The sequence below is a fragment of the Hevea brasiliensis genome, chromosome 5 (assembly GCF_030052815.1).
Source record: "Hevea brasiliensis isolate MT/VB/25A 57/8 chromosome 5, ASM3005281v1, whole genome shotgun sequence".
In the NCBI taxonomy this organism is placed as follows: Eukaryota; Viridiplantae; Streptophyta; class Magnoliopsida; order Malpighiales; family Euphorbiaceae; genus Hevea; species Hevea brasiliensis.
Genome location: NC_079497.1, coordinates 81,614,537 through 81,686,625, shown reverse-complemented (window position 1 = coordinate 81,686,625; position 72,089 = coordinate 81,614,537).

Below are 72,089 nucleotides of genomic sequence, written 5' to 3'. Positions count from 1 at the left end.
AAGAAAAGAAATTGTTTAGTGCACTAACCTTTTTGAGCTTCACTTAACCTTGATTAAACCTCCCTAATCTCTTCTTCTTTGGCTGCCAATAGCTTTTTCTAGGTGAAAGATCAAATTTTTGTGAAGGGACTTGGCAATTTTGGTGAACAAATGGAGAGGAAATTCAAGCTTTTAAGCTTGAAAATGGTGGAATCTCTTCTCTCTCTCTCTCTCTCAACGTTTTTGGCTGCCCAAAGGTTGAAGATGCAGATTGGTTTTTCAATTTGTTGGTCTCTTTTATCTCTTTTAATGAGTTTAATAAATTGTGAATGGTGGAGGAAATTTAAATGACATCATATGATGTCATAATTAGCATTTTCTTTCATTTTCTTTTCTTCTCTTCTCTACTCATTTCCAATTTAATTTTTAGTAATATTTATTCATATTTTAGATCATAATAATTATTTTCTTAACTGGACAAGTCGGCCAAAAATCATCTCTGAAGACGAAATGACCAAAATACCCTATGTTTGGCTTAACGGGCTAAAATTGTCTGTACCGATTGAAAAATTTTTCTAAGCATTTCATTGGCATTCTAATGCCATGAGAACCTCAATGACTCTTCCCTAGAGTCCCAAAAATTATTTTATAATTTTTCCCCCGGGTTTAGGGCTCCTAGTTGCGAGAACCGCAACTTCTCACTAGGTTACCCATCGTTAGGGCACCGGCTCATTTAACTTGGTTGTATTTTATTTCTAAAATTTTTCCTAAATTTTTTTTATTAATATTTGAGTTATTTATGACTCCTCACTCTAGTCTAATTATTTTTCCAGATATTCTAGCTGTTCGGACTGACACCGGTCATCGGAACAATATAATGTACGGAATTGCTACAATGAGGGTGCTACAATATACCCAACAAAATCCCAAAGCGAAGTCACAAGCAGCCTACTCTGCTGCTTTATCTGTCTGTCTATCTGCGATAGCAATGAAAAAGCTATCGCTGAGTAAAATTTACTCAGTGGTGTACAATAACAATTTAAAATGCGGTATATAAAACTTTTATTGACAATTTATAATTCAAATAATTCACAATTTCATGTCACAATTTTTAAAGCTCATATAACACAAATTTGATCAAAAATTGAATAACATAGTGTTGCCAATCAATAACACAACTTAGGTCATGACATAAATTTTTCCGAACATGCCGTGTTGTACACCACGACAAGACATACTCACCCCACTAATCGAAATCAATGAGGAAGGTGGCTAGCTAGATAATGAGTACTCATCCAAACTCACGTCAGACTGGCAAGCCAGAGAGAGAAGAAAGTGATCAAATATCAAACTCAACCCCACAAGTGGAGGAGGAGCATAATAAGGGACTGCCATGCCAAGTGTGAATCAAAAACAATTTCAAAATCATATTATTCAACATTTCATGCAAAACATTAGTTAATTTTCATTTCAAATTTTCATTTACAAAGTAGGCAACATAATAATTTTCATGTAACACCCCTATGTTTGGTAGTGCGTTCTACTGTTCTGGTGACCAGTGTTGTCCGGACAGCTAGAATGCCTAAAACTACACTTAAATATTAGTGAGGAGACATAAAATAATGAAATACAAGAAAATAAAATACAAAAAAAATAAAGGAAAAATAATAGCAATAAAATGTAACTAAGTTAAACGAGCTGAGAACCCTAGTGATGGGTGACCACACCGGGAAGTTGCGGCGTGAACCGTTGACTAGCCATAGACCGCGGGGAACCTTGAAAAATATTTTTAAGACATAATTAAAGACTTATTGAAGTATAAATATAATTAGAAATATCAAAGAAAAATTAATTAATTAGTACAAAGAAAAACGAGAAATCGAGAAAATGACAAAACTCGGTGTCACCGAAAAATTGGGAATGCAATCCGAACAAGGGCATTGTGGTCATTTGACACCCTGAGTTGTCTTTTGACCTAAATATCCATTAAAAATAAATGATATTACACTTGAAAAATATCATGAAAAATTAAATTGTGACACATTATAAGAATAGTGAAAGAAATGGGGGATAAAAACTAAATTATGAAAGTTTAACATTAAAAATTATTTTTAATCCTATTAGAGCTCCACTAACACCACTAAAGTGGACCATTAAACATAATATGGACAGCAGATAACTTCATCTTCCTCAATTTGCAAAACCAGCCGAAAAGCTTGGGACAATTCTCCCATGGCCGCCCACCTTTGAAACATTAAAACTCCATGATCAAGCCACCATTTCCCCAATTTGTCTTCATTAAAGTTAGTCCTCACCTTGCAAGGAAGAAATTGGTAGTAATTTCAAGAAGTTTTGTTGAAGTTTGGTCAAGCTTCAAAAGTAGTAAGTGAGTGTTTTCAATTCTTGTTTCACTAAAAGTGTAACCAAGGTTATGGGTAGTTGGTTTATGGAATAATTTTTGAAGTTTGATGTTTTAATGGAGATGTACATCTTGGCAGCCATGGAACTTCAATATGAACAGCTTATTCTTGCACGTAAATAGTGGTTGGAATGATGATTTAAATGTTTGATTTTATTGTAGTTGAATTCCATGTGTAAGGCTTGATTTGGAAGCTTGGGTATGTATAAACTTATGGCAGCCTCATGAAGAAAATTGAAGTGTTTGAGTTTATGAAATATTGTTGAATTATATTGTCATTGATGGCAGCATGTGTATATGAATAATTATTTGAATTTGGATATGTGTATAGTGGTTTGAATTTGGACATGTAAATGAGGTATGTCTTGTCGTTAATTGTTGTAATTGGACTTGGAAAATTTTGTATTATAGTGTGCATGTTGAGAGTGGTTACAAGCTGCCAAAATGACCAAAAATTTGTTGCTAAATATGTTAATGTTATGGTACAAACCAGAATTGGCATGGAAGAGTGAACTTGGTAAGCATAGGATGTGTAATTGGTAAAGGATGAACAAATTGTAATAGGGCAGTGTATGTTTTGGCTTAGAACCTTAAGTGTGTGGCTCCAACTGGTATGAGACCAATTGGAGATGAAACTAGGCACAAAATGTGCCAACTTTCATGGAGGAAGCTTACAAAAATTCTGCTTAGAAGGTGACTTCAAAAATGACCAAATCCGGATTAGTGCTTTGAAAACCTGAAAATTGACCATTTGGGCAGCAGTTAGTGTTTTGGCCATAACTCACTCAAAACAGGTCCAAATGACCTGAAATTTTTACAATAAATAGTTGAGACATATATCTACAATTGCTATGAAGACACCGAATTCCAGAAATGGCCAGAACCAAGCCAAATAGCTTGCACAAGTTCAGGTCCAAAAACTGGCCGAACCAAAAGTGACCTAAAAATGACCTAAAGTTACCATTTTAGTATATTCTATCCAGTATTAGTAAATTGACCATCACTTGGTCTACACAACTCAGAACGACCTGAAATTTTACCCCACGTGCAATAAGACATAGACCTACAAGTTTGTAGCTTGGACCGAAACCCGAAAACCGAGGGAACTAGGTCATCCGGCTAGGTCAAATTAGTATACCGTAATTCGGCAAATTGCAATAAAATGCAATATACATGAAAATGAATTTGGTAACATGTACGAACAATAAAAGGCTACAAATGTGACATATTTGTAACATTAAAACCTAATTCACCTATAGTGCATCGAGGGTCAACATCTTAGGTTGACTAAGGAAATAATAGAATTCAATAAGTTAATTATTAAGCTTTATTTTTATAGACAGTTTAAATGAGTATTGAAACACTTCAAATTGTGTGTTTTAGTTAGCAAAGACTTAGGGAAGGGGAAGGAAACACTGAGTCAGGGCCAAGAGACATTTATCAGAGATTTGTGCACAACAGTTATTTCTTTTAACTTTTCAATTGAAATAAATTATGAGAATTTTGTATGTTATTGTTTTGAATTGTGAAAAATTATTTGAATGGAAATTTGATGGATACTTATTGTTTGAAAATTTTGCAAATGGTTTGAAACCACAGCTATCATGTATATTAATTAAATTCCTCGCTAGCTTGTCTAGTGGGATGAATTGACTTTGAATTCCCTCTCTAGCTGATGTGTTGAGGTGTGTGCCTGTTGAGGACGAATAGAATGAGTACTCATATTATTGCTAGCTAGCTATGTTATTCCTCATTAGCCATCGACTTTTGGGATGAATTGGACTTTGTAACATGATTAATCTGTGTGTGTGATTTATTGATATTTATTGTGATATTGTGAAATAGAGTTTAAATTCTTTATGACATTCACTGTCTTTGAATTTAACTATGGTTTTAAGTATCCATTATTTATACGACTTATGATTTATGATTTAAAGTTGCATTTTGTTAATGTTGTGCACCACTGAGACATTGGCTCAGCGATAGCTTTCATTCTTTATCGCGGTAGACAGATCGTAGCAGTAGACTAGGCTGCTAGTGCTTCATTGACAGTTCATCGGGCATATTGAGTATACCATACTTTGCATTTTTTATTGTAATGTATATTCACTATATGTATATATTGTTCTTAGTTTTGAGCAATTGTAAATTAAAATTGTACATTAAAATTGTACTTTAAAGTTGTAAACTAAATTTGTAAATTATCTTGGCTTGTAAATATTGTGATATATTTCTTGTATCTCAGCTTTTGAAAACACTGGAAAATTATTATGGATTTGAGTTGACAAATGTTGAGAAACTTATTGTGTTGATTGGATATTGGAGTTTGGGGATTGAACAAAATAATTGAAGTGCTTTTTTACAGGTTTTTGAAGAACTGCTTTATTCAAAATACAGATGGCACTCTGCCAAAATTTTTGCAGAAATTGTTAATTCTTTAAATGTGTTATCTGTTTCACTTCAGTTCAAAAAAATTTTTTAACACTTGTTAATAGTGCTCACCACTCTAAAAAGAAGTAAGAAAAGGTTTAAAATCCCTTGTAGCGTATTTAATGGGTTATCAGTAGGCGAAGTTTGGTAATTCATTAGGTATACTATGGGATCATGTTATGCCTTACAGAGGGGTAGGGTGTGACATGTTTTAGTGGTATCAGAGCTAGTTTTTAAATTCTATTTTCACCTGTAATTTGAATATTCTTTCTTCATAGTACAACTGCTCAATTTCATTATTTGATACATACAGTACATTACATTATAAATATGCACTAACGGGAGAAAATCTCCTTGTGTTATTTGTTCAGGAGGCCTAAGATCCTCAAATTGACTATGGAAGAGGGTGATCATTTAGTCGATCAATCTATAGAGGTTGAGGTGCAAAGGGATGTCCCAGCCCTACACAATGTCAGTGGATCAACCGCACCAGCCCCTTCAGTACCGTAGTTTCTTGCTCAGTTCGCTCAGCAGATGGCTGCAATGTTCCAACAAATGGCTGGTAATGTGCCTACTCAAGTCCCACTACAGACACCAGTGGTACAACCATAGTCTTCTGCTAGGAAGTATGACAAATTAATGAAATATGGGGCTACTGAGTTCAAGGAGACAGTAGATCCTCTAGAGGCAGAATAGTGGTTAGAAAGAATAGATAGGGTGTTCAAGAAGCTACATTGTACAGAGGAGCTCAGATTTGAATATTCAGTCTCTCTGCTACAGGGGGATGCATATGACTGGTGGAAAACCATTCGCTATAGTTTGGTAGAACCTTCAGTGCTAACATGGAATGATTTTCTATGGGAATTCAGACAAAAATATGTCCCTGATGCTTATGTGGACCAAAAGCTATAAGAGTTTCTAAGTCTGAAATAGGGGAGTAGATCTGTCACACCCTACCCCTCAGTAAGGCATAACATGATCCCGTAGTATACCTAATGAATTACCAACTCCGTCTACTGATAATCCATTAAATACACTACAAGGGATTTTAAAAACTTTTCTTACTTCTTTTACAATGGTGAGCACATTTACAGGTGTTAAAAACTTTTGTGAACTGAAGTGAAACAGCTAACTCATTTGGATTATTTGGAATTTTTGTAAAAAATTTGGCAGAGTGCCATCTGTATTTTGGATAAAACAGTTCTTCAGAAAACCTGTAAAAAGCACTTCAATATATTTCCAAATCTCAACTCCAACATTTTCTCAACTCAAATCCATAGTAATTTTTCAAAGACTGAGATAAAAGAAATATAATACAATTTTTACAAGCCAAAATAACTCATAATTATTTTACAACTTCAATGTACAATTTTTATTTACAACTGCTCAAAACCAACAACAATATGTACATACAGTGAACATACATTACATTACAAAATACAAAATATTGGTATACTCATTATACCCGGTATTCTCTCGTTGGAGGTACTAGCAGCCTAGTCTGCTGCACTGTCTGTCTGTCTACCTGCGACAGCAATAAAAAGCTATCGCTGAGATAATGTCTCAGTGGAGTACAACATTAACCAAATACAATTTAAATCACAATTCATAAATCATATAAATAGTGGATACTTAAAACCATAGTTAAATTCAAGACAATAATGTCATAAGGAATTTAACACAATATTACAATAAATCTCAGAAATCAAAACATAGCTAAATTTAAAAGACAGTGAATGTCAATAAGAATTTAAACTCCATTTCACAAATTATCAAAACTCATAATAACACAATTTAGTCAAATAATTTATGAACACAGTGTTGCCAATTCATACACAACTTAAGTCATGACACAAAATTTCTGATCAATGCCCCGTTGTACACCACGACAAAGCAATAACAACCCCACTAATTGAAATCAATGAGGAAGGGAGCTAGCTATATAATGAGTACTCATCCGATCACCTCAACTTGTAAACCAGAGAGGGAGAAAAATAAACGATCACGACTCCATAAATGGAGAAGGAAAATAAACGATCACGACCCCATAAATGGAGAAGGAATGATATGATACTGTAATGCTAAGTGTGAACAAAAAATCAATTCCAAACATTTTATTCAAATGATTCGTGAGAATCCAATAAATTTCTAAAGTCATAAATTCATTCACAAAATGGCAACACAATTCATAATTAACTTCAAATTTTCACAAATCACACTAAATCAATTTTTCCACAGTTTCAAACTATTTACAATGCTTTTTAAGCAATAATTATTCATTCAAACACATTTCCATAATTGAAAACAATAATATACAAATAGTCATAATTTATTTCAATTGAAAAATTCAAAAGAAATAACTGTTGTACACAAACCTCTGATAACTGTCTCCTGGCCTTGACTCAGTGTTTCCTTCCCTTTCCTGAGTCTTTGGTAACTGAGAAACACAATTTGAAGTGTTTCAGTACTAAATTAAATTGTCTCTAACGATAATGTTCGATAAGTAATTCACTGAAGGCTATTATTTGCTTAATCACCTAATATACCGACCTTCGATGCGTTTTAGGTAAATTAGGTTTTTGTGTCATTAATATGTCACATTCGATAGGGTTTTAGGGTTGGTACGTTTTACCAAACTCATTTCCTTATTTAGTGCATTTTAATGCAACTTGCTGGATTTCGGGATACTAGTTTGACCTAGCCGGACGACCTAGTTCCCTCGGTTTTTGGGTTTTGGTCAAAACTACAAACTTGTAGATCTATGTCTTATTACACGCGGGGCAAAATTTCAGGTCAATCTGACTTATGTAGACCAAGTTATGGTCATTTTACTATTTCTGGTCAAATGGCATCAAATTAGGTCATTTTAGGTCAAATTTGGTCAACTTTGGTTCGGCCAGTTTTTGGACCCGAACTTGTGCAAGCTTTCTGACTTGCTTATGGTCATTTCTGGGTTTTGGTGTCTTCATAAGACTTGTAGGTATGGGTCTTAACTATTCATGGTTAAAATTTCAGGTCAATTGGACCTGTTTTGAGTGAGTTATGGCCTAAACACTAACTGCTGCCCAATTGGTCAGTTTTCAGGTTTCAATTGCACTTAATCCGAATTGGTCATTTTTCATGTCACCTTGCAAGTAGAATTTTGGTATGCTTTCTCAATGAAAGTTGGCACATTTTGTGCCTAGTTTCACCTCCAATTGGTCTCATACCAATTGAGATTACACATTTAAAGTTATAGGCTAAAATGTATACTGCCCTTAATTACCTTACTTATACATGTATCCATTACACATTTAATTGCTATATGTCCACTTCCCTTACTAATTCTGTTTTGGTACATTACCAAAACCACATACCTCTTCACTTTAAAGTCACTTTGGGCAGATTACACACATCCTCAATACACCAAATAAACTCAAATTTACAAAGTCTAAGTACAATCACATATACACATAAACATTACTCATTCTTACATACACTTTACACAACCAATCTATATACATATCCATCAATCCTCAATGTCAATATTCTGCCAATACCTTCATGAACTCATACATTTATCAAAGTGTCCCAAGGCTGCCGAAAATCTTTACCATGCCAAAGTGTCCTACAATTCATCAATTTCCATTCCAAGTGCACAATCACCATATACATGTGGAATAATTTACTAGGATATTAAATCACCCTAATCAACATCATTTCTCATCAAATATATGTATAAATATTTCCTTAAATACATAACTCCATGGCTGTCCAAAATGAACATATCAATAACTCCTCAAACTTGAAAATTTTCTTCACAAATCCAACACCCATAACATGTACACAAAGTTTAACAAAACAATATTCAAAAAATGTAAACTTACCTATGGTTGGAACTTGCTAAACCTTAATTAAACTTCTTGATTTTAGTATCAAGCTCTTCCTTATGATGTGTAGACAAATTTTTATGAAGCTATCTAAGTGATTGGAGTTGAAATGGAGGAGTGGATCAAGCTCATGCAAAAACGGCAATGGAGGACTTTCTCTTCTTCAATTCGGCAAAGTTGAGAGGGTTTGAGGAAGATGAAGTTTCAGCTTGTATAATGGAATTCCATCTGCCCCATTATGTTTTTATTTTATTCCTTGAATGGCCCACTCACTCAATTAATCATATAATATGTTAAATTCTCACTTATTCCACATTAAACCCTTAATTCTTGTTATTTACTTTAGGTACCACCTAATTAATTTTTCATTTTATTTTCTAAGTGTAATATTATTTATTTTTAATGGACATTTAGGTCAAAAGACAATTCGGGATGTCAAATGACCATAATGCCCCTGTTCGGGTTGCATTCCTGATTTTTCGGTAACATCGAGTTTTGTCTGTTTTTCGATTTCTCACTTTTCTTTGTACTAATTATTTAATTTTTCTTTGATATTTCTAATGAGATTTATTCTTAAATAAGGGTCTATTTAAGTCCTAAAAATGTTTTCCAGGATTCCCCGCGGTCCAGGGCTAGTCAACGGTCCACGCCGTGACTTCCCGGTGCGGTCACCCATCGCTAGGGTTCTCGGCTCGCTTAACTTGGTTACATTTCTTTGCTATTATTTTTCCTTTGTTTTTCTTGTATTTTCTTTTCTTGTATTTCATTATTTTATTGCTTCTCATTCATATCGAAGTGTAGTTCTAGGCATCCTAGCTGTCCGGACAACACTGGTCACCGGAACAGTAGAACGCACTACCGAACTTAGGGGTGTTACAAGATCGGTGGCTGAATATGAAAGGGAATTTTCCTGCCTGAGCCATTATATAGTAAGTCTACTTTCTACCAGTAGGGAGAGATGTAAAAGGTTTGAAACCGGCTTGAAGCCCAGTATCAGATTACAAGTGGTCAGATTCAAACATAACAACTTCTCTGAACTTATTTCTCAAGCACTAGAATTAGAGAGAATTGAGTTAGAAGCGGCCCCAGAGAAAAAGAAATCAGAGAAGACAAAAAAAGAGGGAAAGTCAGTAGAACAGAGTTCTAGTGGTCCTACTGGAAAGAGGAAAAACTTTGGGGACACATCAGAGGTGCTAAGAAGTCCGATAGGGGAAGATATTCGGGACAGAAACCTCCTCCATCGGGTTAGCAGAGTACCAGAAGTTCCTACCCTCCCCGCCAATGTGAAACTTGTGGAAGAAATGTGCTACAAGGCCATAAGAGCCTGTTATAATTGTGGAGGCACAGGGCACTTTGCCAAAGACTACACCAGTACTCGCAGAGTTGGACCACCTCCTACTACTGCTGAAGGGTCAGTCTAGAATCCTACCACCTGAGGTTCACAACCACCTAGCAGAGGTAGAGGCAGGGGTAGAGGTAGTCCATCAGGCAGCCAAGGCACAGTGAATCAATCAGAGCAAGGAAGTGCATCAGTCAGAGTCTATGCAATGAGACAGAGAGAAGAGGCCGAGACATCTGATGTTGTGGCTGGTATCTTTTCAACTTTTAATTAAGATGTATTTGTGTTATTTGATTCGGGTTCTACCGATTCTTATGTGAGTGCTAGCATCATTGATTGCATTGCTGTTCTATGTACAAAAATGGACGTTGAGGTGCTAGTAACAAGTTCGCTAGGACAAGAGGTCAGGGTTAATGGAATTTATAGGGATTGTCCTTTGGTGATCCAAGGATATAATTTTCTATCTGATTTCATTGAAATGCCCTTCAGAGATTATGATATCATCTTGGGCATGGATTGGTTAGCCAGGCATCATGCCATGATTGACTGTAGACTGAAGATAGTCACTTTTGGTCTCCCTCAGTACAGTGATGTGGTAATACATGGGGAGAGGCAACTATTGCCATCAAACATCATTTCGGCTGCACTAGCCAGAAAAATGATCAGAAAGGGGTGTGAAGCATACTTGGCACACATGGTAGACACCCAAGTGGGGAGTCCAGCATTGAGGGACATTCCTACAGTATATGACTTTCCTGATGTGTTTCCTGATGAATTACCAGGATTACCTCCAGAAAGAGAAGTGCAGTTTGAATTAATGTTATGCCTGGTGTGGATCCAATCTCCATAACACCATACAGAATGACACCAGCAGAGTTAAAGGAGTTGAAGGTATAGTTGCAAGAACTACTTGAAAAGGGCTTCATCCGCCCTAGTGTTTCACCTTGGGGAGCGCCAGTATTATTTGTTAAGAAGAAAGATGGCACTTTTCGCTTATGTATTGACTACCGGCAATTGAATAAGGTGACAATAAAGAACAAATATCCATTGCCTCGCATTGATGATCTGTTTGATCAATTGAAGGGTGTAGCTGTATTCTCCAAAATTGATTTGCGATCTGGTTATTATCAGTTGAAAGTGCAAGAGCAGAGTATTCCAAAAACTGATTTCAGAACTTGATATAGCCACTATGAGTTTCTAGTAATGCCATTCGGGTTAACTAATGCTCCAACTACTTTTTATGGATCTGATGAACACTATCTTCAAACCATATCTTGACTGGTTTGTGGTGGTGTTTATTGATGATATTTTGATATATTCGAGGAATGCAGAGGAGCATGACAGATATCTGCGGATTGTGCTGCAGACCTTAAGGGAGAAATAGTTATATGCCAAATTGTCGAAATGTGAAGTTTGGTTGAAAGAAATCTCCTTCTTAGGACATGTTGTGTCAGCTGAAGGGATCAAGGTAGATTCCAGCAAGGTAGAAGCTATCCTTAATTGGAAGCCGCATAGGAATATCACATAAATTCGCAGTTTTCTGGGTTTAGTTGGATATTACCGCCGGTTTGTGAAAGGGTTTTCTATGTTAGCTTCTCCACTGACCAAGCTGCTTCGGAAAGATGTAAAATTTCAGTGGACAGATAAATGCTAGCAGAGTTTTGATGAGTTGAAGGGGTGTTTGACTGAAGCTCCAGTCCTTACTTTACCTACATCGGGTAAAGAATACATAGTTTATAGTGATGCTTCTCACAATGGGTTAGGCTGTGTACTGATGCAAGATCGAAATGTCATTGCTTATGCATCACGCCAGCTGAAACCGCATGAGAGGAACTACCCAACACATGATTTGGAGCTTGCATCTATTGTTTTTGCCCTGAAGATATGGAGACACTATTTGTATGGGGAGAAATGCTGCATTTACACAGATCACAAGAGCTTGAAGTACTTGGGCACCCAGAAGGAATTGAATTTGAGGCAGAGGAGATGGTTAGAACTGATTAAAGACTATGATTGCTTAATAGACTATCAGCCAGGGAAAGCAAATGTGGTGGCTGACGCCTTAAGTCGCAAGACTATGGCAAGTCTCAGAGTTTCTCCCTTGTCCATGGTACATGAGTCAAAAGCACAGCGTGCCAGTTTAGAGATTGATGATGAGGGACAGACAATAGTTGCATGGCATGTACAACCAGTGTTGATTGATCAGATCAAAATGGCTGCACAGAGTGATTATAAATATCAGAAGCTACTAAAAGAAGTCCAGCAGGGCAAGAAACCTGAATTTTCTGCGAGAGATGATGGTTTATTACTACATCAGGGCAGAATGTGCATTCCTAATGATGTGGAATTGAGATGGATCATTATAAAGGAAGCATATGAGTTTCCTTTTGCTATGCACCCTGGTGGAACTAAAATGTACAGAGAGCTGAAAGAGCATTACTGGTGGATGGGTATGAAGAGGGATATAGCTGAATTTGTTTCCAAATGCCTAACTTGTCAGCAAGTAAAGACAGAACATCAAGTTCCAACTGGTTTGTTACATCCATTGCCTGTAACAGAGTGGAAGTGGGAACGGATAACTATGGATTTTGTTATGGGACTTCCGAGGACACAGAATAGTCATGATGCAGTATGGGTTATAGTTGATAGACTTACCAAGTCTGCTCACTTTTTGCCAATCCGGATGGACTATAGTTTGGAGAGATTGGCCAGATTGTACATAAATGAGATTGTCAGATTGCATGGAGTGCCAGTGTCAATTGTATCTGACAGAGATCCTAGGTTCACTTCTAGATTCTGGGGTAGTCTTCAGAGAGCCCTAGGAACTAGATTGAACTTCAAAGACAAGATTTCACCCTGCAGACGGATGGCCACCCGAGAGGGTAATTCAGATATTGGAGGATATGCTACGGGCTTGTGTGATTGAGTTTGAAGGTAGTTGGGATATACACTTGTCTTTGATTGAGTTTGCTTATAACAACAACTACCAATCAAGCATTGGGATGCCTCCATATGAAGCTTTGTATGGTAAGAAGTGCAGAACTCCCCTATGTTGGGATGAAGTAGGTGAAAGAAAGATGATTAGGCTAGAAATTGTTCAGCAAACAAAGGAAAATATCAGATTGATCAGAGATCGACTCAAGGCTGCATCAGACCTTCAGAAGTCCTATGTTGATTTGAAGAGAAGAGATATTAAATATGCAGTGGGTGAAAACGTATTCCTCAAAGTTTCTCCTTGGAAGAGGATTATGAGATTTGGCAGAAAGGGAAAATTGAGTCCTCGCTTTATCAGACCATATGAGATTCTAGAGAGAGTGGGTCCTTTGGCATATCGATTGGCATTACATCTACAGCTAGAAAGGATACACAATGTCTTCGATGTGTCCATGTTAAGGAGGTACAAATCTAACCCTTCTCATGTATTATCAGTTAAAGAGATTGAGGTAAATCCAGACCTCTCATATGAGGAAGAACCCATAGAAATTCTGGCATATGAGGTAAAGCAGCTGAGAAATAAACAGATACACCTGGTTAAAGTGCTGTGGAACCATCATTCAGGCCAGGAAGCTACTTGAGAACGTAAAGAGGATATGAGGAGACAGCACCCACAGCTGTTCAAAAACTGATGCCATGTAAAATTTCAAGACGAAATTTATTTTAAGGGGGGGAGAATTGTAACACCCCTATGTTTGGTAGTGCGTTCTACTGTTCTGGTGACCAGTATTGTCCGGACAGCTAGAATGCCTAGAACTACACTTAAATATTGGTGAGGAGACATAAAATAATGAAATACAAGAAAAGAAAATACAAGAAAAACAATGGAAAAATAATAGCAATAAAATGTAACCAAGTTAAACGAGCCGAGAACCCTAACGATGGGTGACTGCACCGGGATGTTATAGCGTGGACCGTTGACTAGCCCTGGACCACAAGGAATCTTGAAAAATATTTTTAAGACATAATTGAAGACTTATTGAAGTATAAATATCATTAGAAATATCAAAGAAAAATTAATTAATTAGTACAAAGAAAAACGAGAAATCGAAAAAACGACAAAACTCGGTGTTACCGAAAAATCGAGAATGTAACCCGAACAAGGGCATTGTGGTCATTTGACACCCCGATTTGTCTTTTGACCTAAATATCCATTAAAAATAAATGATATTATACTTGAAAAATGTCATGAAAAATTAAATTGTGACACATTAGAAGAATAGTGAAAGAAATGGGGGATAAAAACTAAATTATGAAAGTTTAACATTAAAAATTATTTTTAATCCTATTAGTGCTCCACTAACACCACTAAAGTGGACCATTAAAATAATATGGGCAGCAGATAACTTCATTTTCCTCACTTTGCAAAACCAGCAGAAAAGCTTGGGACAATTCTCCCATGGCCGCCCACCTTTGAAACATTAAAACTCCATGATCAAGCCACCATTTCCCCAATTTGTCTTCATTAAAGTTAGTCCTCACCTTGCAAGGAAGAAATTGGTAGTAATTTCAAGAAGTTTTGTTGAAGTTTGGTCAAGCTTCAAAAGTGGTAAGTGAGTGTTTTCAATTCTTGTTTCATTAAAAGTGTAACCAAGGTTATGGGTAATTGGTTTATGGAAGAATTTTTGAAGTTTGATGTTTTAATGGAGATGTACATCTTGGCAGCCATAGAACATCAATATGAATAGCTTATTCTTTCATGTAAATAGTGGTTGGAATGATGATTTAAATGTTTGATTTTATTGTAGTTGAATTCCATGTGTAAGGTTTGATTTGGAAGCATGAAAAGTGAAAATGGAAATTGATGGGTATGTGTAAACTTGTGACAGCCTCATGAAGAAAATTGAAGTGTTTAAGTTCATGAAATATCGTTAAATTATGTTTTCATTGATGGCAGCATGTATATATAAATAATTTTTTGAATTTGGATATGTGTATAGTGTTTGAATTTGGACATGTAAATGAGGTATGTCTTATGGTTAATTATAATAATTGGACTTGGAAAATTCTATATTATAGTGTGTATGTTGAGAGTGGTTACAAGCTGCCAAAATGACCAAAAATGTGTTGCTAAATATGTTAATGTTATGGTACAAACCAGAATTGGCATGGAAGAGTGAACTTGGTAAGCATAGGATGTGTAATTGGTAAAGGATGGACAAATTGTAATAGGGCAGTGTATGTTTTGGATTAGAACCTTAAGTCTGTGGCTCCAATTGGTATGAGACCAATTGGAGGTGAAACTAGGCATAAAATGTGCCAACTTTCATGAAGGAAGCTTACCAAAATTCTACTTAGAAGCTGACTTGAAAAATAACCAAATTCGGATTAGTGCTTTGAAAACCTGAAAATTGACCATTTGGGCAGCAGTTAGTGTTTTGGCCATAACTTACTCAAAACAGGTCAAAATGTCCCGAAATTTTTACCATGAATAGTTGAGACATATATCTACAATTCTTATGAGGACATCAAAGCCCAGAAATGGCCAGAATCAAGCCAAATAGCTTGCACAAGTTTAGGCCCAAAAACTGGCCAAACTAAAAGTGACCTAAAAATGACCTAAAGTTACCATTTTGGTACATTCTATCCAGCATTAGTAAATTGACCATAACTTGGTCTACACAACTTAGAATGACCTGAAATTTTGCCCTGCATGCAATAAGATATAGACCTACAAGTTTGTAGTTTGGACCGAAACCTGAAAACTGAGAGAACTAGGTCATCCGGCTAGGTCAAATTAGTATACCGAAATTCGGCAAATTGCAATAAAATGCAATATACATGAAAATGAATTATGTAATATGTACCAACACTAAAAGGCTACAAATGTTACATATTGGTAGCGTTAAAACCTAATTTACCTAGAGTGCATCGAGGGTCAACATCTTAGGTTGACTAAGGAAATAATAGAATTCAATAAGTTAATTATTAAGCTTTATTTTTAGAGACAGTTTAAATAAGTACTGAAACACTTCAAATTATGTGTTTTAATTAGCAAAGACTCAGGGAAGGAGAAGGAAATACTGAGTCAGGGCCAAGAGACATTTATCAGAGGTTTGTGCACAACAGTTATTTCTTTTGACTTTTCAATTGAAATAAATTATGAGAATTTTGTATGTTATTGTTTTGAATTGTGAAAAATTATTTGAATGGAAATTTGATGGATACTTATTGTTTGAAAATATTGCAAATGGTTTGAAACCACAACTATTATGTATATTAATTGAATTCCTCACTAGCTTGTTTAGTGGGATGAATTGACTTTGAATTCCCTATCTGGCTAAAGTGTTGAGGTGTGTGCCTATTCGGGTTGCATTTCGGATTTTTTGGTAACACCGAGTTTTGTAGTTTTCTCGATTTCTCGTTTTTCTTTGTACTAATTAATTAATTTTTCTTTCATATTTCTAATGAAATTTATACTTTAATAAGTCTTTAATTATGTCTCGAAACTAAATTTCGAGGGTTCCCTGCAGTCCTGGGGTTAGCTATTGCCTGCGCCGTAACTTTCCCATGCGGTCACCCATCGCTGCGGTGCTGGCTCGTTTAACTTAGTTTCATTCCATTGCCATTATTTTTCCTTCGTTTTTCTTGTATTTTCTTTTCTTGTATTTTCTTTTCTTGTATTTCATTATTTTATGTCTCCTCGCTAACATTTAAATGTAGTTCTAGGCATCCTAGCTGTCCAGACAGACACTGGTCACCGGAACAGTAGAACGCACTACCGAACATAAGGGTGCTACAATTCTCCCCCCCTTAAAATAAATTTCATCCGCGAAATTTTACCTAATAGCTATCTTACAATATTCACACGTTTATTTTCTCTTTTCTATGTGATCGTACAATCTTCTTTCCTTCGAATTTGTATAAGACTTTTAACAATCCAATATAATATTTACTTTGTTTATATAGCACTAATCTTTTCTTACTATCGTTCCATCTAATATTTTGATTCATGTTTCCTTTTTGAAAGATCATTAAGGTCATGTTAAAATTATTTATCTAATCATTGGTCCTTTAACCATTCTAGTCAACAATCTTACTCACATTCGTAACATTTCTTTGTTATATCTGAACCAACTGTTCAAATATTTACTTTCACAACTCTTTTTATCTATTAATATTCTATAACTTACTTCCTTTTGTACTAAACTATAACCTTTTGATATTCTAACTTTTGAGTTTTAAATCCCTAAGTAGGATTTCTAAACTCATTTCCAATAATAAAATTCTATCCTGGCATAACTATACCAATACAGATGCCATTGAGAATTATTCTCATCTTGGTGTACTATCGAGTAGTACGTAGCTCCACACAATAATCTCAAGTCAGTACAATAATCTGTAGCTTACAATATAAACATTAAGAACATTGCATAGTTACTACGATACATCCCAATAGATCAAATTTTCCTATATTTTATCCTTTTCGAATTTACTGATATTCGAATCTTATTTTGTTTACAATATCCATTAACAATTACTAACAGTAACATCTTTGCTCTCATCTGGAGCAATTCTATTACTGCAATTACTTTTACGTCCTCTTGCCTTACATTAAGTAGGGTTGCCGTTTAGCTTTATAATTTATGGTGTGTTAGAAAATACCTTTTACCGATAAACTCTTCCAAAACTAATTTCACCTATTATCACAATCCTTATCTTAAAGGACTAATCACTAATGCATCAAAATTTACTCCCCTGTAAAGGAATAACAACAGAACATATAGTTTTAATACTAACATACAAATAAGTAGTACTGGGATCAAATGATAACTCATTATTTCTTTCAAAAATTAAGAACTTACCAGCAGCTACATTCAAAGTTTCTGTTCTTTCCCCTTGGCGCATAGTGGACGCTCTAATTGATGCGCTACTATGTTCGGGTTAATTCACTATGTTATGGTTGTGAGGAGTGCCAACTCTATTTCTATCTCAACCTCTACTGATTGTCTTTGAACTTTTGAGAGCAGATCGAGGTACTCTAGTACAATTTCTAGCAAAGTGTCCAAGCTTTCCACAATTGTAGCAGGCTCTAGAGGCCTTACGATAAATACCTCCATGTAGCTTACCACAAACATGGCAGAAACGGGCAGCATAGGAACTTCTGGTTGTTCGACGACTAGATCTTGGTAGTCTTTGCCTTAATGATCCACCTCTTTCATATTCCTAAGCTTGGAGCTCCTCAAATTCTTTTCTCTTCCCCAAATTACTATTCGAGCTCTGACCCATAGGTTTCTCCCTCTTCTTTATTTCAAACTGCCTTTGTGGGGGTTGGGTTTGTGCTTGAGCTTAAGCTGACAGAGTATCAGCCATTTGTTAAAAGAAAGTAGCCATTTGCTGGGCCATTTGTGCAGTAATTCGTACCTGTAAAACTGGTACAGTCGGGCCTTTGACACTTTATGGAGCTGGGGCCTCAACTTGTACTTCTATCATCACAGATTATTCTATTGTCTCATTTTTCTCTTCCATATCTTTTCACAGGATTTTTTATTTCCTATACAACCAACACAAGGAGATTTCTCTCAATTAGTTCATATTTATGATGTAAATGTACTATATGTATCAAATATTTGAGCAGTTGTAGTTACCGACAAAAAGATTTCAAATTCACAGTACAAAATTTACTTTAAAACCATTGCTTTGATACCACAAAACATGTCACACCCTACTCCCCCGTAAGATGTAACATCATCCCGTAGTACAACTAATGAATTACCATACTTCGCCTACCGATAACACATTAGAAATACTACAAGGGATTTTAAAATAATTTTCGTGAAATTTAAATCATCGCTTAAAATCTGGTGTTATAAAAATTTTTCAAAATTTTGGCAAAGTGCCGGCTGTATTTTGGGAAAATAGTTCTTCAAACCTGAACAGGAAAACACTCCTAATATGTTTTTTCAAATACAACTCCAATAACTTCATTTCAACTCACAATTCAAATCTCAATAATCAAATCAATTTATTTTTAAACCAATCTTATCATAAGGAACATTTCATTGACTACAAGACTCAACATTTATATCACAATAATTTACATTCAATTACATACCAAAATATTTTACAAGAGTTTTTATACAATTGCTGAAATAATTTACATATACATTATTACATACATAGATCAAAACCTGTGTACATGTGTATACCTGGAGCTGATTTGAATGTCTTTTCAAAGAAGCTTACTCAATTGCTCTATGCTCTTTTCACCTGCGACAGCATACAAAGCTATCGCTGAGTGGTGAACTTAGTGGTGTACAACTATAATTTAAAATATAGTACAATATAGCTTAACAAAAATTACAACAAATAATTTGGAAATCTGGATACTCATCAAATTCCAAAACTCAAAATATTCATTGCCAATAATATAAATCATTTGTATAAAATGACTTTGATCTCGAAATTCAATTTATCAAATCATAACTAACCATTTAAGGTAACTCCAACAATTTATTGGAAATAAAGATTAATTCCAACAAAATCAATTATACATAAATCATAATTGAAATCACAATTCTTTACTATTTAAAAACCATTCTTTATCTGGAAAACCATTCTTTATCTCAAAAGCCATTCTTTATCTCAAAAGCCATTCTTTATCTCAAAAACCATTCTTTATCTCACTAACTATGCAAGACTAATCCGAAAGGGCCATCTTCGGGGTGATTTTAACTCCCTATGGTTGGGGAGGTCAAATCGGATTCTAACTCCCTGTGGTCGGGGAGGTCGAATCATCGTGCACAGTACACATCACAATAATGAATCTTCCGAAAGGGCCATAACATAAAACTTAGATCTAACCTCTAATAAGAGGAGAATCTAAGCCTGTGCACGTACCATGGTAATCAAAATACAACTAACTCCATTGTCTTCTCAACAAATGAGATAGACAGGTAATAACCTAGTCAAGCATCTATAGTGAGATAGAAAACAATATCATAATCCTTTTAGTAAGCATAAATCACAATACAATTTGATTCAAAGTAAATTCCAATATCCAATAATTTTTATGCTCATCACAATTTAAATCATAAATTTGCATTTTTCCATGCAAATTGACCATCACAATTCAAAATATGTTCTATCACAATTTTTCAAAACATAATTTATTCAATCCACAACAATGCTTAATACTTGTGGAAATACCATTTAACAAAGCTAAATTCATACATACTATAACAATTTCAATAATCATTGAATTAAATCCAATGCTTGTTAAACATAATACATAAGAAAAATATGTCATTTAATCATATGAAATATTCAGAACAAAATCAGTTAAAAATTAGTTGTGCACAAACCTGATTCGAGTCGCTCCTAGGCCTTGACTCAATGTTCTTTATGCTTCTCAATATCCTTATCAACTGAAACACACAATTTAAAGTGTTTCAGTACTCAATGAATTTATTTCCAACCATAAAATCCAATATCCAAATTTTCGTGGTACTATTCCCTTCAATTCATTTCATTAGTCAACTTATAATGTTGACCCTTGATGCACTCTAAGTGATTCAATTCCAATGTTACAAATACATCACATTTTAGAGCCCTTTAGTGTTGGTATATGTTACCAAATTCATTTTCAAGTGTATTGCATTTTATTGCAATTTACCAGATTTCGGTATACTATTTTGACCTAGCAGGATGACCTAGTTTCCTCGGTTTTCGGGTCTCGGTCCAAACTACAAACTTGTAGATCTATGTCTTATTACACGCGGGGCAAAATTTCAGGTCATTCTGTATTGTGTAGACCAAGATATGGTCAATTTACCAATGCTGGACAGAATGTACTAAAATGGTAGGCTTAGATCATTTTTAGGTCACTTTTAGTTCGGCCAGTTTTGGTACCTAAACTTATGCAAGCTATGTGGCTTGGTTCTGGCCATTTCTGGGCTTTGTGTCTTCATAAAAACTGTAGATATATGTCTAAACTATTCATGGTAAAAATTTTAGGTCATTTGGACCTGTTTTTAGTAAGTTATGGTCAAAACACTAACTGTTGCCCAAATGGTCAATTTTCAGGCTTTCAAGTCACTAATCCGGATTTGATCATTTTTTAAGTCACCTTCTAGGCAGAATTTAGGTAAGCTTCCTTCATGAAAGTTGGCACATTTTGTGCCTAGTTTCACCTCCAATTGGTCTCATACCAATTGGAGTCACACACTTAAGGTTCTCAGCTAAAATATACACTGCCCTGTTACACATTGTTCATCATTTACCAATTACACATTCTATACTTACCAAGTTTACCTTTCATGCCAATTCTAATTTGGTAGCATACTATTAGCATACATTACAACACATTTTGGTCATTTTGGGCAGCTTGTAACCATTCTCAATATATACATTATAACTCATAATTTTCAATGTAACACCCCTATGTTCGGTAGTGCGTAATACTGTTCCGGTGACCAGTGTTGTCTGGACAGCTAGGATGCCTAGAACTACACTTCGATATGAGTGAGGAGACATAAAATAATGAAATACAAGAAAAGAAAATACAAGAAAAATAAAGGAAAAATAATAGTAAAGAAATGCAACTAAGTTAAGCGAGCCGAGAACCCTAGCGATGGGTGACCGCACCGGGAAGTCACGGCGTGGATCGTTGACTAGCCTTGCACTGCGGGGAATCCTGAAAAATATTTTTAGGACTTAAATAGACCCCTATTGAAGTATAAATATCATTAGAAATATTAAATAAAAATTAAATAATTAGTACAAAGAAAGGTGGGAAATCGAAAAATGGACAAAACCCGGTGTTACCGAAAAATCGGGAATGCAACCCGAACAGGGGCATTGTGGTCATTTGACACCCCGAGTTGTCTTTTGACCTAAATGTCCATTAAAAATAAATAATATTACACTTGGAAAATATAATGAAAAAATTATTTTAGTGGTACCTAACGTAAATAACAAAAATGGAGTGTAAATGGAGTAATTATCACTTAAAACTTATTAAATGATTATCCTAGCATGAGTGGAGCACTATGGGAATTAAAAATTCACTAAGTGGGCAGATTACTCCACTAATGTCTTCTTCTTCCTCTCAAATCCTCACTTTGCCGAATTGAATTTTCTCTCCATTGTCCACCATGGCCACACCTTGCATGCAAGCTCCACTCCTAATGATCAAGCCACAATTTCTCCAATTGTTCCTCATTAAACTTGTTCTACACATCATGGGCAGCATGTAGGAAGCAAGAAAAAGAAGTTTTGGTGAAGATTTAAGAAGTCTCATCCATAGGTAAGTTTGAGTTTTTGAATATTGCTTTGTTAAAGTTTGTAAGCATGTTATGGGTGTTTGAATTATGAAGAAATTTTTGAGGTTTGATGTTGAATGGGAATGTGTAATTTTGGCAGCCATGGAAATACCTTGAAGGCAGGTTATTTGTGCTTGTAAATGGTGAATTAAATGATTGATTAAATGTATATTGTGTAGGAAATTGTTTAGGTGATGTATACTTAATATATGTAAATGTAAAATGAAATTTAAAGCTTGGAAAGTAATGGAATGTAAGTGTACCATTGTGGCAGTTTGCTAACCCTTGAAGAATGCTGGAATTCATGCTTGGTTTATGGAATAATGATATTAAAATGTGTTGGTTGTTATGGCAGTTTGAATGTATGTATAGTGGTGTGAAGGTTGGACATGTGAATGAGCTTGGTTACGGAGTTAAATTGTTGTAAATTTAGTTAGGCAAATTCTGCACTTGTTGGTGCACATTGAATGTAATTGTAAGCTGCCAAAATGACCTATAATGTGTTGTGAATTATGTTTAGGTCATGGTACAACCAGAATTAGTTTGAATGTTAAGTTTGGTGAGTGTTAAAAGTGATGTTTGATATGTATGCAAGAATTGCAATAAGGAAGTTTGTGTTTTAGGCCTATAACTTTAAGTGTGTGGCTCCAATTGGTATGAGACCAATTGGAGGTGAAACTAGGCACAAAATGTGCCAGCTTTCATGAAGGAAGCTTGCCAAAATTCTGCTTGCAAGGTAGCTTGAAAAATGACCAAATCCGGATTAAGTGCAAATGAGGCCTGAAAATTGACCATTTGGACAGCAGTTAGTTTTTAGGCCATAACTCACTCAAAACAGGTCCAATTGATCTGAAATTTTAACCATGAATAGTTAAGACCCATATCTACAAGTCTTATGAAGACACCAAAGCCCAGAAATGACCATAAGTAAGTCAAACAGCTTGCACAAGTTCGGGTCCAAAAACTGGCCGAACCTAAAATGACCTAAAGTTACCTAAAGTGACCAATTTTGGTGCAATTTGACCAGCAATAGTAAAATGACCATAACTTGGTCTACATAACTCAGAATGACCTGAAATTTTGCCCCGCATGCAATAAGACATAGATCTACAAGTTTGTAGTTTTGACCGAAACCCGAAAACCAAGGGAACTAGGCCGTCCGGCTAGGTCAAACTAGTATCCCGGAATCCAGCAAATCGCAAGAAAATACTGTATACACGGAAATGAATTTGGTAACATGTACCAACCCTAAAAGACTATCGAATGTGACATATTAATGACATTAAAACCTAAATTACCTAGAATGTACCAAGGGTCGACATAGTAGGTTGACTAAGCGAATAAATGAATTCAGTGAATTAATTATCAAGCATTATCGTTAGAGACAGTTTAAATGAGTACTGAAACACTTCAAATTGTCTTTCTCAATTAGCAAAGACTCAGGGAGGGGAAGGAAACACTGAGTCAGAGCTAAGAGACAGTTATTAGAGGTTTGTGCATAATAAGTATTTCTTCTGAATTTTTCAATTGAAATAAATTATGATTATTTCTATGTTATTATTTTAAATTGTGTCCGTGCACAATACTTTTATATTCACTGCTTTTACTAGCAAATTTATATAGAGAAATGAGTTATGAATAAGTTTTGATTGCTTTGGTTTTGGGAATATTATTTGGAACTTATTGTATTGCCAACTTTGCAAATGGAAATTTTGAGATAAAATGTGATTTATGGTTTGTATGAAATATTGTGATTTGAAATTGTTTTGATTCACATTTGGCATGACACTGTTGATATATTCCTCCCTCTTTGACTTATCAGTCTGGGGTGAGTGTGATTATGTTCCTCCCTCTTTGACTTGCCAGTCTGAGGTGAGTGTGGATGAGTACTCATTATTCAGCTAGCTTCCTCCCTCATTGATTTCGATTATTGGGGTGAGTGTGTCTTGTCGTGGTGTACAACACGGCATGTGTGGAAAAAATTGTGTCATGGCCTAAATTACGTTATCGATTGGCAACATTGTATTATTCAGTTATTTGATAGAATTGTGTTATTGATTTGCAAAACGGTATTATTCAATTACTTGATCAAATTTGTGTTAGGTGAATTTTGTAAATTGTGAAATGGAATTGTGAATCATTTGATTTGTGAACTGTCAATAAAAGATTTATATATCGCATTTCAAATTGTTATTGTGCACCATTGAGTAAATTTTACTCAGCGATAGCTTTTCATTGCTGTCGCAGGTAGACAGACTGACAGGGCAGCAGACTAGGCTGCTAGTACATTCAGCGAGAAATCATCGGGTATATTGAGTATACCATATTCTGCATTTTATATTGTAATGTATGTTCACTGTATATATATAGTGTTCTTGGTTTTGAGCAGTTGTAAATTAAAATTGTAAATTAAAGTTGTAAAATAAATTATGAGTTATTTGGACTTATAAAAATTGTATTATATTTCTTGTATCTCAGTCTTTGAAAAATTATTGTGGATTTGTGTTGAATTATGCTAAAGTTTGAGATTGAGAAAAATATTGAAGTGCTTTTTACAGGTTTTTGAAGAACTGTTTTATCCAAATTACGAAGGGCACTCTGCCAAAATTTTTTTTACAGAAATTACTAATAGTCTAAATGTGTTAGTTAATTCACCTCAGTTCAAAAAGGTTTTTAACACCTGTAAATAGTGCTCACCACCGTAAAAGTAGTAAGAAATGTTTTTGAAAATCCCTTGTAGTGTATTTAATGGGTTATCAGTAGGCGAAGTTGGTAATTCATTAGGTATACTACGGGATCATGTTATGCCTTACAGAGGGGTAGGGTGTGACATGTTTTTGGTATAGTTATGCCATTACATAATTTAATTGTTAGAAATAAGTTTGAAAATCCTACTTAGGGATCTAAAACTCAAAGGTTAGAATATCGAAAGGTTATAGTTCAGTACAAAAGAAAGTAAGTTATAGAATATTGACAGATAAAAAGAGTTATGGAAGTAAAAATTTGAACAATTGGTTTAAATATAACAAAGAAATGTTACGAATGTGAGGAAGACTATGGACTAGAATGGTCAGAGGACCAATGACTAGATAAATGATTCTAACATGACCTCAAAGGTCATTCAAGAAGGAACATGAATCGAAATATTAAACAGGACAATAGTAAGAGAAGATTGGTGATATACAAACAAATTAAACGTTGTATTAGATTGTTAAAAGTCTTATACAAATTTGAGAAAAAGAAGATTATACAATTGTATAAAAAGGAAAAAATTAAACGTATGACTATTGTAAGATGACTATTGGGTAAAATTTCGTGGACGAAATTTATTTTAAGGGGGGGAGAATTGTAACACCCATATGTTCGGTAGTGCGTACTACTGTTCCGGTGACCAATGTTGTCCGGACAGCTAGGATGCCTAGAACTACACTTCGATATAAGTGAGGAGACATAAAATAATGAAATACAAGAAAAGAAAATACAAGAAAAATAAAGGAAAAATAATAGTAAAGAAATGCAACTAAGTTAAGCGAGCCGAGAACCCTAGCAATGGGTGACCGCACCGGGAAGTCACGGCGTGGACCGTTGACTAGCCCTGGACTGCGGGGAATCCTAGAAAATATTTTTAGGACTTAAATAGACCCCTATTGAAGTATAAATATCATTAGAAATATTAAATAAAAATTAAATAATTAGTACAAAGAAAAGTGGAAAATCGAAAAATGGACAAAACCCGGTGTTATCGAAAAATCAGGAATGCAACCCGAACAGGGGCATTGCGGTCATTTGACACCCCGAGTTGTCTTTTGACCTAAATGTCCATTAAAAATAAAAAATATTACACTTGGAAAATATAATGAAAAAATTATTTTAGTGGTACCTAACGTAAATAACAAAAATGGAGTGTAAATGGAGTAATTATCACTTAAAACTTATTAAATGATTATCCTAGCATGAGTGGAGCACTATGGGAATTAAAAATTCACTAAGTGGGCAGATTACTCCACTAATTTCTTCTTCTTCCTCTCAAATCCTCACTTTGCCGAATTGAATTTTCTCTCCATTGTCCACCATGGCCACACCTTGCATGCAAGCTCCACTCCTAATGATCAAGCCACAATTTCTCCAATTGTTCCTCATTAAACTTGTTCTACACATCATGGGCAGCATGTAGGAAGCAAGAAAAAGAAGTTTTGGTGAAGATTTAAGAAGTCTCATCCATAGGTAAGTTTGAGTTTTTGATTATTGCTTTGTTAAAGTTTGTAAGCATGTTATGGGTGTTTGAATTATGAAGAAATTTTTGAGGTTTGATGTTGAATGGGAATGTGTAATTTTGGCAGCCATGGAAATACCTTGAAGGCAAGTTATTTGTGCTTGTAAATGGTGAATTAAATGATTGATTAAATGTATATTGTGTACGAAATTGTTTAGGTGATGTATACTTAGTATATGTAAATGTAAAATGAAATTTAAAGCTTGGAAAGTAATGGAATGTAAGTGTACCATTGTGGCAATTTGCTAACCCTTGAAGAATGCTGGAATTCATGCTTGGTTTATGGAATAATGATATTAAAATGTGTTGGTTGTTATGGTAGTTTGAATGTATGTATAGTGGTGTGAAGGTTGGACATGTGAATGAGCTTGGTTATGGAGTTAAATTGTTGTAAATTTAGTTAGGCAAATTCTGCACTTGTTGGTGCACATTGAATGTAATTGTAAGCTGCCAAAATGACCTATAATGTGTTGTGAATTATGTTTAGGTCATGGTACAACCAGAATTAGTTTGAATGTTAAGTTTGGTGAGTGTTAAAAGTTATGTTTGATATGTATGCAAGAATTGCAATAAGGCAGTTTGTATTTTAGGCCTATAACTTTAAGTGTGCAACTCCAATTGGTATGAGACCAATTGGAGGTGAAACTAGGCACAAAATGTGCCAACTTTCATGAAGGAAGCTTGCCAAAATTCTTCTTGCAAGGTAGCTTGAAAAATGACCAAATCCGGATTAAGTGCAAATGAGGCCTGAAAATTGACCATTTGGGCAGCAGTTAGTTTTTAGGCCATAACTCACTCAAAACAGGTCCAATTGACCTGAAATTTTAACCATGAATAGTTAAGACCCATATCTACAAGTATTAAGAAGACACCAAAGCCCAGAAATGACCATAAGTAAGTCAAACAGCTTGCACAAGTTTGGGTCCAAAAACTGGCCGAATCTAAAATGACCTAAAGTGACCTAAAGTGACCAATTTTGGTGCAATTAGCCCAGCAATAGTAAAATGACCATAACTTGGTCTACATAACTCAGAATGATCTGAAATTTTGCTCCGCGTGCAATAAGACATAGATCTACAAATTTGTAGTTTTGACCGAAACCCGAAAACCAAGGGAACTAGGTCGTCCGGCTAGGTCAAACTAGTATCCCGGAATCCAGCAAATCATAAGAAAATGCAGTATACACGGAAATGAATTTAGTAACATGTACCAACACTAAAAGAATATCAAATGTGACATATTAATGACATTAAAACCTAAATTACCTAGAATGTACCAAGGGTCGACATAGTAGATTGACTAAGCGAATAAATGAATTCAGTGAATTAATTATCAAGCATTATCGTTAGAGACAGTTAAAATGAGTACTGAAACACTTCAAATTGTGTTTCTCAGTTAGCAAAGACTCAGGGAGGGGAAGGAAACACTGAGTCAGAGCCAAGAGACAGTTATTAGAGGTTTGTGCATAATAAGTATTTCTTCTGAATTTTTCAATTGAAATAAATTATGATTATTTCTATGTTATTATTTTAAATTGTGTCCGTGCACAATACTTTTATATTCACTGCTTTTACTAGCAAATTTATGTAGGGAAATGAGTTATGAATAAGTGTTGATTGCTTTGGTTTTGGGAATATTATTTGGAACTTATTGTATTGCCAACTTTGCAAATAGAAATTTTGAAATAAAATGTGATTTATGGTTTGTATGAAATATTGTGATTTGAAATTGTTTTGATTCACATTTGGCATGACACTGTTGATATATTCCTCCCTCTTTGACTTATCAGTCTGGGGTGAGTGTCATTATGTTCCTCCCTCTTTGACTTTCCAGTCTAAGGTGAGTGTGGATGAGTACTCATTATTCAGCTAGCTTCCTCCCTCATTGATTTCGATTATTGGGGTGAGTGTGTCTTGTCGTGGTGTACAACACGGCATGTGTGGAAAAAATTGTGTCATGGCCTAAATTATGTTATCGATTAGCAACATTGTATTATTCAGTTATTTGATCGAATTGTGTTATTGATTTGCAAAACGGTATATTTCAATTATTTGATCAAATTTGTGTTAGGTGAATTTTGTAAATTGTGAAATGGAATTGTGAATCATTTGATTTGTGAACTGTCAATAAAAGATTTATATATCGCATTTCAAATTGTTATTGTACACCACTGAGTAAATTTTACTCAGCGATAGCTTTTCATTGCTGTAGCAGGTAGACAAACTGACAAGGCAGCAGACTAGGCTGCTAGTACATTCAGCGAGAAATCATCGGGTATATTGAGTATACCATATTCTGCATTTTATATTGTAATGTATGTTCACTGTATGTATATAGTGTTCTTGGTTTTGAGCAGTTGTAAATTAAAATTGTAAATTAAAGTTGTAAAATAAATTATGAGTTATTTGGACTTGTAAAAATTGTATTATATTTCTTGTATCTCAGTCTTTGAAAAATTATTGTGGATTTGTGTTGAATTATGCTAGAGTTTGAGATTGAGAAAAATATTGAAGTGCTTTTTACAGGTTTTTAAAGAACTGTTTTATCCAAATTACGAAGGGCACTCTGCCAAAATTTTTTTTACAGAAATTACTAATAGTCTAAATGTGTTGGTTAATTCACCTCAGTTCAAAAAGGTTTTTAACACCTGTAAATAGTGCTCACCACTGTAAAAGAAGTAAGAAAAGTTTTTGAAAATCCCTTGTAGTGTATTTAATGGGTTATCAGTAGGCGAAGTTGGTAATTCATTAGGTATACTACGGGATCATGTTATGCCTTACAAAGGGGTAGGGTGTGACATTCAAAGTCCAATTACAACGATTTAACCACATGAACATACCTCATTTACATGTCTAAATCCAAACAATTATACACATACACATGCTGCCACCATAAGCACCATAATTCAACAAACCATTCCATGAAACTATCCATTTCTAACCACACTTTAAAGTTGCTGAATTACCCTATTGAACACATCTCCTTCAAATTGTTTTCAAGCTTCCAAAACTAATTGCACCATTACTCATACACTTAGTATACATTGTCTAAATCATTCCTATACACATAAACACTTACATCAACATCTTAAACAACCATTTACAAGTGAAAGCAAGCTAAATATACTGAATTCCCATGGCTGCCGAAATGGTGTATCACCATTAAATCATTAAACTTCAAAACTTCTTCCACAAAACAACTCACCACAACATCCACTCAAAGTTTAATGAAACAAGAATTGAAAATACACACTTAACACTTTTAAAGCTTGACCAAAACTTCACTAAACTTCTTAAAATTGCTATCTAACTCTTCCTTGTGATGTGGGGAGCAAAGTTAGTGAAGCAAGCTTTGGGTTTTAAGTTGAAAATGGTGGAGTTTAGGGAGGTTGCATGAAATGGCCATGGATGGAGAGCTTGAGAGAACCATTCGGCTATGTTGAAGATGAAGGTTGAAGATGATGGTTAGTGTTGCCCTCCATGTCCACTAACATTTAAATAATCCACTTAGTGCTCCACTTACCTTAATTAACATTTAAATAACCCTAAGTTTCCTAATTTGCAATTAACACCCAAATTTCTCACTATTTACATTATGTGTCAAGTTTCTCATTTTCATGGCATTTTTAAAATTTAATACCACTTATTTTTCATGGAAATTTAGGTCAAAAGGCAACTTGGGGTGTCAATTAACAACAATGCCCCTATTTGGGTTGCATTCCCGATTTTTTGGTAACACCGAGTTTTATCATTTTCTCGATTTCTCGTTTTTCTTTGTACTAATTAATTAATTTTTCTTTGATATTTCTAATGAAATTTATACTTTAATAAGTCTTTAATTATGTCTCAAAACTAAATTCTGAGGGTTTCCTACAGTCCTGGGGTTAGCTATTGCCTGCACCGTAACTTTCCCGTGCGGTCACCCATAGCTGCAATGCTGGCTCATTTAATTTAGTTTCATTTCATTGCTATTATTTTTCCTTCGTTTTTCTTGTATTTTCTTTTCTTGTATTTCATTATTTTATGTCTCTTCACTAACATTTAAATGTAGTTCTAGGCATCCTAGCTATCCGAACAGATACTGGTCATCAGAATAGTAGAACGCACTACCGAACATAGGGGTGCTACAATTCTCCCCCCCTTAAAATAAATTTCGTCCGCGAAATTTTACCCAAAAGCCATCTTACAATATTCACACGTTTATTTTCTCCTTTCTATGTGATCGTATAATCTTCTTTCCTTCGAATTTGTATAAGACTTTTAACAATCTAATATAATATTTACTTTGTTTATATAGCACTAATCTTTTCTTACTATCGTTCCATCTAATATTTTGATTTATGTTCCCTTTTCGAAAGACCATTGAGGTCATGTTAAAATTATTTATCTAATCATTGGTCCTTTGACCATTATAGTCAACAATCTTACTCACATTCGTAACATTTCTTTGTTATATCTGAACCAACTATTCAAATATTTACTTTCACAACTCTTTTTACCTATTAATATTCTATAACTTACTTCCTTTTGTACTAAACTATAACCTTTCGATATTCTAACTTTTGAGTTTTAAATCCCTAAGTAGGATTTCTAAACTCATTTCCAATAATAAAATTCTGTCCTGGCATAACTATACCAATACATATGCCATTGACAACTATTATGTGACACCCCTTACCCGACTACAGTGTAGCCGAGCAAGTTATGCCACTCAGTGTGCCGGAGCACTCTATTTTATCTTAATTCATTTTTATCGTAGTTTTGAATATAACTTGTGAAATATAATTCATTTATTGAAATTGTAATTTATTTGAGGTTCCAAAAATTTTAAAGAAAATCCGGCGGAGTACCGGCTAAAAATGGAGAAAACAGTTCTTCGGAACCTGTGAAAAACACTTCTAATAATCATATTCATCTATTCATAAACTCCAATATCAAAAGCTCAATATTTTTCAACCATTCGTTTCTCAATCATTCATCACATTTGATAGTCATGTAACAGTCACAGATCAATATTCACTTTTCCATTTACAAACACAATTTTGCATTATTTACATGAAAATCAAAATACATTACATAAGTTTCATTTACACAAAGGAAAATAAAAATCAATTACAAAATAACAAAATGAAGCCTAGTGTCCTACCAATGCACTGTAGACGGTGAGGTGACACGGACACTATGCAGAACTGTGAATTACCGAATCTGTGGTCTACTGGGCCCTCTGTCCAAATCTTCAGTACCTACACGTTGCAAAAGCGACGCGCTAAGCATAAAGCTTAGTGGTGCCAATAATACAAGAAAATATAATATGCAAATAAAAATAATAATTTCCTTGCTATTGTGTTCATAAGAAATGAGTAATTACTAACTTATTGTTTAGTCGAGGGCTAATCATGTTTTATGATATTAACTTCTTCAGGCATTTCGTTAATTATTTTATTTTATTTTTTTTTTCATGATCTTGAGCTTCCTTGTATTTTTGTAATCATTCCTGATACTCAATTTTCGTATATTCTTTAATAATCAGTTCACAGTTATACTTTTCCATTCATTTGGTTGCCCAAGTAACCTATACTGGATGACTGGACTGGATAACGGGTCGTTGGCACTAGACACCGCGGTGCCTCGGGCCGTCATACCATGGGACGCAGAACGTCAACCATGTATGCAGTCAGTATGGCTAAAAATCCATGATATCACATAATCGGGCATAAAAGCCATGAATACGGGCATAAAAGCCATGAATACGGGCATAAAGCCATGAACACAGGCATAAAGCCTTTCGCAGTACTGCTAAAACAATACCCTATTGGCATGCCAAACTATCCAAACCAATCACATTAGGCCTACTAGGGCATTTTGCATTTTTAAGTTTCACATTTTTGAATTTCAAGTTTTGGTGTCACTATTCACTTCATTAGTCAAACAAAAAGTTGACTTTTCCATAGAAAGTAGGTACATTGGCTTTGGCACTTCAAACATACCACATTTTTCATTTAAAACTTGTTGGAAGTGATCACCATTACCATTTCTAGGCTTAAACCAAGGGAAACAAAATTTTCAGTTTTTGAAGCTTAACTTTACTATTCCATTAAGTACTGTCACAGTGGGAATTTGAGGAAATGGTAAACATGAAAGTTGTTCCTTATTTTGTCTAGTTGAATTTCCTTTTTTGAATCACTCCATTTGGAGTTTTTTAGCTCAAGTTATGGCCAAAATAAGTTTACTGTTCACGTGTACTGTTCATGCTGCAATTTTTGGTTTTGGCAGATTTTGGTCCAACTTTGGTCAGTAGTTTGATCAAGTTAAGTTCATAATTTGGTCTAACTTTCTTCATATGAAATGTTCTACCATGCCTTAGGTTTCCAACAGTTCAAGAATCGCCTAAATCCGAGTTTTCTAGAGAGAGTTATAGTCCTCCAAACAGTACTGCTCAAATGAAAATCTGCAGAGTTGCAGGTTTGATAACTCAACTTTGCCCAATAATTTGAATGCGTTAATGGCATAATTTGGGGTGATGTTCTTCATGAAAGTTGTTTGTCTATATCCTATCTTGTTGCTGTAAACATTTCAGGTCAATTGACCATATCTACAGTGAGTTATGGCCAAATGAACGATTCGTTCATTTGGTCATTTCGCAGTCTTTGGGTGGTATCCGGAATGGGGCCAACTTTTGGTCCTCTTGCTTTGGTCTTTTGGGCATGGTTTCTTCAGAAAAAATGTGCCATTACAAGCCTAATTTCATGTCCAATTGGCCAAACACCAATTGGACCAACACAGCCCAAGATATGGCAGTCCAAGTGGACTGAAATTTGATCACCTCACTTGCACTCATGGGGCAGCCTGCCCATTCCACTTTGCCATGCAATAATTCACTCCTAATTATCGTCAACTTAGCTCAAATGGTAACTAATTGACTATTAGAATGTTCTTTAACAATTTCATAAGCAAAGTCAAATTTTCACTCCTAAACCCTAGCTCAAAGTCATGGTTTTCACAATTTCTTTAGTTAACTCTTTCATTCTTGTATATATATATGTATACACTTTAAACATAATCTCCAATTCACTCTAAGTCCATTAATACAATCAAACTCATTCCTTCCTAGGCATGCCTAAAATTCATAGGGTCCATATACATAGATTCCATTCATTTAATTCACAAAACCTTACTCACTTTAAGTCTTTAACATGAATTAAAAGAGATTTAAGTGTAAATAGGCACTAACCTTGAATAGGGCAGAATTTCAAACTACCCAAACTCCTTCTTTCTTCTTCTTTTGGCTGCCTAGAGGTTACTCAAGTTGCTAGGTTAATTTTTTGTGAAGCTAGGTTATGATTTTGTTGGGTAGAAATGGGTGAATCAAGCTTTGAAAAGCTTGAATATACTTAGCTATGGAAGAAGAGGTTCACGTCCAAATGAAGAAGAAGAACCAGAAAATTTGTCTCTTCATTTGTCATTTTTCTCTTTTTAATTTGGCTTGTTGGGTTGTGATTGGTGGAAGCCTTCCAAATGACATCATGTGATGTCATATTTAGGTTTTTCTTTCATTTTCTTTTCTTCTTTTCTCTACTCATTTTCACTTTAATTTTTAGTAATATTTATTCATATTTTATGTCATATTAATTATTTACTTAACTGGACAAGTCGGCCAAAAATCGCCTCTGAAGGCGAAATGACCAAAATGCCCTCCGTTTGGCTTAACGGGTCAAAATTGGTTGTACCGATTGAAAAAGTTTTCTAAATATTTTCTTGGCATTCTAATACCATGGGAACCTCAATAACCCTTCTCTGGAGTCCCAAAAATTATTTTATAATTTTTCCCCCGGGTCTAGGGCTCCTCGTTGCGAGAACCGCAACTTCCTCCTCGAGTTACCCTCGCTAGGGCACCGGCTCATTTAACTTGGTTGTATTTTATTTCTAAAAATTTTTACTAAATTTTTCTTGTAATATTTTGAGTTAATATGATTCCTGACTTTAGTTTAAATATTTTTCCGGATGTTCTAGCCCGACCGACACCTGGCCACCGAATAAAGAGAATGTACGGAGTGCTACTGGGAGGGTGTTACAACTCTTCACCTCTAATTTAAATTTCGTCCTCGAAATTTACCTGACTTAAGTAATCGGGGAGTTGCTACCTCCCTGTTTCTTCACTTCCTTGTATCGCCTCATCGATTATGCAGGTTTGGCTCTTCGAGCTTCCATAGCATATACTTGTGGTGCCACCATGACTTGAGCTTTTCAACCGTCTCGAAACAATCTTCTGTGAAATGTCAGCCATTTCTGCTCTACCTGATCTTTTACCCCTTTGAACTATAGGGGAAGATCTATCAACTTGTACCGGAGCTATTGAACCACTCCTCTGAGGGCAATCTCTTATGAAATGATCCGTAGCCCCACACTTGAAACATTCTCCAGTTAACAGTCGACACTCCCCTCTGTGTCTTCTACCACAATGCATACATTCAGGCACTGGGGTTGATCCCCTTGTTATTGTGCCCGGGGAACTAACTATAGATATTCCAATCTGGCCTCTGTGGCCCTGTGTCTGATCTTGTGAACTAGAACCCTTAAACTTCTTACTATCAGTTGGTATACTTGACTGTCCTGGTCCAAATTCCCTCTTACGCTGCCTATCTTTCCTATTTTGTTCATTTATTCTCACTTTCTCCACTTTTAATGCAGCTTCCACTAATTTGGTGAAGTCTGTGATCCCCAAGGCAATGATCATGATCTTTATATTATCATTTAATCCCTCTTCAAATCTCTTACACCTTTCAGCTTTATTAGGGACTATCTCCCTTCCATAGCGGCTCAATCTTATGAATTCCTTCTCATACTCGGCCACTGACAATTGTCTCTGCCTCAGGTTAATAAACTCTCTTCTTCTCTCTTCTAGGTATACAGTACCCACATATTTCTTCTTAAATTCGGAGAGAAAGAAGTCCCATGTCATAACTTCTGGCTGCACCTCACTGGATACCGTGTCCCACCACTCATAGGCATCATCTTGCAACAGAGATATGGCAGCCTCTAAATTTTGCTCTGGGGTGCAGTGGAGTTGTTTTAGAACTCTGCCTGTTCTGTTCAACCAATTCTCGACTGCAACAGAATCATCTTCTCTCTTACCATAGAAGTCCACTGCTCCAAACTTCCTCAGTTTTTCCAGGTGTGATTTCTGCTGTGGAGCTGGTGTTGGTGGTGGTGGTGGTGCTGGCATTACCCCTGCCATTTGTCTGAAGAAATCGGCCATTTGCTGAAACATGGCCTGTGGAGGCTGAGCAGGCTCTGCTTGAGCTGGTGGAGTAGCTTCTCCCCTAGCCCCGGGCCTCACCAAGGTGGAGCATGACTCTCCACTTCCTCCTTGACTGCTCTCTGTGATGAAGGGTCCATATCCTATTCAAAATAAGAAAGACAAACAGATCTGCATTAGTGTCACCTCGACTCTTACAAATGCAATGCATAGTATGGACTCAATCTAGGCCCAGAAACGCCTAAACCGTGCTCTGATACCACTAAATGTGACACCCCTTACCCAACTACAGTGTAGCTGAGCAAGTTATGCCACTCAGTGTGCCGGAGCACTCTATTTTATCTTATTTCATTTTTATCGTAGTTTTGAATATAACTTGTGAAATATAATTCATTTAGTGAAATTGTAATTTATTTGAGGTTTCGAAAATTTTAAAGAAAATCCGGCGGAGTACCGGCTAAAAATGGAGAAAACAGTTCTTCGGAACCTGTGAAAAACACTTCTAATAGTCATATTCATCTATTCACAAACTCCAATGTCAAAATCTCAATATTTTTCAACCATTCGTTTCTCAATCATTCATCACATTTGATAGTCATGTAACAGTCACAGATCAATATTCACTTTTCCATTTACAAACACAATTTTGCATTATTTATATGAAAATCAAAATACATTACATAAGTTTCATTTACACAAAGGAAAATAAAAATCAATTACAAAATAACAAAATGAAGCCTAGTGTCCTACCAATGCACTGTAGACGGTGAGGTGACACGGACACTATGCAGAACTGTGAACTGCCTTACCAAATCTGTGGTCTACTGGGCCCTCTGTCCAAATCTTCAGTACCTACGCGTTGCAAAAGCGACGCGCTAAGCATAAAGCTTAGTGGTGCCAATAATACAAGAAAATATAATATGCAAATAAAAATAATAATTTCCTTGCTATTGTGTTCATAAGAAATGAGTAATTACTAACTTATTGTTTAGTCGAGGGCTAATCATGTTTTATGATATTAACTTCTTCAGGCATTTCGTTAATTATTTTATTTTATTTTTTTTTTCATGATCTTGAGCTTCCTTGTATTTTTGTAATCATTCCTGATACTCAATTTTCGTATATTCTTTAATAATCAGTTCACAGTTATACTTTTCCATTCATTTGGTTGCCCAAGTAACCTATACTGGATGACTGGACTGGATAACGGGTCGTTGGCACTAGACACCGCGGTGCCTCGGGCCGTCATACCATGGGACGCAGAACGTCAACCATGTATGCAGTCAGTATGGCTAAAAAGCCATGATATCACATAATTGGGCATAAAAGCCATGAATACATGCATAAAAGCCATGAATACGGGCATAAAGCCATGAACACAGGCATAAAGCCTTTCGCAGTACTGCTAAAACAATACCCTATTGGCATGCCAAACTATCCAAACCAATCACATTAGGCCTACTAGGGCATTTTGCATTTTTAAGTTTCACATTTTTGAATTTCAAGTTTTGGTGTCACTATTCACTTCATTAGTCAAACAAAAAGTTGACTTTTGCATAGAAAGTAGGTACATTGGCTTTGGCACTTCAAACATACCACATTTTTCATTTAAAACTTGTTGGAAGTGATCACCATTACCATTTCTAGGCTTAAACCAAGGGAAACAAAATTTTCAGTTTTTGAAGCTTAACTTTACTATTCCATTAAGCACTGTTACAGTGGGAATTTGAGGAAATGGTAAACATGAAAGTTGTTCCTTATTTTGTCTAGTTGAATTTCCTTTTTTGAATCACTCCATTTGGAGTTTTGTAGCTCAAGTTATGGCCAAAATAAGTTTACTGTTCACGTGTACTGTTCATGCTGCAATTTTGGGTTTTGGCAGATTTTGGTCCAACTTTGGTCAGTAGTTTGATCAAGTTAAGTTCATAATTTGGTCTAACTTTCTTCATATGAAATGTTCTACCATGCCTTAGGTTTCCAAAGGTTCAAGAATCGCCTAAATCCGAGTTTTCTAGAGAGAGTTATAGTCCTCCAAACAGTACTGCTCAAATGAAAATCTGCAGAGTTGCAGGTTTGATAACTCAACTTTGCCCAATAATTTGAATGGGTGAATGGCATAATTTGGGGTGATGTTCTTCATGAAAGTTGTTTGTCTATATCCTATCTTGTTGCTGTAAACATTTCAGGTCAATTGACCATATCTACAGTGAGTTATGGCCAAATGAACAGTTACTGTTCATTTGGTCATTTCTGCAGTCTTTGGTGGTATCCGGAATGGGGCCAACTTTTGGTCCTCTTGCTTTGGTCTTTTGGGCATGGTTTCTTCAGAAAAAATGTGCCATTACAAGCCTAGTTTCATGTCCAATTGGCCAAACACCAATTGGACCAACACAACCCAAGATATGGCAGTCCAAGTGGACTGAAATTTGATCACCTCAAAGACTCATGGGGCAGCCTGCCCATTCCACTTTGCCATGCAATAATTCACTCCTAATTATGGTCAACTTACCTCAAATGGTCACTAATTGACTATTAGAATGTTCTTTAACAATTTCATAAGCAAAGTCAAATTTTCACTCCTAAACCCTAGCTCAAAGTCATGGTTTTCACAATTTCTTTAGTTAACTCTTTCATTCTTGTATATATATATATGTATACACTTTAAACATAATCTCCAATTCACTCTAAGTCCATTAATACAATCAAACTCATTCCTTCCTAGGGCTGCCTAAAATTCATAGGGTCCATATACATAGATTCCATTCATTTAATTCACAAAACCTTACTCACTTTAAGTCTTTAACATGAATTAAAAGAGATTTAAGTGTAAATAGGCACTAACCTTGAATAGGGCAGAATTTCAAACTACCCAAACTCTTTCTTTCTTCTTCTTTTGGCTGCCTAGAGGTTACTCAAGTTGCTAGGTTAATTTTTTGTGAAGCTAGGTTATGATTTTGTTGGGTAGAAATGGGTGAATCAAGCTTTGAAAAGCTTGAATATACTTAGCTATGGAAGAAGAGGTTCACGTCCAAATGAAGAAGAAGAACCAGAAAATTTGTCTCTTCATTTGTCATTTTTCTCTTTTTAATTTGGCTTGTTGGGTTGTGATTGGTGGAAGCCTTCCAAATGACATCATGTGATGTCATATTTAGGTTTTTCTTTCATTTTCTTTTCTTCTTTTCTCTACTCATTTTCACTTTAATTTTTAGTAATATTTATTCATATTTTATATCATATTAATTATTTACTTAACTGGACAAGTCGGCCAAAAATCGCCTCTGAAGGCGAAATGACCAAAATGCCCTCCGTTTGGCTTAACGGGTCAAAATTGGCTGTACCGATTGAAAAAGTTTTCTAAATATTTTCTTGGCATTCTAATGCCATGGGAACCTCAATAACCCTTCTCTGGAGTCCCAAAAATTATTTTATAATTTTTCCCCCGGGTCTAGGGCTCCTCGTTGCGAGAACCGCAACTTCCCTCTGAGTTACCCCTCGCTAGGGCACCGGCTCATTTAACTTGGTTGTATTTTATTTCTAAAATTTTTACTAAATTTTTCTTGTTAATATTTGAGTTAATTATGATTCCTGACTTTAGTTTAAATATTTTTCCGGACGTTCTAGCTATCCGGACCGACACCGGTCACCGGAACAGTAGAATGTACGGAGTGCTACCGGGAGGGTGTTACATATTATCATCTTGGTGTACTATCGAGTAGTACGTAGCTTCACACAATAATCTCAAGTCAGTACTATAATCTGTAGCTTACAGTATAAACATTAAGAACATTGCATAGTTACTACAATACATCCCAATAGATCAAATTTTCCTATATTTTATCCTTTTTGAATTTACTGATATTCGAATCTTATTTTGTTTACAATATCTATTAACAATTACTAACAGTAACAACTTTGCCCTCATCTAGAGCAATTATATTACTGTAATTTACTTTTGCGTCCTCTTGCCTTACATTAAGTAGGCTTGTCGTTTAGATTTATAATTTATGGTGTGTTAGAAAATACCTTTTACCGATAAACTCTTCCAAAACTAATTTCACTTATTATCACAATCCTTATCTTAAAGGACTAATCACTAATGCTTTAAAATTTACTCCCCTGTAAAGGAATAACAACAGAACATATAGTTCTAATACTAACATACAAATAAGTAGTACTGGGATCAAATAATAACTCATTATTTCTTTCAAAAATTAAGAACTTACCAGCAGCTACATCCGAAGTTTCTATTCTTTCCCCTTGGCATATAGTGGACGCTCTAATTGATGAGCTATTATGTTCGGGTTGATCCACTATGTTATGGTTGTGAGGAGTACCAACTCTATTTCTATCTCGACCTCTACTGATTGTCTGTGAACTTTTGAGAGTAGATCGAGGTACTCTAGTACAATTTCTAACAAAATGTCCAAGCTTTCCACAATTGTAGCAGGCTCCAGAGGCCTTACGATAAATACCTCCATGTAGCTTACCACAAACATGGCAGAAACGGGCAGAATAGGAACTTCTGGTTGTTTGATGACTAGATCTTGGTAGTCTCTACCCTAATGATCCGCCTCTGTCATATTCCTGAGCAAGGAGTGTAACACCCACACTGTAGCAATTCCATACATTCTACTGTTCTGATGACCGGTGTCGATTCGGACAGCTAGAACGTTTGAAAAAATAACTAGACTAAAGTGATGAGTCATAAATAACTCAAATATTAATAAGAAAAATTTAGGAAAAATTTTAGAAATAAAATGCAACCAAGTTAAATGAGCCGGTGCCCTAGCGATGGGTAACCCAGTGAGAAGTTGCGGTTCTCGTAACTAGGAGCCCTAAACTCAGGGGAAAATTTATAAAATAATTTTTGGGACTCTAGAGAAGGGTCATTGAGGTTCTTATGGCATTAGAATGCCAAAAAAATGCTTAAAAAAAATTTTCAATCAGTACAGATAATTTTAGTCTGTTAAGCCAAACGGAGGGCATTTTGGTCATTTCACCTTCAGAGGTGATTTTTGACTGACTTGTCCAATTAAGTAAATGATTATTATGATCTAAAATGTGAATAAATATTGTTAAAAATTTAATTGAAAATGAGTAGAAAAGAAAATGAAATAAAATATAAATTATGGCATCATTATTGTGTCATTAAAAGTCCTCTACCAATCATATTGTAACACACACCTTATAAACTAATTAAAAAGGGATAAAATGAGTTAAAATGAAAAACAACAATCTGCTGCCCTTCTTCTTCAACCAGTCGAAACTCTCTCCCTCTCTATTCTCCATGGATTTCTTCACCAAAGTTGTGCCATTATGTGTCTAGTTTCATGTCTAATTGGCTAAACACCAATTGAACCTCTACAATTCAAGTTATGGCTGCCCAAACCTGCTGAACTCATGCCCAGTCCTGCAGGTCACCAAGGGCAGCCCATTCACTCAATTTCCTCATGTCACTCATTTCTAGAACAGAAATGGGCCTCCACCTTATTAATTTATACATGTAACTTCATTAAATCAAAGCATGCTTAATTATTTTTCCTCTAAAATTTCTAGCTCATGCAATATACATGTTACTAGAATGAATGGTGCACTCAGTGCACAATCAGCATGCAGAAACAGGGTGCAAAAATAATCACCATAATTTATAGAAACAAGATTTCAAGACCATATTTTCCAGAAATCAACCTTTATATGTTTAACTCAATCTCCAATTGGAATCACATCAAAATCAGATCGGAAATTGCAGAACTAATTAAAAAGATGCAACCTGTCCAGAATCCAGTACATGCAGGATAATAGTAAGGAAATGCAAAAATATCAACCAGCAGCTACCATAATTAGCTCTTGGCCATAACTACAAGGTTTTAGAGCATTCAATAAGCATTTCAAGGACTCAATAATCACATCATTTCGAGTTTTGTGGCTCTAGTTATGATTTATTGAAGGTGGCTGTCCTGTTGCAGAAATCAGTGACAGAGTCCACATCTGAGCAATAAAATGTTTTGTCCCCAAACCCTAACCTAACATTAGAATCAGGTCTGCCATAAAACTACAAAGTTTTAGAAAATTCCTTAAGGTTTCTTTTGACATAAAAATCACCCTGATTTGAGATCCCTAACTCCAGTTATGAATTTTTAAAATTTACTATTCACGCATATACTGTACAGATTCCAGATTTTCACTCATCTATAATTTCCTATAGCACCTAGTTGTAGGATTTACTAATTTCTTTCATAAAACACAGAAATAACTATAAGTTAAAGCACTAACCTTTGTGTGTGTCAGCCCAAGCTTGAAGAAAAATCTTTCTCTCCTTTTCTTTTGCTGCCTTAAGCTTGTTCTAGTTGCAAGGAGTAATTTTTGTGAAATCAACAAGTGATTTTATGGTATGTTTACAAGGAACTTTTAGAGAGAAGTAAAAGCATCCATGGAGAATAGAGAGGGAGAGAGTTTCGGCTGGTTGAAGAAGAAGGGCAGCAGATTGTTGTTTTTCATTTTAACTCATTTTATTCCTTTTTAATTAGTTTATAAGGTGTGTGTTACAATATGATTGGTGGAGGACTTTTAATGACACAATAATGATGCCATAATTTATATTTTATTTCATTTTCTTTTCTACTCATTTTTAATTAAATTTTTAACAATATTTATTCACATTTTAGATCATAATAATTATTTACTTAATTGGACAAGTCGGTCAAAAATCACCTCTGAAGGTGAAATGACCAAAATGCCCTCCGTTTGGCTTAACAGACTAAAATTATCTGTACCGATTGAAAAATTTTTTTAAGCATTTCTTTGGCATTCTAATGCCATAAAAACCTCAATGACCCTTCTCTAGAGTCCCAAAAATTATTTTATAAATTTTCTCCTGAGTCTAGGGCTCCTAGTTGCGAGAACCGCAACTTCTCACTGGGTTACCCATCGCTAGGGCACCGGCTCATTTAACTTGGTTGTATTTTATTTCTAAAATTTTTCCTAAATTTTTCTTATTAATATTTGAGTTATTTATGACTCATCACTTTAGTCTAATTATTTTTCCATACGTTCTAGCTGTCCGAATCGACACCGATCATCAGAACAGTAGAATGTATGGAATTGTTACAGTGAGGGTGTTACAATTCTTCCCCTCTAATTTAAATTTCGTCCTCGAAATTTACTGGGTGTAGGTATCTAAGATAATTCTTTTACCTTTCTATTGCTCCCTCTGTCTACTTCTTTTATATATATGGTACTATTTAGTCTTTTCGAATCTATCATTATACACTTAGGCATATCATAAAGGAAATAATTTACCTCAAATTCACATCTGGGGCTTCTTGCTCTTCTCTGGCTTGGGTGACATTTGGAAGTGGTGTTACTGTTATACTTGGTCTTTCCACGACCTTTGTCTGGGTCCGTGGTAAATTCCTCTTAGGACAATCTTTCAGACGATGGTTTATGGCCCCACATTTATAACAGGCTCCAATCAATCCTCTACATTCACCTTTATGCCACTTGTTACAATGGCCACATTTTCTTGCTAGTCCTGGCGCACTCACTATTAGTGTTTCTGGTTGATCTCTTCTGGGTATAGGCCTGGGTCTAGATCTCCTACTTTGATCAGATGTCTGACTTAACTGTTCTCTCGGCCTCTTATTACTAGACTGTCCAAATTCCTCTTTTGCTGGTCACCACTCCTATTTTGTTCCTCTTCATGAACACAGCTAATATATTTCTTTCTGAACTTTATCAGAAAGAATTCCCAAGTTACGTCGGCTGGTGGCACTACCTTGGTTACGACATCCCACCATCGATATGCAGCTTCTTGTAACAACGAAACTGCACACTCCAAACTCTGTTCTGGTGTGCAATGGAGCTGCTACAGGACTCTTTCAGTCCTTTCTAACCAATACTCAGCCGCTGAAGAATCGTCTTCCTTTTTACCATTGAAATCTACAGCTCCATACTTCCTAATTTTTCCTAGAGGTGATTTCTGCTGAGACAGTGGTGGAATAACCCCAGTCATCTGTCGAAAGAATCCAGTCATCTACTCAAACAAGGCCTGTTGGGGTTGTACAGGCACCTCTTGCACTGGTGTAATAGGATCTCCCCGATTTCCAATATCACTTCCAGTCGGGATACGGCGTATTACTTCTTCTTCTACTGTCCTCTGCGATTCTGAGTCCATACCTTAACCTAAAATAACTAACAAAACATATCTGCATTAGTGTCACCTCAACTCATATGAATGCAATGCATGTTATGCACACTATCTCATTCTATCTATCTACGCCTAGGAATGCCTAAACCGTGCTCTGATACCAATAAATGTAACACCCCTCACCCGACTACAGTATAGCCGAGCAAGGCATGCTACAATCGGTGCCGGAGCACCCTAACTTATCTTACTTTATTTTTTTCTAAATAATTTTGAATTCATTTAATTTAATATCAATTATTTTTCGATGGAGAAACCAGCAGAGTTTTCCCTATTTTATTATCGTTTGGTGTATTTCAATATTCACCTGTTTGAAATTCAATAATATTTTTAAAATAAAATCTTATCCATGCTAATCATAATTATCTCATCAATCATTCTCATAATTTTCTCATATTTCAAATCTCATCCATACATTTCAATTTCATAATCATTTCCATACATTTCCATTCATACTCAATTCATATGTAAACATTCTCAAATTACATAAGCAACATTTTCAAATTTCCTTAATTTACATAATTTACAAAATAATTACAAAATTTCATAATTTACATGATATATAAATTAATTATATATGAAAAAGCTAATTTATTAATTTACATCGCATTTCTAGTAATTACCTGTTCATAATATACATTACAATATAATATCTAAGCATTTTATACAAAATATAAAATATGATCTATATGGGCCCTATCTACATGCATTGCTGAGGAGGTGATAACCTTGAATACTTCAGATACTTCTGCAGATCAAAACTCCTAAAATTCCCAGTCAAACGTCCATTGGGTTCTAGCTTCAGTACTTGCACGAAGGAAATAATTCCATCGCGCTAAGCATTGCTGCTTAGTGGTGCAATAATATAACAAGGAAATAATATACAAATAAAGATAGAAATAAAGCATAATTCAAATAATTAAGATTTGTTTATACTTCACATGCGGTTTCTAAAATTTAATAAGTTTTATCCTAATTTAGTCTTCTTTGGAAGTGTTTATTTCGCCAATGTACAGTAATAATGTACATAGAAAAATGATTTAAAAATAATAAATTTATGCTTATATTATTATGTAAGTCACATTTGCAATATTTATGTATGTCATAATTTTCTTTGCTAATCTTTTAGCATTTTCTCAATACTTGCTAGGTTGTCTTAGATTATCTCATAATAAGTAAATTTTGATATCGGTCCAGTTCATTTCGATTCTTTCTAATAAATAACTATTCTAATTTATTTTAGATCATCTTACTCATTTATTTTATTTAATTTCTAATATTTTTAATTGCTAATATTCTTAACTTATTTCAATAAATTTCACTGCCCAAGTAACCTATGACAGGCTGACTAAACTGGATAACGGGTCATTGGCACTGGACGCTGCGGTGCCTTGGGCCGTCATACCATGGGACGCAGAACGTCAACCACATATGCAGTCAGTATGGCTAAAGAGCCATGATAACACATAATCGGGCATAAAAGCCATGAGTGCGGGCATAAAGCCATGAATGTAGACATAAAGCCATGAATAGGGGCATGAAGCCATGAATACAGGCATAAAAGCCTTTCGCAGTACTGCTAAAACAATACCCTATTGGCATGCCAAACTATCTAATCTGACACACATGTTTAGGCAATACAAGGGCACATAATATCATTAAATATTAATATATTGTGATTTATGACTTCATTATTTTATGATAAATTTCAATTATAATTCATACATTCATTTGATCATTTATATGATCACAATTCACATCAATTATCCTTTTATACCATTGTACTCAAAATACTTCTCCTCTCTACAATAATGAGAACTAATGTCTCATTCATACATTAATATGGTTCATTTATTCATTCATTATGTTATTCATATTGATCACAATTCTAAACAATGGTTCACATGTACCATTGTATTCAAAACATTTTTTTTTCCTTTCTCATCTATACATTTGAGAATCTACTTATGTAATTACAAATTTTATATTTCAAGTTGATTTACTAATATTTTATGAATTCCATTTGTGATGGGCATATAAGCCCTAACTATCTATTCACATCAATTAGGTGACTTATTTTTCATGTTTCAAGTAATCCATGAATATTTCATGGATTTCAAATTTATGGCCTTAATTTCTTTTTAACAATTTTGACTAGGATGCATAGTCCACATTTGTCATACAATTCTAAGCATTTAAGCTTAGAATTGGTTCTAGGTCTTCATCTTAATTTACTAATCATTTTGATTACTATTCACCTTACTAGTCAACCAAAATGTTGACTTTTTTATACTTAATAGATATATTAATTCTAATTACATCAAGATTCCACATTTTGAGTTTTACATTTGCTAGTATTAATTGCCAATTGCAATTTAAAGTCCCCTAGATGCATTTCTAAATTTTCAGTTTTTATTACCTAAGTTTACTGTTCCATTGGACAATTTTAGAGTGGAAACTGGGCTAACCTTTCTTCATCAAAATTGTTCCTTATTGTGTCTTCTTTAATTCCCTTTTTGAATCACTCCATTTGGAGTTTTGTAGCTCAAGTTATGGTCATTTTACCATAACTGGTCGGAGTGACCTGTACCCAGATTTTCTGGGCAATTTGGTTCTGCCAGATTTGGTGACCTAAGTTTGGTTAGCAATTTGGCTAGGTTATGGTCAGAATTTGGATTTGTGTTCTTCACAAAAGTTGTTGGTCTATATTGCAGCTTGTTTCTAGTAAAATTTCAGGTCAATTGGACCTTTCTACATTGAGTTATGGCCAAATGACCAAACACTGTTCATTTGGTCATTTTGCCCAGGCATATTGCAGGTCACCCGGATTAGGGCAAACTTTTGGTCAACTTGCTTTGGTTTTCTGGGTATGGTTTCTTCACCAAAGTTGTGCCATTATGTGTCTAGTTTCATGTCCAATTGGCTAAACACCAATTGAACCTCTACAATTCAAGTTATGGCTGCCCAAACCTGCTGGACTCATGCCCAATCCTGCAGGTCACCAAGGGCAGCCCATTCACTCAATTTCCTCATGTCACTCATTCATAGACCAGAAATTGGCCTCCACCTTATCAATTTATACATGTAACTTCATTAAATCAAAGCATTCTTAATCATTTTTCCTCTAAAATTTCTAGCTCATGCAATATACATGTTACTAGAATGAATAGTGCACTCAGTGCCCAATCAGCATGCAGAAACAGGGTGCAAAAATAATCACCATAATTTATAGAAACAAGATTTCAAGACCATATTTTCCAGAAAGCAACCTTCATATGTTTAACTCAATCTCCAATTGGAATCACATCAAAATCAGATCGGAAATTGCAGAACTAATTAAAAAGGTGCAATTGTTTTAGCAGTACTGCGAAAGGCTTTTATGCCTGTATTCATGGCTTTATGCCCGTATTCATGGCTTTATGCCTGCATTCATGGCTTTATGCCTGCACTCATGGCTTTTATGCCCGATTATGTGTTATCATGGCTCTTTAGCCATACTGACTGCATACGTGGTTGACGTTCTGCATCCCATGGTATGACGGCCCGAGGCACCGCGGTGTCCAGTGCCAATGACCCGTTATCCAGTTTAGTCAGCCTGTTATAGGTTACTTGGGCAGTGAAATTTATTGAAATAAGTTAAGAATATTAGCAATTAAAAATATTAGAAATTAAATAAAATAAATGAGTAAGATGACCTAAAATAAATTAGAATAGTTATTTATTAGAAAGAATCGAAATGAACTGGACCGATATCAAAATTTACTTATTATGAGATAATCTAAGACAACCTAACAAGTATTGAGAAAATGCTAAAAGATTAGCAAAGAAAATTATAACATACATAAATATTGCAAATGTGACTTACATAATAATATAAGCATAAATTTATTATTTTTAGATCATTTTTCTATGTACATTATTACTGTACATTGGCGAAATAAACACTTCCAAAGAAGACTAAATTAGGATAAAACTTATTAAATTTTAGAAATCGCATGTGAAGTATAAACAAATCTTAATTATTTGAATTATGTTTTATTTCTATCTTTATTTGTATATTATTTTCTTGTTATATTATTGCACCACTAAGCAGCAATGCTTAGCGCAATGGAATTGTTTCCTTCGCGCAGGTACTGAAGCTAGAACCCAATGGACGTTTGACTGGGAATTTTAGGAGTTTTGTTCTGCAGAAGTATCTGAAGTATTCAAGGTTGTCACCTCCTCAGCAATGCATGTAGATAGGGCCCATATAGATCATATTTTTTATTTTGTATAAAATGCTTAGATATTATATTGTAATGTATATTATGAACAGGTAATTACTAGAAATACGATGTAAATTAATAAATTAGCTTTTTCATATATAATTAATTTATATATCATGTAAATTATGAAATTTTGTAATTATTTTGTAAATTATGTAAATGAAGGAAATTTGAAAATGTTGCTTATGTAATTTGAGAATGTTTACATATGAATTGAGTATGAATGGAAATGTATGGAAATGATTATGAAATTGAAATGTATGGATGAGATTTGAAATATGAGAAAATTATGAGAATGATTGATGAGATAATTATGATTAGCATGGATAAGATTTTATTTTAAAAATATTATTGAATTTCAAACAGGTGAATATTGAAATACACAAAACGATAATAAAATAGGGAAAACTCTGCTGGTTTCTCCATCAAAAAATAATTGATATTAAATTAAATGAATTCAAAATTATTTAGAAAAAAATAAAGTAAGATAAGTTAGGGTGCTCTGGCACCGATTGTAGCATGCCTTGCTCGGCTACACTGTAGTCGGGTGAGGGGTGTTACACGGAGCTCCTCAAATTCTTTTCTCTTTCCTAAATTACTATTCGAGCTCTGACCCATAGGTTTCTCCCTCTTCTTTATTTCACACTGCCCTTATGGGGGTTGGGTTTGTGCTTGAGCTTGAGCTGACAGAGTATCAGCCATTTGTTAAAAGAAAGTGGCCATTTGCTGGGCCATTTGTGTAGTAATTCGTACCAGTAAAACTGGTACAGTCAGGCCTTTGACACTTTGTGGAGCTGGGGCCTCAACTTGTACTTCTGCCATCATAGATTATTCTATTGTCTCATTTTTCTCTTTCATATCTTTTTACAGGATTTTCTATTTCCTATACAACCAACACAAGGAGATTTCTCTCCATTAGTTCATATTTATGATGTAAATGTACTATATGTATCAAACATTTGAGCAGTTGTAGTTACTGACAAAAAGATTTCAAATTCACAGTACCAAATTTACTTTAAAGCCGTTGCTCTGATACCACAAAACGTGTCACACCCTACTCCCCCGTAAGATATAACATGATCCCGTAGTACAACTAATGAATTACCATACTTCACCTACCGATAACACATTAGATATACTACAAGGGATTTTAAAACAATTTTCGTGAAATTTAAATCATCGCTTAAAATCTGGTGTTATAAAAATTTTTTAAAATTTCGGCAAAGTGTCGACTGTATTTTGGGAAAACAGTTCTTCAAACCTGAAAATGAAAACACTCCCAATATGTTTTCTCAAATACAACTCCACTAACTTCATTTCAACTCACGATTCAAATCTCAATAATCAAATTAATTTATTTTCAAACCAATCTTATCATAAGGAACATTTCATGGATTACAAGACTTAACATTTATATCATAATAGTTTACATTTAATTACATACCAAAATATTTTACAAGAGTTTTTATACAACTGCTCAAATAATTTACTTACACATTATTACATACATACATCAAAACCTGTGTACATGGGTATACCTGGAGCTGATCTGAATGTCTATTCAAAGAAGTTTACTCAATGCTTTTTTCACCTGCGACAGCATATAAAGCTATCGCTGAGTGGTGAACTCAATGGTGCACAACTATAATTTAAAACATAGTACAATATACCTTAACAAAAATTACAGCAAATAATTTGGAAATCTAGATACTCATCAAATTCTAAAACTCAAAATATTCATTACCAATAATATAAATCATTTGTATAAAATTACTTTGATCATGAAATTCAATTTATCAAATCATAACTAACCATTTAAGGTAATTCCAACAATTTATTGGAAATAAAGATTAATTCCAACAAAATCAATTATACATAAATCATAATTGAAATCACAATTCTTTACTATTCAAAAACCATTCTTTATCTCGAAAACCATTCTTTATCTCAAAAGCCATTCTTTATCTCAAAAACCATTCTTTATCTCAAAAGCCATTTTTTATCTCAAAAACCATTCTTTATCTCACTAACTATGCAAGACTAATCCAAAAGGGCCATCTTCGGGGTGATTCTAACTCCCTATGGTCAGGGAGATCGAATCGGATTCTAACTCCCTATGGTCGGGGAGGTCGAATCATCATACACAGTACACAGCACAATAATGAATCTTCCGAATGGGCCATAACATAAAACTTAGATCTAACCTCTAATAAGAGGAGAATCTAAGCCTGTGCATGTACCATAGTAATTAAAACACAACTAACTCCATTGTCTTCTCAATAAATGAGAGAGACGGGTAATAACCTAGTCAAGCATCTATAGTGAGATATAAAACAAAATCACAATCCTTTTAGTGAGCATAAATCACAATACAATTCGATTCAAAGTAAATTCCAATATCCAATAATTTTTATGCTCATCACAATTTAAATCATAAATTTGCATTTTTCCATGCAAATTGCCCATCACAATTCAAAACATGTTCTATCACAATTTTCCAAAATATAATTTATTCAATCCATAATAATGTTTAATACTTGTGGAAATACCATTTCACAAAGCTAAATTCATACATACTATAACAATTTCAATAATCATTGAATTAAATTCAATGCTTGTTAAACATAATACATAAGAAAAATATATCATTTAATCATATGAAATATTCAGAACAAAATCAGTTAAAAACTAGTTGTGCACAAACCTGATTCGAGTCGCTCCTAGGCCTTGACTCAATGTTCTTTATGTTTCTCAATATCCTTATCAACTGAAACACATAATTTAAAGTGTTTCAATACTCAATGAATTTATTTACAACCATAAAATCCAATATCTAAATTTTTTTGGTACTATTCCTTTCAATTCATTTCATTAGTCAACTTATAATGTTGACCCTTGATGCACTCTAAGTGAGTCAATTCCAATGTTACCAATACATCACATTTTAGAGCTCTTTAGTGTTGGTATATGTTACCAATTTCATTTTCAAGTGTATTGCATTTTATTGCAATTTACCAGATTTCGGTAACTATTTTGACCTAGCCGGACAACCTAGTTTCCTCGGTTTTCGGTCCAAACTATAAACTTGTAGGTCTATGTCTTATTGCACGCGGGGCAAAATTTTAGGTCATTCTAAGTTGTGTAGACCAAGATATGGTCAATTTATCAATGCTGGACAGAATGCACTAAAATGGTAGGCTTAGGTTATTTTTAGGTCACTTTTGGTTCGGCCAGTTTTGGTACCTGAATTTGTTCAAGCTATTTGGCTTGGTTCTGGCTATTTCTGGGCTTTGATGTCTTCATACGAATTGTAGATATATGTCTAGACTATTCATGGTAAAAATTCCAGGCCATTTGGATCTGTTTTGAGTAAGTTATGATCAAAACACTAACTGCTGCCCAAATGGTCAATTTTCAGGCTTTCAAGTCACTAATCCGGATTTGGTCATTTTTCAAGTCACCTTCTAGGCAGAATTTAGGTAAGCTTCCTTCGTGAAAGTTGGCACATTTTGTGCCTAGTTTCATCACCAATTAGTCTCATACCAATTGGAGTCACACACTTAAGGTTCTAAGCTAAAATATACACTGCCCTATTACACATTGTTCATCATTTACCAATTACACATTCTATACTTGCCAAGTTTACCTTTCATGCCAATTATGATTTGGTAGCATACCATTAGCACACATTACATCACATTTTGATCATTTTGGGCAGCTTGTAACCATTCTCAATATACACATTATAACTCAGAATTTTCAAAGTCCAATTACAATAATTTAACCACATGAACATACCTCATTTACATGTCTAAATCCAAACAATTATACACATACACATGCTGCCACCATAAGCACCATAATTCAATAAACCATTCCATGAAACTTCCCATTTCTAACCACACTTTAAAGTTGCTGAATTACCCCATTGAACACATCTCCTTCAAATTGTTTTCAAGCTTCCAAAACTAATTGCACCATTACACATACACTTAGTATACATTGTCTAAATCATTCCTATACACATAAAAACTTACATCAACATCTTAAACAACCATTTACAAGTGAAAACAAGCTAAATATACTTAATTCCCATGGCTGCCGAAATGGTGTATCACTATTAAATCATTAAACTTCAAAACTTCTTCCACAAAACAACTCACCACAACATCCACTCAACATTTAATGAAACAAGAATTGAAAATATACACTTATTACTTTTAAAGCTTGACCAAAACTTCACTAAATTTCTTAAAATTGCTATCTAACTCTTCCTTGTAATGTAGGGAGCAAAGTTAGTGAAGCAAGCTTTGGGTTTTAAGTTGAAAATGGTGGAGTTTAGGGAGGTTGCATGAAACGGCCATGGATGGAGAGCTTAAGAGAACCATTCGGCTATGTTGAAGATGAAGGTTAAAGATGATGGTTAGTGTTGCCCTTCATGTCCACTAACATTTAAATAATCCACTTAGTGCTCCACTTACCTTAATTAACATTTAAATAACCCTAAGTTTCCTAATTTGCAATTAACAGCCAAATTTCTCACTATTTACATTATGTGTCAAGTTTCTCATTCTCATGGCATTTTTAAAATTTAATACTACTTTTTTTAATGGATATTTAGGTCAAAAGGCAACTTGGAGTGTCAATTGACCATAATGCCCCTATTCGGATTGCATTCCCGATTTTTTGGTAACACCGAGTTTTGTCGTTTTCTCGATTTATTGTTTTTCTTTGTACTAATTAAATAATTTTTCTTTGATATTTCTAATGAAATTTATACTTTAATAAGTCTTTAATTATGTCTTGAAACTAAATTCTGAGGGTTCCCTACAGTCCTAGGGTCGGCTATTGCCTGCATCGTAACTTCCCTGTGCGGTCACCCATCGCTGCGGTGCTGGCTCATTTAACTTAGTTTCATTTTATTGCTATTATTTTTCCTTCATTTTTCTTGTATTTTATTTTCTTGTATTTCATTATTTTATGTCTCCTCACTAACATTTAAATATAGTTCTAGGTATCCTAGTTGTCCGGACAGACACTGGTCACTGGAACAGTAGAATGAACTATCAAACATAGGGGTTTTACACCAAGCTACAGTATAAATTTAGCAAATTTCTCTTCATTAAATTGTTTCTCATTGTGTCTTCTTTAATTTCCTTTTTGAATCACTTCATTTGGAGTTGTATAGCTCAAGTTATGGTTAATTAACCATAACTAGGTCAAATCTAAATTTTAGTTTCCTTTTTAGGCATTTTCGGTTCTGATTTTACTAATTTATTTGGACAGTTTGTAATCACATTGAGGTCTAGCATTCTTCATATGTATTATTTCCCTATGTCTTAGGGATAACCAAAAATTTTGCTTACCATTTTTCAAGTCTTATAGAATTCTTTATAGACAAATTGTTAACTTGGACTCAAAGGTTCTATATTGGCATGGTCCTCAATTAGGTTAATGACTTTGACCTTAAATTCTAACCTTATACATTTATAATTTGAGAAAGTTATCTAAAATAAAGTTTTAGGTCTCTTTCTTAGTTTTCCAGATTGGAATGGCTCATTTAAATTGTACACTTCTTGTGGGAGATATACTTATTTGAATTTTCTAGATTTTATGGTCAAATGTGCCAATTTCAGATCTAGTGTGCTAAATTAATCAAGTTAATTAACCTAGTTCCCTTGATTTCTGGGTTTTGGTTAAATTGCCAATATTGTAGACCTATGTCTTATTGAAATTTTGGGATTGATTTCATGTCATTTGGAGTTTTCTAGACCATGTTATGGTCATTTTACTATTGCTGGTCAAGTTGCACTTATATTGCAAAGTTTAGGTCATTTTTAGGTCAAAGTCAATTCGACCAGTTTTTGTAAGCCAAATTTAATGATCATTTTGACTTGGTAATTGGCATTTCTGGGCTTGGTGGTCTTCACCAAAGTTGTAGCCTTATGTCTATGCTTTCCAACGTATAAAATTTTAGGTCATTTGACCCGTTTTGAGTGAGTTATGGCCAAAATACTGACTGCTGTTCAAATGGTCAATTTTCAGGTTTGAAATGTTACCAATCCGGATTTGGTCACATTTTAGGTCATTTTCTAGGCAGAATTTGGGCAACACTTCTACATTAAAGTTGGCCTATTTTATGTCCAATTTCACCTACAATTGGCCTCATACTAATTGGAGTCATACAAATCAGATTATGAGCTCAATTGTATACTGCCCTTATACACTTCATCAAATACATAACCATTACACATCCTACTTGCTTCACCTTAACTTTCCTTACCAAATTTCTGGATTTATAAGACACTAACATCATTCATCACATCTCAACATGTTCATTTTGGATAGAATACACAACTGCTCAATGCACACATTACACCCTTAATTCTCAAAGTTTAATTCAACACAATATTAATGCACATAATCACTTGATTTGTACATACACTTCCACTATCATTCATACACACTGCCCTCAAACCATTACTACTAGAATTCATCAATAAATTTCATAAAATCACACATTAATTTATGAACTCCAAGGCTACCAAAAGTTGCAGTTTGCTAAGGTATCAAATTTTCCTTCCAAACCCCTAAATTCAAGTGCTTAATATACATACATGGGAAGTAAGTTGCTAATACATCAATTTAACCAAATCAATCCTAATTCCCATCAATTACATGTGGGAAAAACTCAAGCAAACTCACCTCCCATGGCTGCCAAAAATGGACAGTCCCATAACTTAACCATTTCTTCAAATTTCTTCATCATTCAACTCATCTCAACCTTAAAACATAGTTTAATGAAGCAAAGAATGAAAAACTAGCACTAACCTCAACTTGGGCTTGATCAAACTTCACTAAACTTCCTTCTTTTTGCTCCCAACATGCTGCCCAAGGTGTGTGTGCAAGCTTTAATGAAGAGAGTATGGTGAAATGAGGCTTAAATCATGGGTGCATGGTGGTGTTTCCAAGCTTGGCCATGGAGTTTCCATGGAGATTCTCTTAGCTGGTTTTGTTTTGAGGTTGAAGATCAACATTTCTATCCCAAAATGATTTATATAGGTGTCCCATAATCTGAGTTAGTGGAGAATTAACCATAGTTTAACTAGTTAATTAATTAAAGTTACATAATTTGCATTTATGCCCAAACTTCCACTATTTATATAATGTATCACATTTTTATTTTTCATGACATTTTCAAAGTGTTCTATCACTCATTTTTAGTGGACATTGAGGTCAAATGGCAACTCTAGGTGTCAAATGACCAAAATGCCCCTCTTCGGGTTGCAATACTAATTTTTCGATAACACCGATTTTTGTCATTTTCTTGATTTTTCATTTTTCTTTGTACTAATTAATTAAATTTTCTTCGACATTTTCTAAGCCAATTACACCACAATAAATGTTTATTTAAGTCTCAAAAATATTTCCCAGGGTTCCCCGCGGTCTAGGGCAAGTTAACGGTCCTCGCGGCAACTTCCCAGTGCGGTCACCCATCGCTACGGCTTTTGGCTCGTTTAACTTAATCACATTTCATTGCTCTTATTTTTCCTTTGTTTTTCTTGTATTTTCCTCTATTGTATTTCATTATTTTATGTCTCTTCACTAACATTTAAGTATAATTTCAAGCATCCTAGCTGTCCGAACAGACACCGGTCGTCGGAACAATAGAACGCACTACCGAATATAGGGGCGTTACACGGTTCATTTAACTTTTTATGCTTTATTTTTCTTATTTATACTTAACTATTTGGTAATCTTTATTAATTTTCATTTACGGTTTTTCTAGGTGTCTTAAACATGGTTCTAATCCTCTTAATTGTCTGGACTGACACTGGTCACCGGAACAATGAAATATACCAGGCTATGCATATAGGGGTGTTACAGAATTTGGGCATGGTTTCTTCATGAAAAATGGGGTATTTTGAGTCTAGTTTCACCTCCAATTGGCCTCATACCAATTGGAGCCACACAACTTCAGTTATAGCTCAAACAGTATACTGGACTCATAGGTCCAAATTTTTGCATAAGAGAAGCACTCCCAATATTCATTCCTCCTTACTCCCAAACTACAATTTATCATTCATAGCACTTCAATTAGGCAAAAATAGTCTCAACAACATCAATTTCATACTTCATGTAGGGCTACCAAAATTCAAGGGTTTCTTTCCTCAAGGTTTTCTTTTTAATTTCATGAAATTTATACTTAGCTAAATATGATTTTCATGTTTAATAAAGAAAGAGAGATGGATTAGTGCACTAACCTCTTTGGTGACTTAATAAACTTCACTTCTACCTCGTCTTATGACTATCAATAACTTTCTTATGATTTGGTGAGTAATTTTTGTGAAGACAAATTAGGGTTTTAAGGTGAGCAAATGAGAGAAATCAAGCTTGTGGAAACAAAAATGATGGAGAGAGCTTAAGGGATGGTTCGGCCATGGTGCTCGAGGGAAGAAGGTGATGAGTTCTTTAATGAGTTTTTGTCTTTTTTAAGCCCTTCTCATCCCTCTTGTGAAATTGTTAATTTCCTATTGGTTCTAAATTTTTAAATGATGTCATATGACATCATAAATGTAAAGTACTTATTTATTTATTCCTTTTTCTTTTATTTTCTTTTCTTTTCTTATTTTCCTTTACAACATTCATCATTTAAATTTATTTTTGATATTTTTAATCTATTTTATTTTAATTGACATTTATGTCAAATTTCAACTCTGTGGTTGAAATGACCAAAATACCCTCCGTTGTGCTTACTGGTCATTTTTGGTCTGTACCGATAATTAAATTTTCTTGAATTATTTTTGGCCTTTCTAATGTCATTTATACCTCAATAACTATTCATTGGAGTCCCAACAATTATTTCCCTAGGGTTCCTCATGGGTCTGCGGTAAGCAACTGTCTTCACAGTCGCTTCCTCGTACGGTCACCCATCTCTGTGACCCCGGCTCATTTAACTCATTTGCAATTCATTTCTTTCATTTTTCCTTAATTTTTTCTTGGTATTTATTTAGTGAATTTGTGCCTCCTCACTCTAGTTTGAGTTTAGTTCCAGATATCCTAACTGTCTGAACAGACGTTAGTCATCAGAACAGTAGAATGTACGAACTACCTAAAGTGAGGGCGTTACAGCCGCAACCAATCACACCAATGCCTCAGGTGCTATCACATATGGTCCAAGTTTCAGTAGTCCTAGTAACTCCGTAGGTGAACATAAACATGGTTGGGGACACATTTAGGAATTGTACAAGCTAAGCCTTAGAGAAATTAGTCTTCTAGAGTTCCACATGCCATATCCAAATGCCATTAAGGTTATTGTATTCCTGAGTTTAGTGTTGTTTCAGGAGAGGATAGCTAGTCAACTTTGGAGCATATAGTAAGATTCGCAATTCAATGTAAAGAATTAGTGAATTATAAGAACTTTACCAGTTACAAATTGATGTTGTTTCCAAATTCACTTACTGGAGTTGCTTTCACATGGTATTCAACTCTTCCGAGAAATTCTATTTTATCTTGGTAGGAGATGGAAAGGTTATTCCATATTTAATTCTTCCATGTTAAACCTGAGTTATGTGTAGTTAAGCTTTCTAGATGACCCACAAGAGTGGAGAGTTGGCTGATGCTTTCATTGCGTAGTTCAAGAAGATGAGGAATAAGTGCAAAGTTTTTCTTCCTAAAATTGAGCATGTCAAGGTGGCCCAACGAGGGCTAGATATCAACCTTTGGAAAAAGTTACAGGGAATGGAGTTCAGAGACTTTTGTGAATTGACTGCTAAAGTTGTTGAGTATGAAGTGTTACCAATAAAGGAATCATATCGAAAGAGGACAGTTATGGGTACATATTACTAGGAGGTTAATAATCATGAACTCAATGTGGCTGATTTGGTTACCACTAGTACTTGTATATGTCCTGTTTTAGGTATCCAAACTAAGATGGCTCATCAGAGGAAAACTCAGATAACCTCAGCGACACCTCCCAGGTATACTTTTAACACCAGTAAGAATAAGGAGATATTTGATGTAACATCCACTATTTTTCAATGTCAGAATTCCTGTCATTGCTAGGAAATTTTGGTGAAACTTAGTGTTTCACTAAGGGAGGAAATAGTGGCAAGTGTTTGTATGTGTTACTAATGATATGTTATAGAGTTTAAAGTGTTTGCTTTTGCAAGTAAAGCCACAAGTTTGGTTTTTGACAATAAAAAGTCCCCTCGACAACTAGGGTATAAATAGCCTTTTAACTGGAAAAAACTTTAAGAAAGAAATTTAAATTTTAGATTTTCTTTCTTTCCCTTTACTGTTGCATGCAAACTAGTTTTATTCACAAACACTTTCTTGTTAGCAAGAGATTTAAGTTCATTCATTTGTGTTGAGCTAGGAGTGAATCAAAGTTTTCAAAGGGTAGTGTGAAGCTTTAAGAAAGGTAAGCTCTCTTGTTATTGCTTTTAGAGGAATGTAAAATGCATGTCATGTATTTTGAGTTTTAAAAGTTATGAACAAGATGGTTTTTGAGTTGTTGTTGTTGTAATATATGAAGGATTTCAACCCTTTTGAAAAGTTTGAGGGATGAAAGGTTTTGCTATTTGGGCAATGCATATTATTTCTTCTTTTTATTTTCTTAAGTTCAAGTGCCCTGGATAGTGGCATAGACTACCTAATTCTTGTTAGATGTTGAGTTTTTGACTTTTAGTGTTTGGAAGAAACGAATTTGATTGTTTTTCATGTCTTGAGCTTATGAGTGAATAAGGAGTTGCATGTGGTAATTCTAAGTTGTTTTGAGTCTTTTGGCTTATTGGGCAAAAGAATATATGTTAGGAATAAGTTTTAGAATGTTTTAGGTTTGGCTTGATGTGTTTTGGCCATGGGTTTTATGCAAAATTTAAATTAAGAATTCTGGAAATTCTTAGGTTCAACTGCTGAAAACCATTGTTTTTATAGCTAGAGTAGCTACTGCTCCTTGAGAGTTTTTGAAGTTTAGAGCTTCGATAACCGAAGTAGCTACTGCCTAAAAAGGGGATTTAAGGTTTAGGACTTTGACAATCAAAGTTCCTTCTGCCTACCTTATTTTCCTTTTTTTTAAGGTTTCAAAACTTGTTTTTAAGCACCAAAGAGACTTAGAATATATTGTATGATACACGCGTAGAGTTATGGAGATCTAGAAAACTCATTAGGGCCCATCTTTTGTCACACCCTACCCCTCTGTAAGGCATAACATGATCCTGTAGTATACCTAATGAATTACCAACTCCGTCTACTGATAACCCATTAAATACACTACAAGGGATTTTAAAAACTTTTCTTACTTCTTTTACAGTGGTGCGCACTATTTACAGGTGTTAAAAACCTTTTTGAACTGAAGTGATAGAACTAACACATTTGAATTATTTGGAATTTCTGTTAAAATTTTGGCAGAGTGCCATCTGTATTTTGGATAAAACAGTTCTTCAGAAAACCTGTAAAAAAACCACTTCAATATATTTCCAAATCTTAACTCCAATATTTTTCTCAACACAACATATTTCTCAACTGAAATCCACAGTGATTTTTCAAAGACTAAGATAAAAGAAATATAATACAAATTTTACAAGCCAAGATAACTCATAATTATTTTACAACTTCAATGTACAATTTTAATTTACAACTGCTCAAAACCAAAAAAAAATATGTACATACAGTGGTCATACATTACAGTACAAAATGCAAATGTGGTATACTCATTATACCCGAAAATCTCTCGCTGGAGGTACTAGCAGCCTAGTCTGCTGCCCTGTCTATCTGTCTACCTGCGACAGCAATAAAAAGCTATCGCTGAGACAATGTCTCAGTGGTGCACAACATTAACCAAATACAACTTAAATCACAATTCATAAATCATTTAAATGATGGATATGTAAAATCATAGTTAAATTCAAGACAACGAGTGTCAGAAGGAATTTAACACAATATCACAATAAATCTCAGAGATCAAAACATAGTTAACTTCAAAAGACAGTAAATGTCAATAAGGATTTAACTCCATTTCTCAATCTCATAATACAAATCAATAAATCACACACAGCTTAATCATGTTCCAAAGTTCAATTCGTCCCAAAAGCCGATGGCTAATGAGGTATTCAATTCGTCCCAAAAGTCGATAACTAATGAGGAATAACATATCTAGCTAGCAAAAATATGAGTACTCATCCAATTCGTCCTCAACAGGCACACACCTCAACACTTCAGCCAGAGAGGGAATTCAATTCGTCCCACTAGACAAGCTAGCGAGGAATACAATCAATATACATGATAGCTGTGGTTTCAAAGCATTTCTAATACTTTTCAATCAATAAGTATCCATCAATATCATTCAAATAATTTCTCACAATTTCAAATCATTTACAATGCTTTTCAAGCAATAAATATCCATTCAAACACATTTCCACAATTTAAAACAATAATATACAAATAGTCATAATTCATTTCAATGGAAAAATTCAAAGAAATAGTTGTTGTGCACAAACCTCTGATAATCGTCTCTGTCCGACTCAGTGTTTCCTTCCCTTTCCCTGAGTCTTTACTAACTGAGAAACACAATTTGAAGTGTTTCAGTACTAAATTAAACTGTCTCTATCGATAATGCTTGATAAGTAATTCACTGAAAGCTATTATTTGCTTAATCACCTAATATATCAACCCTCGATGCATTCTAGGTAAATTAGGTTTTAGTGTCACTAATATGTCACATTCGATAGTCTTTTAGGGTTGGTACATTTTACCAATTTCATTTCCTTGTTTAGTGCATTTTATTGCAACTTGCTGGATTCCGAGATACTAGTTTGCCCTAGCTGGACGACCTAGTTCCCTCAGTTTTCGGGTTTCGGTCAAAACTACAAACTTGTAGATCTATGTCTTATGGAACGCGGGGCAAAATTTTAGGTCATTCTGAGTTATGTAGACCAAGTTATGGTCATTTTACTATTGCTGGCAAATGGCATCAAATTTGGTCATTTTAGGTCAACTTTGGTCAACTTTGGTTCGGCCAGTTTTTGGACCCGAACTTGTGCAAGCTGTTTGACTTGCTTATGGTCATTTCTGGGCTTTAGTGTCTTCATAAGACTTGTAGATATGGACCTTAACTATTCAAGGTTAAAATTTCAGGTCAATTGGACCTGTTTTTAGTGAGTTATGGCCTAAACACTAACTACTGCCCAAATGGTCAGTTTTCAGGCCTCACTTTCACTTAATCCGGATTTGGTCATTTTTCAAGCTACCTTGCAAGCAGAATTTTGGTATGTTTCTTTCATGAAAGTTGGCACATTTTGTGCCTAGTTTCACCTCCAATTGGTCTCATACCAATTGGAGCCACACACTTAAAGTTATAGGATGAAATGCACACTGTCCTTAAATACATTACTTAAACATCTAGCAATTACACATTACCTTGCTATAAGTCCATCTCTCTTACCAATTCTGATTTGGTACATTACCAAAACCATTTATCACTTCACAATAAAGTCACTTTGGGCAGAATACAATATCCTCAATACACCAAATGAAACATTAATTCACAAAGTCCAAATACAACAATATGTACACATAAACACTCCTAATTATTACATACAATTTCCATAACCAATTTATATACATATTCATCAATCCTCATTGTCACAATTCACCCAATATCTTCATGAATTCAAACATTCATCAAGGAATCTCAAGGCTGCTGAATGCTTCACATTGCCAAAATTCCCCATAGTTTCTTCCACTTCAATTCCAAATGCACAATCACCACATATACATGGAAATAACTTACTAGGACATTAATTCACCCTACTCAACATAAATTCACATCAAATATATGTAAGAATACTTCATTAAATATAGAACTCCATGGCTGTCCAAAATTGGATATATCAAGAACTCCTCAAAACTTTAAAATTTCTTCACAAAGCAAACACCCATAACATGTTTTCAAACTTTAACAAAGCAATATTAAAAAATACAAACTTACCTATTGTTAGGACTTGTTAAACCTTCACTAAACTTCCTTGATTTTGCTATCAAACTCTTCCTTGTGATGTGGAGGTAATCTTTAATGAAACAACCTAGGTGTTTGGAGGTGAATTGAAGGAGGTTGATGAAGCTTTATGCAAAACGGCAATGGAGGTTTTCAATTCTTCATTTCGGCATGGATGAACCAAGTGAGGGAGATGAAGATGTAGATTGTATAATAGGTGTACACTTGCCCATTTAGCTCTTAATTTATTCCATAGTGGTCCACTCACACAAATTAATTCATTTTATATGTTTAATTCTCATTTATTCCACATTAAACCCATAATTTTTTCTATTTACTTTATATACCACCAATTTAATTTTTCATTATATTTTCCAAGTGTAATATTATTTATTTTTAATGGACATTTAGGTCAAAAGACAATTAGGGATGTCAAATGACCACAATGCCCTGCTCGTTGCATTCGATTTTTCAGAACAGGGTTTTGTCTGTTTTTCGATTTCTCACTTTTCCTTGTACTAATTATTTAATTTTTCTTTGATATTTCTAATAATATTTATACTTCAATTGATGTCTTTTAAGTCTTAAAAATATTTTCCAGGGTTCCCCGCAGTCCAGGGCTAATCAACGGTCCACGCCGTGACTTTCCGGTGCGGTCACTCGGCTCGCTTAACTTGGTTACATTTCTTTGCTATTATTTTTGCTTTGTTTTTCTTGTGTTTTCTCTTCTTGTATTTCATTATTTTATGTCTCCTCACTCATAACGAAGTGTAGTTCTAGGCATCCTAGCTGTCCGGATAACACTGGCCACTGGAACAGTAGAATGCACTACCGAACATAGGGGTGTTACATCTTTTATATGATTGGACATGAGGGACCCAAAGAGCTATAGTTAAAGAATAGCTAATGTTCATGATTATAGTGTTTGATAGGTTACAAGAGGTGAATAACACTAACCCTAATAAATGATAACTTTTTACTTAATGGTAAATGAACTCATGATTATTCGCATGCATCATTCCATGATTTTATTAGGTTATATGTATCTAGAGTGTGAATTTGCTGCATTATTGCATAATTATTATTAATACTTGATTGATGTTGGATGACCCACGAATTTCCCCTACGATGTGGATATGTTTTATATTATACTCATACATGAAATGATGCAATAAAACCAAGTGAGGCCTAATAAGTCCTTGGTTCACTATTTATGATAGAGCCCAAGGAGCTTCTTTATGAGCTGGGCACATTGATTATATTATGTATTAAGAGGAAGTCCTTAGGAGCATCTTTATAAGCCGCGCAAATTATTATGGGAAATCATTGGTGATAAGTCTATCTTATGTGAATTGTTTATGTTGTGCAAACTCATGTGATTGATGCATTGCATATGTATGAATTGAACAATATTATAAATGGATATTGGTTAGTTTACTCATTAAGCTTCCCCAAGCTTACCCCTTTCCCTTAACCTGAGGTGAAATGCTACAGGATTAGAGATATTTATAGGAAAAGCTAGCGAGAGGCAAAGGTCTAGCAAGTTACATTGTATGAAATGAGTTTATATAGGGGACATGTAATTTATAAACTATTAGATACTATGCTTAGTTTCAAAGGGCTATAGTATGTAATGCGAAAGTATAAGAATAGTATGTATGTTTGCTTGGATCCATAAGCACTCTCTTATAATTATGTATGAACAAATGTATGGATTACACTTTAGCATTTTGTGAAACAAATGAAAAGGTTCAAAGCTCTGAGCCATTTTAAAGGAAAATGTTTTATGCTATAATGGAAATGTTAAAGTGTAATTGCTTATGAGTTGCTTGGATTTTGATTATATGAAATGAATATATGTTTTAATAGGTTTTCAAGTATGAGTTCCGACAGCCTTAAGCTGACTCATTCCCTAGATGTAACACTCCACTTAAGGTAATCCGTATATTCTATTGTTTCAGTGACTAACATTTATCTGGACGGCTGGGATGTCTAAAACCATCCTTAAATTTAAGTAAGAAGTCATGATTTAAATTAATAAAGATCAAGTAAGGTTAAAGAAAAAATAAAAGAAGTGGAGTATAAATCAGTTAAATGTGCACAAGTCCTGGCGATGGGCAACAACACTGAAAAGTGACTATGGGTCTGGTTCTTACTCTAATTCATATAGGTCCTTGTAAGATTCTTAATTAAGGCTTAATTGAAGTATTACTATGAATTAGTAAGTCAAATAAATGAAAAGAAATAAGTTCAACTAAGCAGAGTAAAAACCATAGTGAACAATGGAGTTAGGGACTTATTGGACATTATGAAAAGATGAATGGAAATCCAGTAAGAGCAAAATTTGGCCAATTAAATTTAAAGGTCTAACATTGACCAAAAATGATATTAATTGAGTTAATGATGTTGGACTAATTTAATTAACCATAGTTAGTAAATTAAACCTAATTATCTAAATAGTCAAATGTAATGATTATGAATTTCACCTTATTTACAAGTTTTTCATTCACCTTAATTACAAGTTTGCCATTATGGAATTAAATTAATATAAATATCCTATGGTAGAGACAAATTACTATCATCATCTTCATCTTCTTCATCATTCTTCTCTCTATGGCTAAAACCCATCTCCTCTCTTCCACCATTTTTGTTTCTTCATAGCTTGAATTCCCACCCCTTTTATCAATCTCCCTCACCTAATATAGCATACTTAAGCTTCAATTTGGTGAGAGAACCACTTTAGAGTAAGAAATTTCATGGATTAGGAAGGTTACCAAGTAACTAAATTGGGGAAAAACTCAAGGTAAGGGAGAATTGAGCTTAGCATGCAAAAATTTATGTTATTATGTTAGAATCATGGCATAAGTGTAATTGTGCTGAGAATTTCTTGAATTCCTTCAAGGGGAAAATTCAGTCCAAGCTAGCAAGGACCAAGGGAAGAATAATAGAGTTGATTAAAGGTGATATTAAAGGACTAAGCAAGGATTAGGAGCTAAAAAATTGGGTATGTGCACTCTTAATACTTGATACCTACTTAAAAATTTGCTACTTAGGGTTCTCATACAGCTAGGGTTTTTAGCAAAGTTGAATGTAACACCCTTGGCAAATCCCACATCGGCAAAATACGGGAGAGATGTTGGGTTTATAAGTTGGTGGTTCGTAACCCTAGTGACGCATTTTAAAACCGTGAGGGCTTCAGCCCAGAGCGGACAATATCACTAGTGGGCCGGGCCATTACATTTGTAGTATCAGAGCCGCTCCGCATGCAACCTTGAGCGATGGTGGGGCAAACCTCAGCGAGGATGCTGAGTCCCATAAGGGGGGTGGATTATAACACCCTAGGCAAATCCCACATCAACAAAACACGGGAGAGATGCTGGGTTTATAAGTTGGTGGTTCATAACCCCTAGTGACGCATTTTAAAACCATGAGGGCTTCAGCTCAAAGCAGACAATATCACTAGTGGGCCGGGCCATTACATTTGTAACACCCTAGGCAAATCCCACATCGACAAAACACGGGAGAGATGCTGGGTTTATAAGTTGGTGGTTCGTAACCCCTAGTAACGCGTTTTAAAACCGTGAGGGCTTCAGCTCAAAGCGGACAATATCACTAGTGGGCCGGGCCGTTACATTTGCCATTACATTTGTGGTATTAGAGCCTGGTTACAAATGTAACGACCCGGCCCACTAGTGATATTGTCCGCTTTGGGCCGAAGCCCTCACGGTTTTAAAACGCATCACTAGTGGTTACGAACCGCCAACTTATAAACCCAGCATCTCTCTCGTGTTTTGTCAATGTGGGATTTGCCTAGGGTGTTACAATCCACCCCCCTTATGGGACTCAGCGTCCTCGCTGAGGTTTGCCCCACCATTGCTCAAGGTTGCACGCGGAGCGGCTCTGATACCACAAATGTAACGGCTCAGCCCACTAGTGATATTGTCCGCTCTGGGCTGAAGCCCTCACGGTTTTAAAACGCGTCACTAGGGGTTACGAACCACCAACTTATAAACCCAGCATCTCTTTCGTGTTTTGCCAATGTGGGATTTGCCTAGGGTGTTACAATCCACCCCCCTTATGGGACTCAGCGTCCTCGCTGAGGTTTGCCCCACCATCGCTCAAGGTTGCACGCGGAGCGGCTCTGATACCACAAATGTAACGACCCGGCCCACTAGTGATATTGTCCGCTCTAGGCTGAAGCCCTCACGGTTTTAAAACGCGTCACTAGGGGTTCCGAACTGCCAACTTATAAACCCAGCATCTCTCCCGTGTTTTGTCGATGTGGGATTTACCTGGGGTGTTGCCGATGTGGGATTTGCCTAGGGTGGCGTCCTCGCTGAGGTTTGCCCCACCATCGCTCAAGGTTGCACGCGGAGCGGCTCTGATACCACAAATGTAACGACCCGGCCCACTAGTGATATTGTCCGCTCTAGGCTGAAGCCCTCACGGTTTTAAAACGCGTCACTAGGGGTTCCGAACTGCCAACTTATAAACCCAGCATCTCTCCCGTGTTTTGTCGATGTGGGATTTACCTGGGGTGTTGCCGATGTGGGATTTGCCTAGGGTGTTGACACCCTAGGCAAATCCCACATCGGCAAAACACTGGAGAGATGTTGGGTTTATAAGTTGGCGGTTCGTAACCCCTAGTGACGCATTTTAAAATCGTGAGGGCTTCGGCCCAGAGAGGACAATATCACTAGTGGGCCGGGTCGTTACATTTGTGGTATTAGAGCCACTCTGCGTGCAACCTTGAGCGATGGTGGGGCAAACCTCAGCGAGGACGCTGAGTCCCATAAGGGGGGTGGATTGTAACACCCTAGGAAAATCCCACATCGGCAAAACACGGGAGAGATGCTGGGTTTATAAGTTGGTGGTTCGTAACCCCTAGTGACGCGTTTTAAAACCGTGAGGGCTTTAGCCCAGAGCGGACAATATCACTAGTGGGTCGGGTCGTTACATTGAATGTATATGTTTAATTTATAGTTAGAAAAATGATATTTAGTGTGTATAAATGATGTAGTGCTTAATTGGAATCATGTTGTTGGGTTTGTGTTGAAATATGCATTGTGAATGGACATGTTGAAATATGCATTGTGAATGGACACCCCTTACCCGACTACAGTGTAGCCGAGCAAGTTATGCCACTCAGTGTGCCGAGCACTCTATTTTATCTTAATTCATTTTTATCATAGTTTTGAAAATAACTTGTGAAATATAATTCATTTATTGAAATTGTAATTTATTTGAGGTTCCGAAAATTTTAAAGAAAATCTGGCGGAGTACCGGCTAAAAATGGAGAAAATCGTTCTTCGGAACCTGTGAAAAACACTTCCTATATTCATATTCAATCATCTCAACTCCATTTATCAAAATCTCAACAATTATCAATTTCAGTTCTCAATCATCATCTCATTTGTTAATCATGTACAAGTCATAAATAGGCATTCACTCTTCCATTCACAAATACAATTTTCATTATTTACATGAACATCAAAATATGTTACATAAGTTCAATTACATATGAGAAAATAAACATTTGTTACAAAATACCAAAATGAAATCTAGTGTCCTACCAATGCACTATAGCCTGTGAGGTGACACAGACACTATGCAGAACTGTGAACTGCCTTACCGAATCCGTGGTCTACTGGGCCGTCTATCCAAATCTTCAGTACCTACGCGTTGCAAAAGCGACGCGCTAAGCATAAAGCTTAGTGGTGCCAATAATAAAATAGAAAGAAATAATATGCAATATAAAAATCATAATTTCTTAGCCATTGTGTTCATAAGAACTGAATAATTACCAACTTAGTGTTTAGTCGAGGGCTAATTACGTTTTATGATATTAACTTCTTCATGCATTTTGTTAATTATTTTCTTCATGATCTTGAGTTTCTTTGTATTCTATCGTAATCATTCATGATATTTAATTTTCGTATTTTCTTTAACAATCAGTTCATTTACAGTTATATTTTTCCATGCCCAAGTAACCTATACTGAACGATTGGATTGGATAACGGGTTGTTGGCACTGGACACCGCGGTGCCTCGGGCCGTCATACCATGGGACGCAGAACGTCAACCACGTATGCAGTTAGTATGGCTAAAAAGCCATGATATCACATAATTGGCATAAAAGCCATGAATACGGGCATAAAAGCCATGAATACGGGCATAAAGCCATGAATACAGGCATAAATCCTTTCCTTTCGCAGTACTGCTAAAACAATACCCTATTGGCATGCCAAACTATCCAAACCAATCACATTAGGCCTACTAGGGCATTTTGCATTTTTAAGTTTCACAATTTTTGAATTTCAAGTTTTCATGTCACTATTCATTTCATTAGTCAACTAAAATGTTGACTTTTGCATAAACAATAGGTACATTGGTTTTAATACTCCCAACATACCACATTTTGTATTCAAAACTTGTTAGTTTTGGTCACTTTCTCAAAGCTTAGGTCATTTTGGCAAAATTGCCAATTTTTGGTTTTGGTGTCACTATTCACCTCATTGGTCAACAAAAATGTTGACTTTTAGAATAAAAATGTGTACATTGACTTTGGCACTCCCAACATACCACATTTTGTGTTTAAAACTTGTTGGCATTAAGTGTTAATACCATTTCCAAGCATTAAACCAAAGGAGCAGATTTTTCAGTTTTGGTGAGTCAACTTCACTGTTCCATTGGACACTGTTACTGTTGGAATTTGAAGAAATGTAAAACATGAAAGTTGTTCCTTATTTTGTCTAGTTGAATTTCCTTTTTTGAATCACTCCATTTGGAGTTTTGTAGCTCCAGATATGGCTCAAAAACCCAAGCTGTCCGGATATGCATTCTGCAGAAATTTACCATATCTACAGTGCATAAACAGTAACTTGAGTCACTTGGTTGAATGGGTTCTGGCCATAATTTGGGGTAGGTTCCTTCATGAAAGTTGTTTGTCTATGTCTTAAATTGTTGCTGTAAAAAGTTCAGGCCAATTGACCAAATCTACAGTGAGTTATGGCCAAATGAACAGTTACTGTTCATTTGGTCAATTCTGCAGAGGCAGTTTCAGGGTATCCGGATTGGGGCCAAGTTTTGGTCCTCTTGCTTTGGTCTTTTGGGCATGGTTTCTTCAGCAAAAATGTGCCATTATAAGCCTAGTTTCATGTCCAATTGGCCAAACACCAATTGGACTAGCACAGCCCAAGTTATGGCAGTGCAAAGGGACTGAATTTTCAGTCCCTATGCTGCTGTCCTAGGGCAGTTTGCAACCTCACTTTGCAATCTCATTTTTCAGTCCATTTGTTGGTCAATCTACCTAAAATGGTCACTAATTGACCATTAAAATGTTCTCTAATTAATTCATAATCCAAGTCCACACTTTACTCCCAAAACCCTAGCTCAAATTCAAGATTTTGTACAAGTTACCCTAGTTGACTAACTAACTCATTTCCTTATGTTTATATACTTTATTCATGATTTCTAATTCATTCCAAGTCCATTCAAAAACACTCAATCCTATTTCTCCCTAGGGCAGCCGAAATTTATGGAGTACATATACATAAATTTCATCCACTTAATTTACAAATTCTTGCTAAATTCAAGTTCCTATGCATGAAATTAAAGAGTTTTTGATATATAGTGCACTAACCTTGTTGTATGCCAATCCAAGCTTGAGAGAACTTCACTTTCCTTCTTCTTCTTGGCTGCCAAGAGCTTGTTTAAGGTGTGGGATTAATTTTTGATGAAGGGACTTATGGGTTTTAGGGTGAGGAAGCATGGAATTTAAAGCTTGAAAGAGCTTTCATGGAGGTGGCTATGGTGGAAACCCTCTCCTTCCTCTCTCTACATTTTTGGTTGCTGGTTTTTGGTCCATTTGGTCTTCATTTTATGTCTTTTAATGGTTTAGTCAAATGGTAGCTTAATGGTGATTGGTGGTAGCTTTTTAATGACATCACCTTATGTCATTATTAAGCCTTTTTCTTCATTTTCTTTTCTTTCCTCCACTACTCATTTTTAATTTAATTTCTAGTAATGTTTATTCATATTTTGAGTCATAATAATTATTTACTCTACTGGACAAGTCGGCCAAAAATCACCTCTGAAGGCGAAATGACCAAAATGCCCTCCGTTTGGCTTAACGGCTCAAAATTGTCTGTACCGATAGAAAAATTTTTCTAGGTATTTTCTTGGCATTCTAATGCCATAGGAACCTCAATGACCCTTCTCTGGAGTCCCAAAAATTATTTTATAATTTTTCCTAGTCTAAGGCTCCTCGTAGAACCGCAACTTACCTCTCGTTACCCATCGCTTGGGCACCGCTTCTTTGACTTAATCAGATTTTTATTTCTAATATTTTTACTAAATTTTTGTCATTAATATTTGAGTTAATTATGGTCACTCTCTTTTATTTGAATATTTTTCTGGAAGTTCTAGTCGTTTCGACCGACACCGGCCACCAAATAAAGAGATCGTATGAATTGCTACCGGGAGGATGTTACAGGGGTGGATTGTAACACCCTAGGAAAATCCCACATCGGCAAAACATGGGAGAGATGCTGGGTTTATAAGTTGGTGGTTCGTAACCCCTAGTGACGCGTTTTAAAACCGTGAGGGCTTCAGCCCAGAGCGGACAATATCTCTAGTGGGTCGGGTCGTTACATTGAATGTATATGTTTAATTTATAGTTAGAAAAATGATATTTAGTGTGTATAAATGATGTAGTGCTTAATTGGAATCATGTTGTTTGGTTTGTGTTGAAATATGCATTGTGAATGGACATGTTAGCAAACTGGCAAAATTTGACCAGAATGGACTTTTAAGTTTATATCTTGAGTTCTATAATTCCAAATTACCTAAAACTTATGGAAAGGAAATGAAAAATAAGACAATATGCTAAAACTTTCATTAAAGAACACTAGACTTGAAAAATGGAAGATACCTTAATTAGGGCTAGAATCTAGTAATGCAAAATTGGAACCTGGAAAACTGACCAAATGAACAGTACGTACTTAATTGAGCATAACTCATTGTACAAAATTCCAAATTGAGTAATTCTTAAACCTGTGTAATCCTGAGACATAGGGGAACAATTCATATGAAGACTATGAAGCCAAATTATGACTATAACCTACCCAAATTGTCTTAAAAATGTGAGTTAAGAAATTTGACTGGATTCTGGAACTGACCTAAAAGCCTAAGAATTTATCACTTGAACAGTTTTGGAAAAATGACCGTAACTTAAGTTGCACAAATGAAAATGGCATGATTCCAAAGCTAAAATACACATAAAACATAGAACTACAACTTTTGTGTTTTGACCTAGACCCAGATATAAGGGCAAAGTGGTTGAAATGTTACAGTAAATAAGAATTTCAAAACTGTAATTCCTACAACTCAGCAATTCTGCCCTGTGACCTCCGTGTGGTTAACAGGACAATCTTTCTTTATACAACTCTTAATGAGGTGCTACAAAATGATTTGGAAACTTACGATAAAGGCATAAAACTTTGATTTAAAGACTTGATACAAATTTTATAACACCTCTCACCGATCTATAGTGTAGCTGAGCAAGAAGTGCACATTCGGTGCCGGAGCACCCTATTTCATCCTATCGTGCCCATTGTTAATTTTTAAACTTTGTAGAAAACATGTAGTAATATTTTTTTTTATCACAATTTATTTCTATGAAAACCTAGGCAGAGCCTCTTCTGTTTATTTAACATCTGGCAGGTTCTACTATTTACCTGTTAAAAACAATTTCATGTCTATTCATATGGTCATATAACATATCATTCATTTTCTCATATAATAA